At 48.5% G+C, this 69,789-nt stretch overlaps 3 protein-coding genes and 3 pseudogenes across 7 annotated transcripts; all 6 read left to right on the top strand.

Annotated features, from left to right (window-relative positions):
* Positions 1 to 10,377: 10,377 nt before the first annotated feature.
* On the top strand, positions 10,378 to 54,597 carry LOC149349685 (importin-7-like). Of its 3 annotated transcripts, none has more exons than XM_089576818.1 (3): positions 10,378 to 10,563; positions 52,772 to 53,570; positions 53,694 to 54,597. In XM_089576818.1, exons 2-3 carry the CDS (start codon positions 53,146 to 53,148, stop codon positions 53,752 to 53,754), a joined length of 486 nt encoding a protein of 161 aa, XP_089432944.1. In that variant the 5' UTR covers positions 10,378 to 10,563; positions 52,772 to 53,145; the 3' UTR covers positions 53,755 to 54,597. The 3 variants fall into 3 exon arrangements, 2 of the variants coding, with proteins under 2 accessions (XP_089432944.1, XP_089432943.1); XM_089576817.1 differs by lacking the exon at positions 10,378 to 10,563 and adding an exon at positions 48,299 to 48,498; XR_016289419.1 differs by lacking the exons at positions 52,772 to 53,570; positions 53,694 to 54,597 and adding an exon at positions 19,058 to 19,187.
* LOC149349689 (uncharacterized) lies at positions 29,871 to 32,251 on the top strand (annotated as a pseudogene). The gene is made up of 2 exons (XR_016289418.1): positions 29,871 to 30,835; positions 30,940 to 32,251. The product of XR_016289418.1 is annotated as an uncharacterized LOC149349689 (transcript).
* LOC149349688 (importin-7-like) lies at positions 36,400 to 37,188 on the top strand (annotated as a pseudogene).
* Positions 42,164 to 42,944, top strand: LOC149349687 (importin-7-like; annotated as a pseudogene). Its single transcript, XR_016289322.1, has 2 exons — positions 42,164 to 42,764; positions 42,884 to 42,944. The product of XR_016289322.1 is annotated as an importin-7-like (transcript).
* LOC149349686 (uncharacterized) lies at positions 47,360 to 48,758 on the top strand. The gene is made up of 2 exons (XM_089576820.1): positions 47,360 to 48,230; positions 48,353 to 48,758. Exon 1 carries the CDS (start codon positions 47,760 to 47,762, stop codon positions 48,225 to 48,227), a length of 468 nt encoding a protein of 155 aa, XP_089432946.1. The 5' UTR covers positions 47,360 to 47,759; the 3' UTR covers positions 48,228 to 48,230; positions 48,353 to 48,758.
* Positions 54,598 to 55,135: 538 nt separating the features above from the next.
* On the top strand, positions 55,136 to 56,279 carry LOC149349684 (importin-7-like). Its single transcript, XM_089576816.1, has 2 exons — positions 55,136 to 55,984; positions 56,106 to 56,279. Exon 1 carries the CDS (start codon positions 55,428 to 55,430, stop codon positions 55,965 to 55,967), a length of 540 nt encoding a protein of 179 aa, XP_089432942.1. The 5' UTR covers positions 55,136 to 55,427; the 3' UTR covers positions 55,968 to 55,984; positions 56,106 to 56,279.
* Positions 56,280 to 69,789: the final 13,510 nt, after the last annotated feature.

The raw sequence follows: 69,789 nt of genomic DNA, 5'->3' as shown, positions 1-69,789 counted from the left end.
ACATGGTTTGGGCGTGTCAGTCAAACCCATCTATCCCCCCCAACCCCAACCCCACCAGAGAGGACTGGGAGGCGGCCCTGCTCGGCTGTCAGGACCTAAAGACCCAAAAGGCCTTGGTTCACCGGACGCGGGCGGCGTTGCTTGCCAATGGGGCCCCGGAATAGGGGCTCCACCTAGTATTGTTAGGGGAAAGGGCCAATAGGGCCCACCCCAATCACCTCTCTGTAAATATTTATCGCATTATAAATGTTTTTCACCACCACCATCCACGACCACGGAGTACGTGCGCTCAGGAGCACTGCTTCGTGAGTTGCTTCGTGAGTTACCGCTGCTTCGTGAGTTAACCGCTTATAGGCAGCAGGGCGATGACCGCCCTTTGAATGACCAGTTGTGACTGCATGGGTGAGTTGGTAAGATAAGAATTCTTGACAAGAAGACAAAGATTGTTTGAGCCTTTGTTTTTGTGTGCTTCTCGTCCATCCACAAATCGTTTTGCTTGGCAAATCAGACAATGCCAGCTGGGACCATATCCCAACTTGTGTCCCTTACGAAAACGTTCCTTTCGGCAACACCTGGCTAGCCGAAAGGGACGGTTTCGAAAGGGGTACAGGTTGGTATACGGGCCCTGGTTAGCTCGCTGAAATCCTCCTAACAGTACAATGCACCGCCATAAATCTCGAGGGTGCTTCACACATGGCAAGAGATGGACGAGGTAATTAAAGCTTTTCGCATTGTAAATGAGCATGTCACCTGCACCGGACTAAACTTTTACCTAAATAACGGGTTGTGCAACATTAATGCATTGTTCTGTCTTACTGCAGCTCGTAACGTTTTATTACAGCCTGAGGACTTTCATTTTTTGCTGCGTAACTAGCTCCGCAATCACTTTCTCTGGAGTAGTGTAACTCTGAACCACTAAACATGCGCTAAGATTTCTAAGGCCAGTGCTACAGAATGTGCAGTCGGCCACCGCATGGTGCTATTCTCGGACTGGACCCATAATTCTGAAGGCAGTTCCTACGTTGTGGAAAAAAAGAAAGTGTTACACCACTGCAACAACCGTTAACAGGCACTATCAAAGGCGGCATGCTCACACGTCGCGCTCGTGGAGAAAAATTATTTTAATGTGGGGTCTGTTTCCTTTAATAGTAATAAAAAAACGGAAAGCTAATTTACAAATCCTGTCCGGTACAGTGTGCGACTGCAACTACGCCAGTGGTAGCGACACCGGCATAGATATGAAGGAAGCCAACAGCCACCGAAACCAAGCAGCATAGGGGAATTTTTCCATTATTTTTTGTAATTGAGGTGTTGATCAATTCCAGAATTATACTGCGATTAATCTGTCGCTTAAAGACAATTATAAAGCAAAAGAAAAACAACCATGCGGCTGATGGGATCCGAACCCGCTACCTCCGAATTTCGGAGGTCGGGGGTTCGTGGTCGAAGATATATGTTTGGTTTGGTTTATTGGGATTTAACGTCCCAAAGCAACTCAGGCTATGAGGGACGCCGTAGTGAAGGGCTCCGGAAATTTCGACCACCTGGGGTTCTTTAACGTGCACTGACATCGCACAGCACACGGGCGCCTCTTGTGTTCCTTCTCTATCGAAATTCAGCCACCGAGGCCGGGATCGAACCCGCGTCTTTCGGGTCAGCAGCCGAGCGCCGTAACCACTGAGGCACGGCGGCGGGGCCGAAAGACGCGGGTATATATATATATATATATATATATATATATATATATATATATATATATATATATATATATATATATATATATATATATATATATATATATATATATATATATATATATATATATATATATATATATTGTAATGGGGCGACGCAGTAACAGTCAGTATGGACGGCCACAGTCCTTGTTTCAGCGGTTCGGAAGCGCAAAAACCCGAACTTCGTCTGCGTCGGCTGCCTTCTTCCTCTTCTTCGTCGGCGCTTGCATGCTGAGGCATCAAACCCCAACTCTATTGCTTACAATAAATATATAGCCCCGCCGCGGTGGCTCAGTTACGGCGCTCGGCTGCTGACCCGAAAGACGCGCGTTCGATGCCGGCCGCGGTGGCCGAATTTCGATGAAGACGAAATTGTAGAGGCCCGTGTACTGTGCGATGTCAGTGCACGTTAAAACAACCCCAGGTGGTCGAAATTTCCGAAGCCGTTCACTACAGTGTCCCTCATAGCCTGAGTTGAGAGCATGAAGTATTTGACTGCTATGTGCTTTGTGTTTCTCGCTTACCTGTTCTGTGCCCTTCCCTATAAAAGGGGATCTAGTAACAAAGTAAAATCACTCCTGAAGAAGATCGGTCTTCCTATCGAAACGTCGAGTCGAATAAATATGTTAACGAAGCGTATACTCCGCTATATATATATATATATCTATATATATATACATACATACAGGGTGTTTCACCTACGACTTTCTGCAATTTTTAAAAATAAGCTATTTGAATTAGATGCGCGCTTTTCCTGGCATAGCATTGTCAGTGGTGTAGTACATCACAATTGAGCTAAGACGTGCTAACTAGCAGGCTTGTTAACCAGTATTTAATAGTTAACTTTTAAACTATTACCTTTGGGCTCCTTAATTATTGAGAGGCATGCAGCCCACCGTAATTAAAGTCCATATCCGTTTTTAGAATTTAGAGAACGCGATTATCCTCGGCGCTGTGGCCCAACAAATTTCGCCTACATCGCGCCAAAATACATGCGGTTTGAGAAGCTTCCAGGCAAAGCAACCTCTCCAGTGAACCTAACTCGTCGAAATAGCCAAAATTTGTTGGGCCACAGCGCCGAGGATAATCGCGTTCTCGAAATTCTAAAAACGGATATGGACTTTAATTACGGTGGGCTACATTCCTCTCAATAATTAAAGAGCCCAACGGTAATAGTTTAAAAGTTAACTATTAAATATTGGTTAACAAGCCTGCAAGTTAGCACGGCTTAGATGCATTCTGATGTACTACACCACTGACAATGCTATGCCAGAAAAAGCGCGCATCTAATTCAAATAGCTTATTTTTAAAAATTGCAGAAAGTCTTAGGTGAAACACCCTGTATATATACGTACAGGGACTCTGTCCCATATGACTTGAAAAGTAAGCTAACCCGACCTTGTGTGGGGTTACAATCTCAATACCACTGGATAACCACTGGTTTTCTGATTAGTTCAAGTTACCCGACCAGGCTCTCGGTTTTGTTGGGGGTGAGATGTTTGGCAAAACATTCATGTCTTCGACTGAAACCTTTGCAGGAAGACCAGCTCAGATAAGCGTCTCTTACGGCAACGCTCATGATATTGTTTGTTGCTTTAATATTTGGTATATATATTTATATTTTATTTTTGACGAGGTTGCTTGCCCCTCGTGGTTGCTGCTTCTCGCATGTCAGCAACGAATGAAACACGGACAGGATACTTGTAACGCGAATACAAGAGTACAAAAAATATGAGCTGCTGGAGAAGAAATGCAGGCGGGGTAACACTTCCAAGAAGTAGTCTTCGGCCATCCATGTGAAAACCAAGTGCTCTAGTACTCAGACTCCCTCATATAAAATCTTCTCGTTTTGCTGTTCCCGTTTCAGCTGTCTTGTTCGCGTTTCATATTTTCTTCACCGTGCATACTAACCTTCACTGTGAATTCGCACCCCTGTTTTCGCCTCTCTTGTTTTCACAGTTCTCTTCATTTTTCGCAGTTTTATGCGAAACAATTGGGAATGATGAGCTCACACATGATGGCGAGGCCCCTTGTGCGCATATCCAAGTGCTGGAAGAGAGTGTAATAACAGAAGAGATCTTCCACACGATCTAAAGGTAGTGAGTTACTTGGGCCAACGAGTTTCTTTGTGCACTGCACTTAGCGCCTCTATCAAACAACCAATATAACCTAATCGACACTGACCGGAGGAAACAAGTTAAAGGAATTATAACAGCTGTTACCACGCACCTGAGTGAAGCCGAGTGGCTAAAAAAGAAATCTTCCTCATTGTGGATGGACCAGCGCGGGACGAGAAACGACAAAAGAAGAACACACGCACAAACGAGCGCTGGTGTGAGCGGTCAAAGGCTTTTCCAAAGGCTTTTCCAAAGCCTTTGACCGGCTGAAGCCTCTTGCACAGACTGGGCCTCCCGTCCACAGTACAAAGGGCAAAACGCTTGTCTAGAACACGTTCTGGGCGTGTTTCAGGCTGAACACGCGATATATAGCGATAACATTTGGTTAAAAATGGTCTGGATGTAAGCATGTGCATTTAAACTCGTAGGATTTCATCGTCATTTTTTGCCTTCCTGCTCGCAGCGGCTTTAGGAGCTGCTGAATACACGAGTCGGTCGTTCTAGACATCTGTTTTGCCCTCTGTACATTCGCGTACTGTTGCAGGCGTGCACTTGTCCTAAGGGTACAAGACATCTGGGCTCCGCCAGTACTGAGTCCGCGACCGCAGTACTGCCCGCCTGATGCCGGTATCATATTTGAGGCGACGCACTGAGTGTGGAACTAGACTGCGCAATAGTTTCTTTACTAGCTGCTGATCTTTCGGGAAAGAGCAAAAGTTGCTCATGCGACGCTTCTCAGCGCCACACTAACGGATACACCTGCCGTATTTGGCATCTTTGGACATTTGATCTCGTCCGCAGCGATTGACAGGACAGCCGCAAATGTTCGCTTTTGCAACTACCGTATTTACTCGCATATAGGTGGACCCCGAATATAAGTCGGCCCCTATACATTGGGCTCACTGAGAAATAAAAAAATTATTTGAATATAAGTCGACCCATTGAACTAGCCATTTTGCTAGACTTTAACTGACGCAAATTTTTCATTTTTAATATATGTGTTAAGCGTGACGGCTTCGATATACATGCAGGAGCTTTTGTTTTAATCACGACCCTTCTATAAACTATAATACTTTGGCTTTGGTACCTATTTAAACGCCAAAACATACTGCTTCCTAAGCTGTCTACCACGATAAGACCACAGAAATGAGTGAAAGAGCAATGCGGGTGCACACAGCAATTCGCTGTGTATGGAGCAATTCGCTGTGCACAAGAATGATGATGATGATGACTGCGACTTCGGGCGCCATCCATGGACGGCACTTGGAAGCTCCTGCGCGCCTACGTGGCTTCCGCGAACAAGCGCACCGTTGCTCGCAGCCGTAGCTGATCACAGAGGACACGGCGCGTGCATTTAGAAGGGTATTCCCGCTTGGGTCATGGAAAGTTCGGGTGCGGCGCTTACAAGGATTTATTTTTTTTAACATTTCCTTCGGGAAAACAGGGAGCGGCCCATACACGGGCGCGGGCCCTTACACGCATTTATACGGCAGTTCCGAACGTTTTTATTAGACTTGCGAACACTAATTTTTTTCTTTATTTTTTACGTGTATGTACTGCGACCATACAAAGTACAAAGTATAGTACCAGTGTAGCTGGCGCTGCTTGAAACGTCGGGCGTGACAACAGAACTCCATTAGCTCGCTACTTTTGCTCTCTTTGGTCACGTATATAGGTCGAGGTTCTGTGGTCACGAATATAGGTGGATAACTGATTATGGGCAACATTTCTGAAGAAAAAAAGTCGACCTATATGCGAGTAAATACGGTACTATGCTCCGAGAACACTCGGCAGTAATAACGATGACGATGGCGAAGTGCAGGTCATAAGCCGTGGGTTGAAATTGGGAGCCGATCAATATTGCGCCTCAATATTTGTGTGGCTCTCTTGTCTTTGATCGTTAGACAGAAAGATGCAGCTCGAAATGAAGCCAGGGCTCGCGCCTGTGCGGACAAAATGAACTAAGTGCAGCTCTCGAATTTGTGCGAAGGTAAAATAGCGAAACAGTACTTAGAGATCTCATGATTCTAGAGTTACTGCAGCCACGTAACTGCATTATGTAAAACAAAGTAGAGCAAATGATTTCAGCCATCACATTGTGTTAGCACTACAGAGTCGTGATAATACGATGATTTTAGTTATAGATCAGAGCGAAACCTAACGTGTGCGTTCCCTCTACATTACATAAAGGCAAACGGTGGCCCATAACCGCCACTGGTTGCCGTTTCATGGCTCTTTGTGCCCCTAATCGTTGAGTTTCTTGAACCGAGAGCAGGTCACGTTTTTCAGCCCACACAAGTAAAACCGAGCTTGAAAACCACTTTTCAGAGCCGTCACGAATGTGGCGTGTCATGACATCGCCATCTTAGCTCTCTTTACTGTGAAGCTCCATTTCACCCTTTTTCTTTCGTTTATCTGGCGCCCGACGCGCAGCACTATACCTGCGCATTCAAACACAGCGCGAAACCCGACAAAAAGGAGGAACTATGTTTGATTTATTGCTTTGTGAAAACGTTGCGACGTCGGCGAAGGATGAACGCATTTGAAAGGGAGAGAGAAAGTGACGCGACGAAATGACGTTTCGTGGCGTCTCCCTGGGCGACTATTTGGCGACTGGTGAGCAAGTCGACTTTACGGACGTCTTTCGCAGTGAGTAAACGGCGACGTGGGAGTTTATTTAGGCGGGTGTGCCGCGCCTCTTGCGGCCATTGGCCATTTTTCACATTGTTTGCGCGTTTGCTCCCGTTTAAGATAGAAAAACAAGTTTTAGCTCATTAGAAAAGTAAATGTCATTACGTTTCGTCGGTATGGGTTCTTAGTAGCAATAACTCTTGGTACGAGTAGATGAGCAACGTACTACCTAAAACAATACTCTTGTTCGATTTGCCTGCTTGCGCGCATGCAGCATTTCGGAAAAAAAGAACTAGTGCGTAAAAAATACTGCTGCTGACGTCAAGAACGGAAAAGTGGCTTATAACGCCCTATAGCTGAACACCATCAAAGCACGGGCCAGTTGGATTCCTCGTGCATACTTCAAAAAGAAATATCTTTGTCTACACGCCTGCTCAAGGAGTCCCATCACATTCAAACGACAAGCGAAGCGATAAACAGGGCGCGGGGCAAACTACCCGAGATATACAAGGTGCTTCACGTAACTTGAACCAAGAATTTAAAAAAAGTGGCTCACCGGAGCTGGGTGAAACCAAATGCATATTGTTTCCTGTCGTGTGGCGCACCTCACAGTGTTATTTAAATTCCGCTTAATTAGTTAATTCACTTATATTTATTATGTAAAAATTTTAACATTCACTTTAGAGTCTGTTGCGTTTCGTTAAGTTGTAGAGAGGGTTACGAAACAACCGATCGAGTTTTTTGTAGCGACATATATTCTACGTCGTCCTTTTTTACAACATTTAAAGAAAGCCCCCGAAATATGAAAAAACCACGTGATTGCGCTCTTGCGCACCGTAATGTAGCGCTGCCAGGCATGTCCTTAGTGAACGAAGCGTGCGCGCTCACCGTCTCGAAGTGAGCGACCGACGCCGCTGTGAGCATAGTGTTGAAAAGTCTGTCAGCATATTCTTCCTGAGCATGAAATGCACATGCCATGATCTGCGATAAGTGATAAGCAGGCCATCGACAGCCAATTCAGACAGAGCTTCTACTGAGCGGAAAGCGCGCACCGTGGTCTGCGATAAGTGATACGCAGGCCACCGACAGCCAATTCAGACAGAGCTTCTACTGAGCGGAAAGCGCGCACCGTGGTCTGCGATAAGTGATACGCAGACCACCGACAGCCAATTTAGACAGAGCTTCTACTCAGCGGAAAGCGCGCACCGTGGTCTGCGATAAGTGATACGCAGGCCATCGACAGCCAATTCAGACAGAGCTTCTACTGAGCGGAAAGCGCGCACCGGTCTGCGGTAAGTGATACGCAGGCCATCGACAGCCAATTCAGACAGAGCTTCTACTGAGCGGAAAGCGCGCACCGGTCTGCGGTAAGTGATACGCAGGCCATCGACAGCCAATTCAGACAGAGCTTCTACTGAGCGGAAAGCGCGCACCGGTCTGCGATAAGTGATACGCAGGCCATCGACAGCCAATTCAGACAGAGCTTCTACTGAGCGGAAAGCGCGCACCGGTCTGCGGTAAGTGATACGCAGGCCATCGACAGCCAATTCAGACAGAGCTTCTACTGAGCGGAAAGCGCGCACCGGTCTGCGATAAGTGATACGCAGGCCATCGACAGCCAATTCAGACAGAGCTTCTACTGAGCGGAAAGCGCGCACCGGTCTGCGATAAGTGATACGCAGGCCATCTACAGCCAATTCAGACAGAGCTTCTATTTTGCCGTCACATAGACAAAACAAGAAAAGAATGGAAAGCAGCGAAATAGCTTATTTCAAGGTAGCCTCCGTTTTTTTTTTTTTATCATTTAGTAGCCCTTCGAACCGAGCGGCGGCCCCTCGGTCAGCACGCACGCTTCGTTCGTTCAAAACGCGGTTGGGAGCGCTGGAACATGGTAGCGCATGAGTGCGGTCACGTGGTTTTTTTTTTCATATTTCGCGGGCTTTCTTTAAATGCCGGAAAAAATGTCCACGCAGAAGATACGTTGCTGCAAAAAACTGCATCGGTTCTTACTTAGCCCCCTCTACAACTTATGGTAACGCATGTGACCCTAAAGTGAATAATCAGAAATTAAATCATTAATCTTAGCTAATTAGCCTATTAAGAAGAATTTAAAAATACTCTGAGGTTCATGTTCTACACACTACATTTTTCCTACATAAGCGACAGACAATCTGTGAAGTTTTTTTTTCGAAATGAGCCAGATCCACCAAAACAGAAACTTAGAACAAGGCCATAATTTCTTGTCTGAAAGGAATGCGCTGCTATTCAACCTAGTACCCCACAAGTTTTATGGGGCAGATAGAGCAGTCGAACAGCATTAATCGCCAAAAATTTACGTGCATAGTTTGGCCTATACAACAATGGAAACATTGGATTTGGCTCATATCGAAGTGAAGCATTAGATTCAACCCAGCTTTCTCCTCGAAACTTTATTATTACAGCAGTATGTTTCAGGATACATTCAAAGCAATATGGAAAAATGCTTGTGCTGTGACTTCAGCAGAAAAAAAAAACTTGCAAGTATGCGTCACCCACTTTACACACATACATGGATAGCAGGCCTGTCTTCCTGGCAGCATAAGCAGCCTTCTTCGCAATCTTCCATGGGCTCATTTTCTTGACAGCGACGTAAGGCAGCCTCAAAATACGCAAGTTCTTCGTTTTCTTTCCATGACACACCAAAGTGAGAGAGAGAGAGACTCTTTAATGAAGAGCAGAGAATTTAGCCGGCGCTTAAAAATCGCTGGCATGCTACTCTGCGTAGGGAGGGGAATTTGGGAGATAAAGACAGAAGGAGAGCAGAGTGGAAGAGGTAAAAAAAGGTAAAGTGAGTCACCAGAAGGTTGGTCACATCTCACCTTCAGTTCGTTGAGGTGGTGTGCATACAGCTCGCACTCTTTCGGTTTTGTACAAGGGTCTTTCCCCTCTTTAGGACCGATACAAAATTAGACACCGAAACCCTGTAGTGGGGTTCGGCTCTGATTTGAGGGCTTCGGCCTGTCACATTTCTCTGAATGTAAAAAACCTTCGTTTCAGTAATCTTGAAAGGCAGGTTGGACGTTGATCTCATTACTTCCGTACAGTACGCCTTCCAGGGAACGTTCACCAACCTCTTCATACCCGTCGCAATCCATGCGGAACTAAGTCCGTCAAAGCAAAAGTCTTGAAAAAACAAAGGAGCTCGCGAAACAGACCACGCAGTCCGCGCTATCACGCACGAGCACCGCCGGAACGAGCCTACAAGGAGGCTGCCATGTTGGCTGAATCACGTGGTCTCTGGGTGAGTCTCCTATTGGTTGAACGGATTTGGCTCATTTCGATCCACGCAGTGGAAGGATTTGGCTCGTTTTCGATTTGAAACGTGATCTGCGGGCTAGCTCAGTTGGTGTGATTTGACCCATTTTGTTCTGATCTGTATTTTAAAGGAAAGTTGACTGGCTTAGCTTGCCACTACAGTTGGCGTTGCGTTACTTTCGGTTTGTGGATTTGGCTCATTTCGAAAAAAAAAAACTCCTCATTTGTCTCACCTGCTGTCCAACACGACAAGAGTCGCTTCTGCAGCACACAACACCGACGCATCCTACGCCCACAATCACGTGCAAATGACAGTGCAGACGACGGTCGAAAAAAAAACAAACCTCGAAACCTTTTTCAATAAATTGCATCTTCATATATGTTTTAAAACAGTGGCGTTGAAGCGTAACATAATTATTTACCAATAAAAAGTTTGTGTGCTTTAATATAAGAACATTTATTTTCACGTTTGCGTTCTCTGGCGTTCGGTGAGAATACCCACTGATCTCCACTAGGTGGAGATCAGTAAGAAGGACATCATCATCACCAGACGCTTGTGTAGTCGTGACGTACTTCCTGAGGCCAGCTTCTTCCGAGTGTCCTCCATTTTTTCTTTCTCTGTGGTCTGTGGTGCAGCGTTCTGTTCTGGTCTTGACCACGCGTTATCGTTGGACGATCGGAACCGACCGCCTCGTTCTCATCTTACCGGAAATATTCCGCGGAAAAGAGCTTCTACCTCTCGCAGGAGCACCTTTACCGTCGTGGGCTTTCGTCTGGCTGGCACAGTGAGTATTGCTTACTTATGGCGAGCTCAATTTTGTGCCCATGGTGTCCACGGAGCAATGCAATCCAGGAGAAATGCAAAAGTTACAGCTGCGTACCTGAAAGGTACGACGAGTGACCAGTTTGCTGGATCGCGAAGTGATTAATGCGGGGATGACGTCGCGTTTGCTGGAGCGACCATCTGAAGAGTTACAACGGGATCCTTTGCGGTTTGAGACACGTGTAGGCCTAGACTGAGGGACTTTGAGGTTTGAGACACGTGTAGGCCTAGACTCAGGGACTTTGAGGTTTGAGACACGTGTAGGCCTAGACTCAGGGACTTTGAGGCGTACCGCATTTTCAAGCAGTCTTCTGAAAGCATTCAACGCCCGCTTGACCCTTTACAAGTTCGTGATGAATTTTAGTGGTTTGGTTTGGTTTGGTTTATTGGGGTTTAACGTCCCAAAGCAATTCAGGCTATGAGAGACGCCGTAGTGAAGCGCTCCGGTAATTTCGAATATCTGGAGTTCTTTAACGTGCAGTGATATCGCACAGTACGCGGGGCTCTAGAATGTAATTTTGAAGGCGGTGGGGACGACCCGTTCGTAGAATTTGCCTCAGCAAGACGTTAAGGAAAATGGGCGTAGTGCAGCCACTGTAGGCTTCCTGCCTGGTTTGGGAATGGTGATTAATGTCAGCGTGTCGTCAACCCTGGGGCACTACTCCGTTGTTCCACAGGTCAATGTTGAGGTAATCCGTAATATGAACCCAACTGAAGTTGCGAATGATTGCATTCGTTATCTTGTCTGCTCCGGGTTCAGTGTTTCGCTGCGGGGCGTGAACTGCCGCTCGTACCTTTGCCACTGTAATAGGGGCGCCCAGCGAGGGGTTGCTGTGACTGGTGTAACGAAGTGTACAGGGAGGGATGACAGTGTCGCCTACATAGAGCGTCCACAGAGCTACCTTCCGCGCCTCTTCCGTGCCAGGGAATTGATTTGAAAGTGTTTGAAGCGTTCGGTTTGTAGCCGTTTTGGTTTTATCGGGTTCAGTCATACTACGGAGGATTGTTCACGTCTGGGCGGTGCAGAGAATGCCCTTCGGGAATGAACAGACCTGGGCTCAATTTTGCATTGCCAACTGCGTCGAACATTCTTCGGCTTCCTCCGTGATAGAGGCTATGCGAGGTTTGAGTTTTCTATTGAGACATTAACGTTTCTATCGGTTAATGAGTTTTTCTCTACGTTGCCATAACTGGACGAGATGGCGATCTTATCTGCCGCTGAGCTGTTCGTTGGATCACTTGAGTGTGGGTGGCTGCGTGTGCTTCCCTCAAGTGTTGTTTCCATTCTCTGATGTTGGCGATCCCTCCTTCGAAGGGGGGGTGGGGGGCTTTTTCGTAAAATGTCCCAATTTGTGATTTTAAGGCGGAAGGAAGCCTTTAATGCCTCATCGTTGTAAGCAGAAGTTGTTGAGAGAAATGTCACGCTTTTCAATTGGTCCAAATGGTCGTGACGTCACAGTGCTCGAATTTCAAGCGGGGCCAATTGTACTTTGGCTAGTAATCATGCAACAAATTGAAGGGGTGGTATAGTGATGCTCGAAATAAGTGGGACTGTGTTTAGTTAATTCGTTAATTAACCAATTATCCTAATTCCTTGTCAGTCCAGAAAAATAAACAAACCGAGAAGGAAATTCGTCGAGTTGAGGAATCGCTCCGCATTGCGAGACGAGCACGCTAACCACTCCACCATGTCAGCTCGACGATTTGGAATGAACAAAGGCGCGTCTAGTGAATACGGTGTCTTCGTTCACTCCCATCTCCCTCCCTTCCCTTGCGGCGAGATTCAGGTGTCCACCGAGTTATGCGAGATAGATACATTTCCTTTCCTCAAAAACCAATTTACCGACGCGCAAGGCATAGAGCCGAACGGGCGATGGTATTATGTGGACTCCCTGGCAGCGTTGCACGCTGCCGCGTTCCACTCTTACAGGTGAAGCTTAACATCTTAACAACACATCATTGACACAAGGAGCAACACCGCGCTTAAGGCTTTCGCCTTTTTGGTATCTCCGAGTGTTCTCCTGTGCTTGGGCGTGGAGGTGGCTGTTCTGAGGATATAGTGGTCGCCGCCTAACGCCTCGTCTAGATGTGTCCAGGTGACCTTGTGGACATTCTTCGCAAATGAGAGATACGGTTTGGTGTCTCCACAAACGCTATTGCCGATGCGGGTCAGTGTAGCGAGGTGTGTGGCCAGGCCGGCACCTTCCCTGTATGTTGCTTCTAAGATTGAAGAACCTTGCGGGGTGTCTGTGTCATAGCTCCAAGCCATGTGAGGTGCGTTCATGTCCTCTTCGATAACAAGTTGATTGTTACCCGCTTTCACTGAGCATGCTTGAATGATTTTGTCAAATTGCGCAATGGTCGGTAGAGGTTGGCAATGAAGGTGCGGTTCTTGCCTCTTTTCAAAGGGAGGATCTTGAATATTATGTGTTCAATTTCGGTGACTGTGGTCAAAATGGTTATTGAGGCTATGGGGTTAGCTATATGTACAGCGCAACTCGTGGATAGGCCGGATCGTACCGTATTTTCCGGTGTATAAGACGCGGCTTTTTTTCAAAAATCTTGCTGGTGTGTCCTATACAAGGGTCCGTCTTATATGCGAATTTTTCTTTTTTTTTGCGAGTTTCGAAGTTACTCAGGTTCACGTGCAAGCTTTCTTCACCAAAATATATCTACCAATGATGCGGTTGTAACACGGTTAATACTTCCATACCGGGACCACGGTGTGGAACTTTTTTAGGTGAACATTATCATGAAACGGCGGGGATGACGACTTCCGGGTTCATAAACATGCGGCCGTTTCAGAGTCCCCAAGCAAAAGAAATATGAAATGCCAAAAGGTGGTGACAATCGTGCTTCTCGCCATTGTCAAGACAAGCCGGCTTTTTTTTTTTTTTCACCCTTTGCAACTTTGTTTGCTACATAGTTCGAAGAGAATGTTTCAGAAGCGTTGCCTCCAGAAATGGGCAAACTTTTTGATAGCGCATCCGAAGATTAAAACTTCGAAGGTTTTAAGTAAAAATGTAATGTTGTTATGGACATAAGGAGTGTTCCTTCGTTTTTTTGTTTCTTTTTTTCCAAGAACGTGGGCGGGTATGGCGGGAGTGTTGGCTTTTTCGATTACTTCGCGTTGTTTAATAACCTCTCACAGGTACGGTGCATTTTGGCGATGGTCGCACAAGCATGTTTAATTAACCCTTACTAGCCTAACAGGGTAAATTGGGGTGCGTCTTATACATCAGTGCGTCTTATATACCAACTTTTCCAATTACAGCCTGCATATATGGCGGGTGCGTCTTTTACAAGGGTGCGTCTTATACACCGGAAAATACGGTATATTCGGTAGTATCCTCTCATAGGAGGAGGGTGAGCTCCTGTCTCCTGGATACAGAGACGTCCGGTGGTAGAAGGTGCACGGTGCTGAATGAAAAGTTGTAGTGAGCAAATTTTCTTCGGGAGGGAACGGCAGTTGCACTGCCATGTTTCCAGCTGATGGCGGGTGTTGCGTGAGCTATTAGATGACGCTGGCATCGAGACTGCCATCGTCATCGCTGACATCATTAGCGCTGTTCGTGCGTCTGCAGGGTTTGACACGAGAGTTATCCGAGCTGTTTTCTCGCTTGTTGGACTCACGTGTCGGTCGCTTGAACCCGCGCTTCAACTGCGTGCACCCGCGAGCTAGGTGCCTTAATAGCCGCGTATATGCTGGCAAGGGTAATGGTTTCAGGGGGTGGTGCCTCCGGCTGGGGTGTGCGGGGTGGGAAACCTGCACTGGTCGTGCGAGTGGTCTATGGGGAGTTTGTGATGTTGGTTGCTGGGGTTGCCTTTCTTGGGGCTGGAGGCACCGTGTGAGGTCCTCAACCTATTCTTTAAATTGTTTGTTTTCCTATTCTGGCTGGGATTGGGAGGACTAGAATTTAAGCGGTGGGAGGAACCCAAGGTTGGCCAGCTCACCTGATCGTTAATTTTTGAGGGTGGCTACGGCGATGGTTTCTTCTGTGCTTTTTGATCTTCTTGAGGGCGTTGGGTTGGTGGGAGCCTGTATTATGCTCCTCCTGACAGTTGCGGCCTTTCGAGCGGGACCAGGATCGAGACCTTGACCTGGATGGGGAGGAGCTGTCCTGGTTCGAGCTGAACCGTCGAACGCGGTGGTTCGGTTGCCCGTTTCTCCTGCTGAGGCGTGGGGGGTGTTCTGTACGGCCGTCTGTTTCTTTTCCCGTGTCACTTGGAGGAGGGGTTCGGTGAGAGTCCGGTCGGAGTCGTTTTCGGCTTTCTCGTGCTCTAATGACGTACCAATTCACCGCAGGCTGCACATCGCGGGGAGCGGGTGTGCGGTTCTTCCGGGTCGCGGACGCCACAAATGTGACATATCTGTATTTTGGGCGTTGGGCATACGTCCGAGTGGTGGCCGAGGCTATGGCACACCTGGCAGGCTTAAAGCGCGGGTTTGTAGGAAAAGCACGTCTTTTCGCCACCGTAGTAATAAACCCAGGAGGGGGGGTGGGGGCGAGCTGAATGTTATCACCGCAGTTTACGAATTGCCGAGCATGCGGGCTTGGATTTCTACTTCCTGAGTGCGAACTCGTAGGTCAGCCATTAGTTCTTCGGGTCGGGTGTTGGGATCAATGCTGTGTATTACCCCTCGCGAAACTCCGTCCACGGCTGTCACGCAGATGTTCACCAGGTAGTTCACGCCGGCTAGCGTGATTAGAATGGTTTTGCGCAGTATATATCTCTGCAACCGCTTCGACGGGAATGCTGAGAATAATGATGTTAGAGACTGGATGGAGGCGTACCACGTACTTTGAGTCTTCAGTGGTTCCGCCGCAAGCCTGGGACACCGCCCTGTTCACTTGGTGGTTTATGTAGTTCTTGACCTGGAGACCGTTCGTGGATGTGTTGAAGAACCCCAGTTGTTCTTCTCCGGAGCTTGATCATGGAAGACAGTTGGGCTAGTTGGTGTGAATTCGTTAGTGACTGCGACATTGCAACTAGCGTGGAAAGCACAAGGACAGCGACAAAAGGAACTGTCCCGTCGGTTCCTTTTGTCGCTGTCCTGCTTTCCACGCTAGTTGCAATGTCACAGTCTCCGGAGCTGCACATCGTTTGTGGCAGTGAGGCGTGTTCTTCCATGAACAGTTGGAGCCTGGCTAGGAATATGTGTTGGAATAACGTTCCTACACATAACGTGAGCGAGATGGGTCGCAATTTAGGCATGGCTGCTTGGCCGGTTTGAGCATCACGGTGATATCGGCATGGCGCCACTCTTGTGGTAGTGTGCCCTCCTGCCAGTGGTGTACGACGTCACTTATTGCATCGACCTGTCGTCGATACAATAAGTGAAGTCGTTACCGGTCGTCGATGCCGCCCGCCCCCAGTGCGGTGTTGCGGGCTGTCCGGTGGAGGTTGTGGAGTTTTCATTGGGGAAATAAATGCGTTTGCCCCGTTTAACCGCGGCCACGGTGTATTACACCGTGACCGCGGCTAACCCAGTTCAAAGCTTCCCGGACCCCACCCCGCGACCGCGTGCGTTACCTAGCGCATGGGATGTGCAGACTACGGCGAGCCTTGATCTGAGGGAACAAAGGAGCGACATTCTGGCTGACTCAAATAGGCATTTATTGCTACAACAACAATAACACATCTAGAAAGGAAATACGGTAAGGAATCGAGGACGTCCGACTCACCAGCACAGTCACGAGCGAATGTTCGCCCACGCTAGAGCAGGGGAGACACTCCGGCCGGACGGGACGAGTTGCGGGAGAACGTTCTTCCCCAGAAAGCCTCTCCCCGCCGGCGGAGAGCTGTGCTTCGCGCCCGAACGTCAGCACGCGTCCAAGTTCCCGAGCCGAAGAAAACCGTCCACCCCCTCCCCGCGCAGGAATAACGCCAGATCCCCACAAGCTGTGCTACGATTTCTTGCTCGGTTATGTCTCTGTCTAAATTCACCAGTTCCTCACCTGGATAATCTTTGTAGGCGGTGGGGGCTATGGAGCCCTGAACTAAGGGCTCCACCCTCTGACTGCTATATAACCGACGACGGCAAGGTTAACTAGGACATTTAAAGACTACTCACGTGCTCTGGATGCGAAAACATGCATGCGGAGATTTTGGCTGCCGCGGTGGCGTACTACTGTAATGCAGTAGCCAGCGAAGGTGATCTGTTCGCGCCGCCCGAATGGAAGACGACGATACCCAAACTCAGCTCGAGGCACAGGCGTTTTAGCGCGCTGGGGGTTGCGCTGCAGTGATGGCGCCGTACTGAAGTGAAGTGGCCAGTAAAGCTTGATTTGTTTGCTCCGGGATAGGTTTGATACAGACTTCGGAAGAAATTTCATTTTCTTTTTTTTCTGGATATTTGTGCTGCCGATGACATCATGAGGTCACGTGGGAGGTTTCGGTTCGTTTCTCGTGGACGGTCGGCAAACGCCGGATTTTATGACTGATGGCGGTATAATGCTTTCGCATCAATAAGTCAGCCAGATTCCGGAGCTCTCCAGTACTGCACCTCATTGTCATTTCATCGTTCCCTCTTTCATCAATTTCCCTCAAAATAGTGGTTTTTCGCGGCGCGGTTGAAACGGCCACCGAGATTGAGACAGTTTCTGCGCCTTTCCTTTCCTATACGAACAGCGATCCGAGCATGACGCTTCGCCTCGGCTATATCCATGGTCTTCCCGCGACGCCACTGACGTGCCGCGTTACCGATCGCAGTTATATCATCACTGCGGCGGCCGCTATTGCCGTTAACTGTGATTTCGATGGTTGTGAAAAGAAACCGCTCGTGGTCGCAGTTAAGCAGAAGCCCTCAGGTTGGGCGTGCTCAGCTGTTAGGCGCTCGACTACTGAACCAGAGTACCTTGGTTCGAACCTGGCCGTGGCGGCCGCGTTTCGATGCAGGCGGAACGCTGACCGTACGCTGTGTGGTGGCAGTGCCCATTAAAGAACCCTAGGTTGTTAAAATTTTTACCGAGTCCTCCAGTACGGCAGCTCTTTCTTTCTTGTGATGTATTTTAGATTTGCTTCACTACATATATATACTATTCTCCATTTCAGTGTTTTCGTGATGATTACTGCTAAAATGCTAACAATTAATTTCGGATATCAGAACTACTTTTTATCGCATACTTATTTTTCTTCGTGTTCATTACATTTTTATTTGTATCTTTTGTACCAGTGTGTTTGTCATCAACAGATGTCAACTTGAAATTTGGAATCCCTTCTCGTGAATTTTGTGCGAAATTTTACTGATGTTTACTCTGTATTCTCTTAGCCCCTCCGTTTCTAATGTACTGTGCGTACCTTGAGGGTAAGTTAAATGAAATGAAATTCATCCGTGCCCGTGGCACACTTCTTGCGACCTTCGCGACAGCGCAAAATTTGCAAAAACGCAAGTATAACTATTGTTCAGTACTGTTCAGTTACTAGTCCTACTCAGCACTTTTTAGTTGCTAGTCACTTGGTGGTTAAGTTGTTGTCGGACGTCTGACTTCTCGTGTTCCATGTCTCGCGGAGGACTGTGTTGCTGTGAAGTACCAACTGGGTCATACTGCAGTTATGTTATACCACAGAGAGTAGGAATAGTCACAATTAGCAGAGAACACTACTACGACTAACCTGCAGCTAATGAACATTTCTGCTCCCGGTGCCTGAAGTTTCAGCAAGATGGTTGTCTGCACTGACAGCTACTTCTTTGATAATATGGCAGTTCTTGTGCGTACAAAGCCATAAAATCTTATGTGCGCAACGTGCTGCATAATGTAACTTGTTTCACAATGCTACACTTCACAGTTTTATCATTTACTGTTTCGCTACCCGTTATTTCGTAGAGAGCATTGGAATTTCTCTCTCTCACAAAATGTTTTCAACCAGGAGACTGCCTAGCAGAAGTTAAATGGACTTGCGGGGCATATAACCGGTAGAAAAATGACCGACGTGTTTTTAGGGTAACAGGATGGGATGTAGGGAAAGGACGTAGGCAGAGGCAGGAGAGAGTCGAATAGGGAGCGCAGTCTAGGATATTTGCTGGCATACAACGGGTTGCGGTTTGCGCAGTGCGGCCTAACTGGACATCGTTGAGACAGGCCTTTGTCCTAGAGTGGACGGAATGCTAATGATGATGGTGGTGGTTGTGACAGTGGTAGCGGTAAGAGTATGATGGCACCATTCTTACGTTTGGCTGAATTAATATTTTAAACAGGTCGCTCATTGTGCAAGTATCAAATGTGGGCATCCACCTAGCACATTTAGCTGCAATAATCTACCTAAAAGCCGCAGGCACGTCAAAGGTTGTCAGAAAGGCGTGAGCGTTTGCGAAACCCATAAAGAAAGTAGAGTTTACTCACTTCTGTCTTCCAAGGTCCGGATAAACTTTATTAACCTTGAACTGCAGTTTATGCTGTCAGAAAACAGAGCTGAGTCAATCACATGTTACATATTTTGCTTTTGTACTCCAGGGTGCTGCTTCTAATCAGCCATGGCCAAGAGTGAACAGGCAGCACAGGCGAAGCAGAACCGTGCCGGGGACGCCTCTTGGGGACAGGCAGCATCACCGAGCCAGAACTCTGCCGGGGACGCCTCTTGTGGACAAGCAGCATCCCCGAACCAGAACTCTGCCGGGGACGCCTCTTGTGGACAAGCAGCATCCCCGAACCAGAACTCTGCCGGGGACGCCTCTTGTGGACAAGCAGCATCCCCGAACCAGAACTCTGCTGGGGACGCCTCTTGTGGACAAGCAGCATCCCCGAACCAGAACTCTGCCGGGGACGCCTCTTGTGGACAAGCAGCATCCCCGAACCAGAACTCTGCCGGGGACGCCTCTTGTGGACAAGCAGCATCCCCGAACCAGAACTCTGCCGGGGACGCCTCTTGTGGACAAGCAGCATCCCCGAACCAGAACTCTGCCGGGGACGCCTCTTGTGGACAAGCAGCATCCCCGAACCAGAACTCTGCCGGGGACGCCTCTTGTGGACAAGCAGCATCCCCGAACCAGAACTCTGCCGGGGACGCCTCTTGTGGACAAGCAGCATCCCCGAACCAGAACTCTGCCGGGGACGCCTCTTGTGGACAAGCAGCATCCCCGAACCAGAACTGCGCCGGGAATGACTCGTCTGGACAGGTAGCACTGCTGGACCAGAACTCTGCTCGGGACGCCGCATAGGCAGCGTCGATAACGCAGAACTGTGTCGGGGATGACGCGTATGGACAGGCAACATCGCCGATCCAGAACTCTACCGAGGGCGACTCCTTCGCTTTCTGGCGCCATATTCCTCCCCCTCCGCTCGGCTTCCTGCCCAGATTCCAGCTGGATTCCTGCTACGGCGGTTTTGCATGGCCACCGTACGATCCCTATCGTCGGTACTGGGATGGAAACTAATCTGGTTGAGATGGAGCCTACTATGGTTGCCCTGCACCGTATGCGCTCCAAGCCACTACAAATTTTCAGTATCATTCTACGCCCAAGAGCAACGATCCTCATCATCATCATCATCAGCCTGACTACGCCCACTGCAGGGCAAAGGCCACTCTCATGTCTCTCCAATAGACCTTTCTACAAATTGCAGCGCCGCGCCATCCCCTAGCGGATCCGCGCAAAGCATGATGGGAGAAAGGAGCGATCGCCGCCCGCGTCGGCTGCTGTCAAGCGTGTTGCTGTGTTGTGCCGCTGTTTTCAGGAGTTGTGCGTCTTCTCGTGCGCGTTGTTGGTGTCTCTTAGCAAAATGTAGCAGCGCACTGCTGTGCTGGTTATGTGTTGGTCTTTCTGCAATTCTGTGGTGACTCTTTTAGACATTCGAAATGTCTGCAAAGGAGAATCGCGGCGGCGGTTAAAAGTGCTGCGTACCCGGCTGTAGTAACAACGCGAGAAAGGACATCAACATTTCATCGCTATCGGAAGAGACGGTTGTATGCTACTAATGCTTGCCCAACTTTCCCCTTTCATCGTACATATATGAACGCTTTCTCACGCAACACCACATCACATGCCCAAGCGGTGGCTGAAGCATTGTCGGCGAAACAGCCCTCCTATCGCACGGACACTTATTCGCGTCGGAAAAGGCATACTATTGCGTTCCGAATAAATGGCAGCAACGTTGCCGCATACACAGTTGCTGCTGAAGTGGAAACAACACGACCCCGAACGATCAGTGCAAGACCAAGCTGTCTGATGACTTAACAGCAGCAGCAAACAAAAACACACCTGGAAGCTATAACACGCCCCAAACGAAAAGGGCACACCCATTTCGGGCAGCTGGACAGCAGCGGGACGCGGAGCGATGTGCACATGCGAATCTCCAACTTCGGCTGGTGACCTCGGCAGAGGACGTCGCGACTAGGCGACTAGCCTCAAGGCCACATGCAATGCTGCTGCATAATTTTCGTTTTTTTTAGGCCTTAATAAATAGTTTTCACCACCACAATGGGTCCATGAGCGGCGAGGGCTGTATACATGCATTGGGCGAACGCCGGTCTTATCGTGTACTGGTGCTCGGCTGGTGATCCATGGCCGCGGAACGCAACATCCAACTGTGTCATGCGATGCAATAGAACAGCAGACACAATAGGAGGAACAATTAACAGCGATGGCGACGAGATGGCAGAGAAAGGCTTTCCAGTGGTCAGGCGCAGTCGGAGAGACGGACGAAAACACGCGAGCGCGGTGCCGCGACGGAAAGGCAGTATCTTCAGATTCGCTGCTGCTCGGGTGATGGATGAAATCAACCGCAAAGTGGAGTCCCGAGATTTGCTAGGTTATAGAGCGTGCGTCACACATGGAGGCTGCCAAGCGTCTTTGAAGTGCGTTCAAAAAATGCCGCCTATGGGAAAAAAAACTGCAGCTGAGCCAGATGACTCAGCGTGCCCGTAAGCAGCACCGAAGGCTCCAAAGTCAAGCGGCGAAGTCGTCGTTAGCGGGCAATGGACGCGGTACCGCGTCTCCGTAGCGCGTTAAAAAAATTCCGCGTAGCAGGAGAAAAAAAAAAAAAACATCGGAAACGAAACTTCTGCTCCTTGACTACGGGATAGACGCGCAGCGTGGTTGTAAGCAACGCGGGAGGTTCAGGAGTTCGAGATCATCGTTCGCGAGCTAACGATATGCTCAGTGGGCGCGGTAAGATGTTGGCAAACGGCTGTTGGCCCCGTCGTGACTTCCCAGCTGCGCAAACTTTCAGGGAGCCGATACAGTGAGGGATTGCTGAGTTCCGTCATGGAAGCTTAATTAAATGTTTGTTGTTCGGGCCTCTTTAACCGTATCTGCAGGCATGTCTGGGAAGTAATGCAAGTAGACATCCTAGAAGGCAGGTGTGGCGGCTTCTAAACGACAGATTTCATACTTAACGAGGTTATTTTAAGAAGTAAATGGGACTTTGCACCCATGCCGAGGCTGCGATATTCATAGGTGTTTGAATTACTTCTGGAAATGTCAATCACTTAATATTTTATTCCTTAAGACAACTGTTAAAAGAAGCCAAGGGAAAATCCATATGGTGCCTTTCTGGTGCAGTCGGTGCTGCAAGGTGAGCACTAACGGGCCCTCACTTCACGAAATTTAGTGCTGTTACTGCGACTTCAGCCGCAATTTAGAGGTGTTCTGAGCGAATGTAAGTACTACTCAGCGGAGCCCTGGAATAGGGGCACCGACCCTGTGAAGAAGGAAGATGGACTTCTTTCCCGTCTGCTACTAGCACCTTTCTAGAGCAATAAAAGTCTTTCCTACCTACTTGTTGCAATTCACATTGCCGGTAAGACAAGGAAGGTCAGACGGTCAAAAAAAGATGCGGCCACACGGCTGACGACGTGGACCTGCAAATCTACTTTGCACCGCCGTATATTGCGTGAATTTAACCAAACCAAACCACGAGGAGGCAAGCGGCGCGTTGTGTTGGGTTTTACCCGGTGGAACTAAAGGCCCTACATAATCTAGGCACTTTAGGTGGAACCACGGAAAGAAGGGCTTTCAGTTTCGTCCGAGATCTGCACCCAAAAGCTCAAACTAGGGTGCCTCGATGGCCAGCGGCGGCGCGCGGACATCAGGTACCCTAGCTCAAACCCGAGCATCCTGCCGTCTTGTAGACGCGTGGCTAGAAGCAGCCGCACCCGGCGCAGACGATGCAAGGCGCGAGCCAGCGTAGACCAGTTGCGCAGCAAATTCACCACGTGACCAAGCGCCGCCTATGGACATGGTCGCAACCCTAAAGATGGTCCTCATATCTCTGAGTTTATAAAGCCCCTCAATGAGTTTAGGGGACCCGACCGCGGCGGCCGCGTCTCGATGGAGGCGAAACGCAAGAGGCGCCCGTGTGCAGGTGGTCGAAATTATTCCGGAGACCTCCACTACGGCACCTTTTTATCTCTTTCTTCTTTCACTCCCACCTTCCTCCTTTCCCTTACAGCGCGGTTCAGGTGTCTGCCGAGATATGTGAGACAGATACTGCGCCGTTTCCTATAAAACAATATAATCATATTTGTCACAGTAATAAGGTCCAAGGTTTCAAGACTGCGCAGCAGTTTGGCCTAAAACTGCACCGCGCAATGAGTCTATGCTGTATTCATTCGTGCTATGCCTCCCTCATAGCACTCGCTTACTTTTGTAAACAAACCACCCACACGGCCACCGCGCGTCTTACACCGCATGTTAACAGCTCACTGCGACGTAAAAACGCAACATTTACTCGTGCTGACTCTTTATATCAGCGTTTTCAAGCATAATTTCTGTAAGAAATGTGAAGTTTTTTTTTCGAAATGAGCCAGATCCACCAAAACAAACTTAGAACAAGGCCATAATTTCTTGTCTGAAAGGAATGCGCTGCTATTCAACCTAGTACCTCACAAGTTTTATGGGGCAGATAGAGCAGTCGAACAGCATTAATCGCCAAAAATTTACGTGCATAGTTTGGCCTATACAACAAAGGAAACATTGGATTTGGCTCATATAGAAGTGAAGCATTAGATTCAACCCAGCTTTCTCCTCGAAACTTTATTATTACTGCAGTATGTTTCAGGATACATTCAAAACAATATGGAAAAATGCTTGTGCTGTGACTTCAGCAGAAAAAAAAAACTTGCAAGTATGCGTCACCCACTTTACACTCATACATGGATAGCAGGCCTGTCCTCCTGGCAGCGTAAGCAGCCTTCTTCGCAATCTTCCATGGGCTCATTTTCTTGACAGCGACGTAAGGCAGCCTCAAAATACGCAAGTTCTTCGTTTTCTTTCCATGACACACCAAAGTGAGTCACCAGAAGGTTGGTCACGTCTCTCACCTTCAGTTCGTTGAGGTGGTGTGCATACAGCTCGCACTGTTTCAGTGTTTGTACAAGGGTCTTTCCCCTCTTTAGGACCGATACAAAATTAGACACCGAAACCCTGTAGTGGGGTTCGGCTCTAATTTGAGGGCTTCGGCCTGTCACATTTCTCTGAATGTAAAAAACCTTCGTTTCAGTAATCTTGAAAGGCAGGTTGGACGTTGATCTCATTACTTCCGTACAGTACGCCTTCCAGGGAACGTTCACCAACCTCTTCATACCCGTCGCAATCCATGCGGAACTAAGTCCGTCAAAGCAAAAGTCTTGAAAAAACAAAGGAGCTCGCGAAACAGACCACGCAGTCCGCGCTATCACGCACGAGCACCGCCGGAACGAGCCTACAAGGAGGCTGCCATGTTGGCTGAATCACGTGGTCTCTGGGTGAGTCTCCTATTGGTTGAACGGATTTGGCTCATTTCGATCCACGCAGTGGAAGGATTTGGCTCGTTTTCGATTTGAAACGTGATCTGCGGGCTAGCTCAGTTGGTGTGATTTGACCCATTTTGTTCTGATCTGTTTTTTAAAGCAAAGTTGACTGGCTTAGCTTGCCACTACAGTTGGGGTTGCGTTACTTTCGGTTTGTGGATTTGGCTCATTTCGAAAAAAAACTCCTCATCTGTTTTCGTCTCATTGCGAGCAAGGCACCCGTAGCGGTGCCGAAACGTCAATGTTTCTACGTATTTCTGCAATGACCATGGCGAGTGCCCATTTCTTCACATGCAGATCACCTCGTACATCGCACTTGAGATCCGACGAATCGGTTTTTCTGAGATTTCATTGCGGGCATCAGACACATCAATGGTATCTCCAGCATCGCTGCCGACGCCATGTCTCGCGTCGGCTTCCTTTCGTCGACCCAGCGCCTTGTGTATTCAGGAGAGATGCGGGGTCTGACTTGCACGGGGTTGGTAAAATGTGTCTAGGGTCTGCTTAAGAGCCTTGAAGTGAGACATTCACGATATTCCCGAAGCTCAAAACCTCCGGAAGGTAAGGACGATCGTCATCCTCACCCCTGACGACCTTGTTAGTTTCACAGTCGTCATAAGTGCCCGATTGTGACCTGATAACTTTTAGATCTGTCCTGTAGCATTTTTCATTCCCTTAATCCCTTCCCTGACAGCATGGTTCAGGTGAACACCCAGATTGAGTCACTTTTCTCACTCATGACCTTTTCTTCACAATCCAACGTAATCCCAGAGGGATAACTGCTGCGCAACAGATCGCAGTTCTTTAGCACCTCCGCTTCTCTACTGGTGGATGACCTTCAGCTTCGCGCTGTCTCCAGTCGCAATTACCTTCGAGACTTCTCGCTGCTCCAGAATATTCGAGGCGGCTCTCATAATCTCAGGATCTTCCTATCTATATCATTATTTAAATCTTTACTTTATTCGACCTGAGGCTGGCGAGCTTTACACTCGATTAGTATACGCACTATCGTTGTCCTGTCCTGCACGTGGAAATATAAAGCACCGCAGATGTCCTCGCCTGCAGCATTTCGCCCTGGAGCTCCTGACCGAGACTTAGGAATGCAAAACGCTTCACAATACGCTTTTGCCATCCCAACGCACGCGCGGCCCACCGCGCCATCTGTATCACCGCTGTGTCGTTGCAACTGCGAGCACGAGGCCATTTGTTTATGCCAGTCGACTGCGTGCGCCGGTAGCTCAGCGGCCTTGGAACGTGGTTCGTGATTCAAGGGACATCGCTTTGGTCGCGAGCAAACGCGGCTTTTTCTTCTATGTCGCTATGTCTCACGCCTCGCTTTTACGGCGCGTGAAAGACACTGCTCTGAGCGAAGAGTTTTGTACCGAACGCACGCGAAAATAGCGAAGCTTTACAACTGTCTCACTGCGTCCCGCAGGAAAGCGCGACCGTACAAGCAGGACGTGACCTTGGCCCCGACTCGCCCACCTAAATCGCTGCTACTTATGACTGAAATGGGATCGCCGAAATACCAGGAAGGAATTGTCGGTACATAAAAGTAAGCCTATTCAATGAAACAGAATTGAGGTTTGCTTACCGCAGCCAGAAAAGGAGACAATCGATGTGCGAAAACGAAACCCTCAATCAACGCGGGAAATTGTTGGAACATTTTGATTTTAAAGAGCAGCAGACTGAGCAGAATATGGTTAATGAGAGAGAAAGCTGCAAGACTGGCGGATAAAATAATCCACCGCAGCATTCAAACTAAGCCAGCGAAAGGTCTCATCAAACCACAAGGTGATATCACACATGGTTTTTGTTCAAACAGCCGAAGAGCATCGAATGTGTGTACGCTAGAGAGGCGCACAGAACACATTCAGGCTCAAAACGATAACACCGGTTTCGTATTGGTGTGCAATGCTATGGGTAGCTTTGTACTAGTCGCATACTTTTTAGGAAAGCACAGCCTCGAAACAAAGTAAACATTTAGTCTTGAATAGTGAAAACCCCCGATGAGAATGTCTTCGGTTCCCCCTCCTTGGCACATAACCATCAATTTTGCCAAATCTAAGAAAGCTTGGATTTCTTTTTCCCTCGGCCCCTGCGTATGTTACGTGGTCTGCCCCTGGCAAAGCCTTACATACTTTTTTTTTTTTTATCTCTTTCTAACACGTGCCTCTTAGAGCGAGCATCGCCGGTCGCTGTCATACTAGATCGAACCACGCCCAGATATGTGTCCGCTTCTCATTAGCGTGAAAGCCTTATGCGTCCCATTGGCACAAAAGCCGTTGTCCGTCCCCCGTCGGCGTCCACAGCGCGAAATTCCTCAGTCAGGTCACCAATTGCTCTCGCATGACGTCAGCAGTAGACCATGAGACAGTGACGTCTACAGCAAATAAGAACAAATAAAATTTCTTCCGAAGGTGCGGGGATTATACCAGGTGTTTCAGGGAAGACGTTCAATAATCCGCAAAAAAATAGGTTTTTTGAGCTCAAAATATAGCTTTTTCAGCATAGTATTACAAGCGTTTGCGGACACCAAAAAAGCGGTGAATCATTTTTAGTAAGCTGGTTAACTTATTTTTGATAATTAACTTTTAACCAGTAGAGTTAGGCGCCTAGTTGTAATTTGAGATTTGTAGCCGGCCCTTAGTAATAATCATATCACTTTTAGAATGTTGAAAGCGCAATTATCCTCGACGCTGTGACTCGACAAAATTTGGCTACATCGTGCCAAAATACACGCGCTTTCGAAATGTATGCAGGCAAAGCCACTTTTACTGTGCACGTAACTATAGTCAAAAAAGCCAAACTTTGTCGAGCCATAGCGCCAAGGTTAACCGCTGTTTTCGAAATTCTAAAAACTGATATCGCTATTACTAACGACCGGCTACAAATCTCTAATAACTACTAGCCACCTAACTGTACTAGCTGAAATTAATTATTAGAAATTATTTAGCCAGGGAAGCTGAAATGTTTTTTTTTTTTTTAATTCGAGAAGAATTCGGATCTAGGAAGTTTCTAGGTAAGGCATGCAAAGTGTTTTAGCACTAGCATTTAAAGTAATGATGTAATCATCAATTAAAACAGCGACGATGTTCAGGCTTCTCCTCGCTGCGTCGGGAAAGTGCGAGGAAATTCGTAGTGACATCATTATCGACGCATTCGGCCATTTTAAACTCATCGAACTCTGAACCACTTAGTTGCCCTTTGAGACGATTCGCCGGTTTTCTGGCGTCCGCCAACACTGGTACCACTACGCTGAAAAGGGAATATTTTTTACCTCAGAAAACCTATTTTTGAGAATTATTGAACGTCTTTGAAACATCTTGTATAACCAAGGAGCTTCAGCAGGCAACCCATAGGCCACAAAACCGCATTACTTCTTGGCGAATAAAGGTTAGCCTAGTGTATGCGTTTCCTTACGACTGTATGCTAATGAGTAGATGTGCGCCATTAGAAAGGAAGCAATCTTTAATGAACCTCGCAACAGAGCTCACGATGAGACAACGCTTTCGCATTCAGATCACGAGAGCCGCCTTAGGGGCCCTCCGCAATTTTTCTTACCGAGTCCATCTCTTTTATTCTCCTTATAAACGTTTGCTACCTTACTCGCATTTTAGCGCAACCTTGAGACAAGTGCCAGCGCTGCTTGGGGCCCTACAGGATAGGCACAAAGTGTACACGAAATATTCGGTAGATATGTACTGCCACCTTCCGCGCATCTGCTGTAACGCGCCTCGCGCGGCCTTCGAAAACCTAGGCGACCGGTACAAGCATCCTGCGGAGCGGTTTTCCAGAGTACGCCGAAACCATGAGACATCCACTGTTTCAGCGGTGTTCGGAGCTCGATAAGCGGGACGCCGCAGAGATGAGCACGCGGTATACCGCACATACAGTTGCGCGCTGCGGACACACGTCCGCGGCCATTTGCGTAGCTGGCCGGCTGGCTCGGTCAGCAGTTTTCGGCCAACTTGGCTCCAGCCCCGACGTCACGCGCTATGTCGCTGCAATGCCGCGACGCCCCAAGCAGCTCCGCTCTCCGCTTTTCATACCGCGTGTTCATAGTGCTCCTTTAATGTTGCCGCCTGGGGCTGTCAGGGCGGCTGTCGCATTACTTTTCGCGCCATTCAACGAGCCGGGGCGCATAACTACCCACGCTGATGCAGCACCGAACACTTGCAAGCATCAGACGTTAGCGAGTAGATTTCTTCAGCACATTTGGGGACTTAATTGGCATATACTTGTGTCGGAAGAATGTAGAAAACGCATCCCAAACAGCTGCAATAAACTCGCGACTGCTCTTTGGATAACGGACATTGCTGCGGTTTCGTTCTTACTTGTGCACGGGTTACGGGGGTGTCACAAAAGGCTATACAGGCGTGCTACGAAAGTCAGCCGCTGACGTCAACGCCTTGTAGCGCGCGCCGCACGCGTCACCTTTGCAGCTCAAAGAGCTCTGCTGTTCGTGCATACACCGGCCGTTTGTGGAAACTTGTATTTCTTGTTTGACTGTGTCAAAACTTCTGATGCCACGTATTTGCAGAAGAAGTTGTGTTCCCAGGGAGGGGGAGAGAGAATTTTTAATGCGTAGCGTCCCCCCGTGTCGGAGAAAGTGTGGCCGTCGGCGGTGTTCTCTGAAGCCTCCGAGAAACACCTGCCACGTGCGACTGGCAGGTGGCAAAGTGGAAAGGAGAAATCCAATTTCCATTTGTATGGGAGAGGAGGGAAGGCCGTAAGGTGGCTGCCATGGTGCCCAACCTGTGAGTGGCTGTCGTGGACGAAGGAGGTTCTGATGCGGATAGAGGAATGCGCAGCCTGATGATGGATGCCACGGGAACAACTAAGAACTAAGAGCTAAGAACGGTATGTGTATATACCAGTTTTTTCAGGGAAGCCAGTCGGTAATTTTTTAAATAGTATAGGGTTTTGGGGGTAAAGGGAAGCTTTCTGCGGCATAGCAACGTCAGTGTTGGCGGACATCAAAAAACAAGTGAATCAAGTTGATTAGTAAAGTGATTAACTATATTTAATAATTAACTTTTTAACTATTACCGATAGGCACCTGATTGAAATAAGCGATTTGTAGCCGGGCGTTAGTAATAGCCATATCAGGTTTTTGAATTTCAAAAATGCGATTACTCTCGCCGCTGTGGCTCAACTACTTTCGCCTACATTGTGCCAAAATACATGCGCTTTGGAGAAGCACGCAGGCAAAGCAACCCCTCCAGAGCACGTAACTAGTCGAAATAGCCAAATTTGGTCGACCCAGAGTGCCGAGGGTAATCGCTTTTTCAAAATTCGAAAAACTGATATGGCGACTACTAACGGCCGGCAACAAATCTCTAATTGCATTCAGGTGCCCATTATTAGAATTTAGTTACTCGCTTTACTAGTCAACATGATTCGCCTGTTTTTTGACGTCCGCCAACACATGCATTACTATGCCGCAAAAAGGTTCACTTTACCTCAAAAACCCTATTTTATAATATTAGTGATAGGCTTCCCTGAAACACCTACATACACGCTGATGTGCCAGTTACCTCTAGGGACACACCAATACATGTACTAAGAGTCTATGCATAACGTTCTCCATCAATTTTACGAAATTTTTCTCGCCGAAAAATGATTCTGATTACTTCTTCAATCAGTGATATCTAAACAGAGAGTATCAATATAAGACAAGGTCTTTTCATTTTCACCATAGCCTCGTAACAAGTTTCGGTCACTTATTAATATATTTAACAAAAAATAACAGTTACGACTGGAGACAAGAGGAAAGTCACACAGCACAAGTATTTCGCTTACAACTCGAGGTTACTGCGCTAAAAATTGGAAATTCAGGCACACGAAAAGTTGACCTGAAGTGGAAGAGATAACAAAACACGAGTGTCTTTAGCCAAGGAAAAAACAGCTACAGACAAGATAGAAATAACCTGGCGTTCAGTTTCGTTCTATAGGCAGGGGCTTTTAGACGAAGACGATGACCGTCGATGGCCGGAGCCGGAGGCGGTACAAAAGAAGACGAATATCACTCTGCTAATGATAAGCCTGAGGACATCATCATCATCATCATCAACCAGGATGAGGTTGGCGACGACCGCTAGCAGTGCCCGGCAAGGCTGGCGCGGCACAACGTTTCCCGCATCCTCAGCCTCCATTGAGCACGACGCCGTCGACAGCGTCAAGCCCGAGCAAGGCATGGGGTCGTCCGCTACGCTCCTCGACGAAGAGCAGTGCCCTGTCGACGAGTACCAGGTCTCCAAGGAGGTCGTGCGAGGCATCCAGAACCCGGACCCGATGTGGTTTGGTGCGCTGACGTCGGGACCGCAGTGCGTCGTCCAGCAGAGGTCCACACTGGAGGTCTGCGTGCTGGCCGACCAGAGAAAGGCCGCTGCAGAGTCGAGCCATATCGAGAACAGCGGCGGATACGTGTTCCAGAACCAGACGGTGCCGCCATAGTTCAGCTCTGGTGGCACGCCATTCAGCTAGCCGCACAACTTGTACCGGTCAGCCTCCATTTTCTACTTGCCTTACTTTTCTACAGTTTATTTTTTTAGTCTTCCCAGTCTGCTTCCGCGCACTCATACACCGCTGCTTTTTGTCCATGCAGAGAGGGCTTCCGCTATCCTCTGCTTGGCCGTGGGGACACTCGATCGCCAAGAGGACTTCTTTAGCGTGATCAGCTGTCCGTAACCAGCACAATTATGGACTACGGCCCTTGTGGCGGAGCTGACGGCGCCACTGCGCATGCTCAATAATAGTATGCAATCGATTTCTCACCAAAAACTATAGTAATTGAGGATACGTCTGGAATGCGTTCGCAACTGTAACTGCGGTTGATCTCTCAGTGCTCTGCCATTGTCATTTTCACTTTCCCTGTGCAAAATCAAAATGCGCTCACGTTTTCATAAAGTTCTCTTCCAAATGTTTTGCCTTCAGGTCCATCACGTGCGCAGTCGAGAGACCCCCCCCCCCCCCCGTGAACATTCCTCTGCGGCTTCGTGTTTGACTACCTGGATTTGGCCAGACACGCTTGTGTGTTTGAGCAGTCGCCTGGCTTTATCCACGCGTTCGTCTACATAATGCTGTGCGGTCGTACAAACGCATAGTTGAGGTCTGCGTACCAAATCTGCCCTGCGTTACTTTTACTCAGTAGTCGACCTCAATGGCCACGCTCAACGATTTTTCAGGGTTCTAATATTTTAGGCTCGGCGTCCAAAGTGACGCATCACGCATCTACACTGTACCATTATGGCTGTGCTAGAAAGGCTGTAGAATATTTGTACGCAGATGTTCGGGGGATTTTCTCCGGGGTAACTAGCATCTGCGTTCATGCCGGAACCGGAAACATCCCCGTCGACCTGGTGGCCAAAAATACTGCTGTCCAGGCAAACTGAACTTGGGAGGGGCGCCCCAGAGATAGAGATTAAACGTTTCTTTCTTAGAGAGGCACACATGACGGGAGACAACAGTCTCCGAAACCAAGGACCGTAGGGGATGTCTTTTTTTATTTGTGATTTTCATCAATGGGAGATTAATAAAAGCAGAAGAAAAAAAACCGCATGCCGACGGCAGGTAATGCATCTGTCTTCTGGTTGGAATCCTTATTCCAGATGCCCATTGATGATCGCAATGGCCCTTACTCGGTTGACCAGCCTTCGCTGGTGCTGCTCTAATGAGCTGGCCAGCGTCGCCTCCCAGCTAGCTCGGATAGGGTAGCAGAGTTGGATACGCGGTCGGTCCCATTGCTTTTGGGAAACTTCTAGAGTTGGTGGTAAAGCGTGGGTGGGCTGTCACCTGCACATACCCAACAATTGTGGACAACATTTTACAGCGGGAACCGTTGATGAACACATTTTTTTCATATAATGAAAGATTTCACTATAACAATCATTACCTCATCAATAACAATCAATAACAGTCAAAAGCGTTCCACACTGGTTTTCTATGGCAGTCTTAACTATTCCATGCAGTCGATGGAAACACACTAAAAGAAATACTGTGCTACATATCAGAAGAATGGACCATCACCTTCAATATTTCCATAGAAGTATCTTACAATTTTCCCATTTTAAAAATTTGTCCTAGAATATTGGGCATGGGACAGCTGTGGGTATATTGGAGGGGTAAAGGGGAAGGAAATGAGGTTTAAGATATGTCCCCGTCTGAAGCCAGCTTCAATTTGAGGCGTCTCGTCTGGTGAAGGATCTGCGTGGCGGGTGAAGGACTCTGCGTGCGTCACTGTAGTGAGCTAGTGTTAACGCGTAATAGAGTGGGTGCGGTGATGCTCCACATCTGGGTTGGACAGCGCCTCCCGCAGGGCCCAGTTGGTGTAGCCTTGGGCCAGTGGATGAGCACACATTTGCATGGAGGGAGGCGTGCCCAGGGGTCCAGACGATTCGCACAAGGGGTGCTGTCGGTCTCTGTGAGTGTCATGTTTTTTTTTATATAATTATTCCCGTATTATGCGCTATCACTCCCCGTAGCAAAGTTCAACAGCTTGCTTCCAGAACTGTGACCGTTGGGGTGGGCTACGCGAATGGCACGCGGAATACTAGCGTTACAGCGTGTTTTGCAAGACGTGAGATGTTGGCTGATCGGAGCGAGACTGCCAGCTAGAGGGTGCCTTTCTGGTTGGTGAACACAGCAACCCACGCCGCTTCGGTATGGAAGAGCGAGACATCGCCCCATTTCCAAATATCGCGGCCAACGCCTGAGCCCTGCTGGTGCGTTATCCCTGGTGCCGTTCGGGGTGCATGTTTCTCGGGATCGAAGCCACGGAGATATGTGATCAGATCCGTTAGGAGAGTCGAGGTTCGGATGTTGGTGGGTGGTGGTGGTGAACTCCTTATTTCGCCTTAAAACCAGTCCAGGAACCGGTTGCGCTGGCTTAGAGGAGGTCGGCGGGGGTCCCTTGGGATGTCGCGGCCTTCACCGCCAGCGGATGTTGGTGGGGGCCTTGATAGAAGGTACTCTAGGTGGCGTAGTACCGATATGCCTTGTTTCATTAGAGAGGCCGGGAGGACAAGGGTGTAAGGAAGGATGTAGGTGCAGAGACTTTTTTTTTTATATGCGGATGTAACGAGGGCGTCCTTTTTCTTGATCTCGGTTTGTGTTAGATTCTGACGACAAGAAACAGCAGAGGACCTGACTATGGACCAGAACATTCGTGATGTGGATGAAGCACGCTTCGTATAGTCTCCAACGCCTGCTAGTGAGTGCGTCTCGTCAGCAGCGTGACTGTCTTCATTTCTTGCGTCAGGAGATGTATTGTGTGCTTCGCTTTGCCGTCCTCCTGCACGTGCAGGCCGATTATGCGCAGGCGCGGTTTTTACGTGATATGGTTCCCTTCTAGGTGCAGGACTCGCATTTTAAATTTTTTTCACTTAGCGAAACAATGTGCACTTTCGTGTTTTCTATTCGGAAGCTTTCGGCATAGAACTTGAGCATGTATATTGATCCCTGGGAGAGTGGACTTTTTTGTGGAGCCCGTCTTCTGGTTGTTGAGAAAACAGAAATCGATGGGCCTCTGATGTATTATTTACACACAGAAGCATGTTGCTCGTATGTTATGGTCGTGTTTCTCTTTAGCGGCCAAGTGTTCCCGCATGAGTAAAGCGGCACGTGCCTTGCCTGCCTTCGCTGATGTGCGCCGTGAAGGGTGTGGTGGTAGCGTTCCACTGCCGAGTATACTAAGTTCTAGCCTGCTATTCATCGGCTCGACTATTAAACTCAAGTTAGCGTAAGGTGGCAGTACAGCAAAGTTTGCGGCACGAAAGGAGCAGAGAAAACTGCCGAATGCGACGGCTTTCCTATTGAGTAGCTATATACGTGTGTGGCGCGGATACCCTTACTGCGTCATCTTGTCAATGCAGAAACTGTCTAGAACTGGCTTTTGCCTTAGACCTTTTTCGAACAGTTTGTGTGACTCGAGTTCCAAAGAATTTCAAACGTATTCTTGTGTGCGGTCTTGAATTAATCCAATCACTTTAACGTCTTTGTCAAATACACGATCACTGCCTTCTATTTTTCAATGTGTTCTGTCGAAATTGTTATGTGCCAAGTTTCCGTTAAATGCATTCTCTCTTTCGCTTACGCTGCAGCAGCAAAGTAGCGAGAAGCGGGGTACACAGCTGTGCGGGCGGGGCAGAGGTTGTCACGTGGTATGTGCGCCACAGATAGACGCGATTTGATGGACGTCGCTGTGTGCTCTCCGCAGGCGCTCGATTTTCGAGTGGCTTGAGAAATGGCCCAAATTTGTTGAGCATGCTACAAAAATTTTTTCCTTACCTCAAAAAAACCTATTTTAAAAATTAGCAGCGGGCTTCCCTGAAACACATATTTCTTTTGTGTGTCAACAGAGAGCTACTAGTCAGTGCTCTGTGCTGTCTCTCCATGAGCAACACTGCGATCCAGTTAAAGCGCTGTGGCTTTCAACAAGTTCTGTCACACTGGCGTGGTTCCACAGATATATGTTTTTTCCAGTGTGTGTAACTAGAGAAACATCGTTCTGTGTTGTCGTGTAGCCCCCATCGCCCTTTATGAATTTTGCCGCTGTTCCGGCGTTTTTACCCGTTGATGCAAAAGCCTCGGTTTTCAACGTAAACTTTCTTTACATGAGAAGACACACTGAAAAGCGCGTCAACTGTATTCAGCTATAATAAATTAAAAGAACACCAACAGTCCATTTATGTGTACTGATGTGTGGTCACACGGCGGGAGGAGGAGGATGCAAGGTGGGATGCATGACAATACCTAGGTTTTACCGAAGACCGTCGCCTCAGACAGTTTTATGCGATTTATTGCGTCAATGAACGATCACTGTCTTTGCAGTGCTATCATACCACCGTATCAGTGTAAAGCAAGTTTTTTTTGTTTGTTTTACCATACCATCAAGTTCGGGTCAGTTCTCAGTAAATTCAAATGGGCACCCACGAAAACTTCTGAACGAAACAATAAGATTTCTTTCAAGGCCATAAAGAGATGCGTTCTAGCAAGTTTCAGCCACAGACGTTGAGTGGAACAGAAAGTATATGATTTTGAATGCTGTCCAAGGAAACGGACCCAGAGGCTGACAAAAGAAGACGATGACTGTCAAAAGTCGAGGCCCCCTGAGGACATCATCATCATCATCGTCAACAAAAGACGACGAATATCACTGTGCTAATGTCTTTTAGTCGCTCTCCAAACTTCCGCCACCTCTCTATTGATGCGTTCCCTTAGGTTTTTTGTTCCGCGCACTGTAAGGGAGGTCCGCTTTGTATGGGTACCTGGTCATTCGGGAATCTATTTCAATGAGGTGGCCGATTTTTTGGCAAGGTCAGCTCTCACTGCCCCTGTAATATATCCCGTACCGCACCTTATTATGTTGGAGACCTCCCGTTTCCAGCGGTTCCAACATATCTCAGCCAGCTTGGGTGATCCGTTGCTGAATACCGTGGACTTTCAACATTTAAAGTTCCCATGGAATGTTCGATCATGTAAGACAAGGCGGTGTGAGGTGTCCATGACGCTTCTGCGATGCAGAATCCCCCACCTTAACTTGTACTTTTGCAGATGCGGGTTCGCTACGAGTAACCATTGCAACACATGCGGAGAAGTTGAATCAATTGACCATTATCTCCTCTCTTGCCGGCGGTTCGCATTTCAGAGAAAACAGTATTTGGAAGACCCTCTTTCGAGGTTAGGACTCCCTTTGTCTTTACCAGTTCTGTTCTCGTTTGGTGCGAGCGCCACGGGATTCTCGTTAAGCACTATTTGCGGCTACCTTCATGATAACATCATTGCAACTGGGCGTTTACCCTGTTAAATCCATATAAAATTCCACTGAATGTCCAAAAGCGTATTTTATTTTGTTTCCTGATGTATCTAATTTGCTTATTATTAACATTTCTAACAATTCATACATATTTTCTGATTTCAAACATTCTACTATTTTACTTAGCTTTTTTCCCGCACTCATACCTCCTTGGCATTCACCACCGCACCTTGGCCAATCCCCCCGCGTGGGTATGTGCCATTTTCATATGGTGAAGAAGAAGAAGAAGTAATGTCTTCGATTCGAACCAGGATGAGGTTGGCGACGAGGGCTAGCAGTGCCCGGCGAGACTGGCGCGGAACAACGTTGCCCGCATCCTCAGCCTCCATTGAGGACGACGCCGTCGACAGCGTCAAGCCCGAGCAAGGCATGCGGTCGTCCGCTACGCTCCTCGACGAATCGCAGTGCCCTGTCGACGAGTACCAGGTCTCCAAGGAGGTCATGCGAGGCATCCAGAACCCGGACCCGATGTGGTTTGGTGAGCTGACGTCGGGCCCGCAGCCCATCGAGCAGCAGAGGTGCCCACAGACGCACCTCTGCACCACAGCACCACTCTGGCGAGCTAACCGACCAGAGGAAGGCCGCTGCAGAGTCGAGGCGGATCGAGAAGGGTGGTGGATACGTGTTCCAGAACCAGACGGTGTCCCCATCGTCCAGCTCTGGTGGCACACCCTTCTGTGGGCCACGCGACTTTAACCGGTGAGCTTCAATTTTCTGCTTGCTTGCGTTTGTTTTTCCTGTCTTTTGTCTACTGTTTTTTTTAGTCTTCCCAATCTGCTTCCGCGCACTCATACACCGCTTCTTTTTGTCCATGCAGAGAGGGCGTCCGCTATCCTCTGCTTGGCCGTGGGGACACCCGATCGCCAAGAGGACTTTAGCGTGATCAGCTCTCCGTGACCTTCATGCTGATGCATTACGGGCGTTTTGGCGGAGCTGACGGCGCCACTGCGCATGCTCAATATTAGTATGATATAGATTTCTAATAACTATGCTAACTAAGGATACGCCAGGGATGAGTTCGCAGCTTATGTGCCGACTGTAACTGCGGTTGATCTCTCAGTGCTCTGTCATTGTCACTGTCTGTTTCGCTCTGCAAAATCAAATGCGCTCTCTTTTTTTATAAAGTTCTCTTCCAAATGTTTCGCCTTCAGATCCATCACGTGCGGCTGAGAGGCCCCCACGTGCACAGTGCACATTCGTCTGCGGCTTCGTGTTTGACTACCTGGATTTGGCCAGACACGCTTGTGTGTTTGAGCAGTCGTCTGGCTTTATCCACGTTCTTCTGCACAGTGCTCCCCGGCCGTACAAACGCACAGCCGAGGTCTGCGTACCAAATCTGCCATGCCCTGCGTTACTTTTACTCAGTAGTCGACCTCAATGGCCACGCTCATCGATATTTCAGGGTTCTAATATTTTAGCCTCGGCGTCCAAAGTGACGCATCACGCATCTACACTGTACCATTATGGTTGTGCTAGAAAGGCTGCAGAATATTTGTACGCAGATGTGCGGGGTATTTTCTCCGGGGTAACTAGCATCTGCGTTCATGCCGGAACCGGAAACATCCCCGTCGACCTGGTGGCCAAAAAGACTGCTGTCCAGGCAAACTGAACTGGGGAGGGGCACCCCAGAGAGAAAGATTAAACGTTTCTTTCTTAGAGAGGCACACATGATGGGAGACAAGTCTCCGAAACCGAGGAGCGTAGGGGATGTCTTTATTTATTTGTGATTTTCATCAATGGGAGATTAATAAAAGCAGAAGAAAAGAAAACAACCGCATGCCGACGGTAGGTAATGCATCTGTCTTCTGGTTGGAATCCTTAGTCCAGATGCCCATTGATGATCGCAATGGCCCTTGCTCGGTTGACCAGCCTTCGCTGGTGCTACTCTAATGAGCCGGCCAGCATCGCCTCCCAGCTAGCTCGAATAGGGTAGTAGGGTTGGATAAGCGGTCGGTCTCACTGCGTTTGAGGAACTTTCAGAGTTGGTGGTAAAGCGTGGGGATGCTGTCGAATGCACACACCCAACAATTCTGCACAAAAGCAATTTTGAGAGGGGAACCGTTGATGAATGCATTTTTTTCATATAATGTAAAATTTCAGTATAACAATCAATATATCCGCAGATCACCCGACGGTAGTTATGAATTTTTTTTATTGACATTTTTTGCTATCGCCAAAAGCATTCCCCATTGGTTTTCTATTGCAGTCTTAACTGCTCGATGCTAGCGATGGAAAGGCTGTAAAAAAAGATTTTGCTACATATCAGAAGAATGGACCATTACCTTCAATATTTTCATAAAAGTATCGTACAATTTTTTTTTCATTTTAAAAGTATGTCCGTGAATATTGGACATGGCAGAGCTGTGGGTGTGATGCTCCAAGTTTGGGTTGGACAGCTCCTCCCGCAGGGCCCAGTTGGTGTAGCCTTGGGCCAGTGCATGAGCACACATTTCCATAGAGGGAGGCGTGCCCAGGGGTCCAGACGATTCGCACAAGGGGTGCTGTCGGTCTCTGTGTGTGTCATGTTTTTCTGGTTTATAATTATTCGCGTACTGTGTGCTGTCACTCCCTGTAGGAATGGTCGACAGGTTGCTGCCAGGACTGTGCCGTTGGGGTTTTGGGGTGGGCTGTGCGAGTGGCATGCGCAATGCTAGCGTTACAGCGTGTTTTGCAAGACGTGAGATGTTGGCTGATCGGAGCGAGACTGCCAGCTAGAGGGTGCCTTTCTGGTTGGTGAACACAGCAACCCACGCCGCTTCGGTATGGAAGAGCGAGACATCGCCCCATTTCCAAATATCGCGGCCAACGCCTGAGCCCTGCTGGTGCGTTATCCCTGGTGCCGTTCGGTGTGCATGTTTCTCGGGATCGAAGCCACGGAGATATGTGATCAGATCCGTTAGGAGAGTCGAGGTTCGGATGTTGGTGGGTGGTGGTGGTGAACTCCTTATTTCGTCTTAAAACCAGTCCAGGAACCGGTTGCGCTGGCTTAGAGGAGGTTGGCGGGGGTCCCTTCGGATGTCGCGGCCTTCACCGCCAGTGGATGTTGGTGGGGGCCTCGATAGAAGGTACTCTAGGTGGCGTAGTACCGATATGCCTTGTTTCATTAGAGAGGCCGGGAGGACAAGGGTGTAAGGAAGGATGTAGGTCCAGAGACTTTTTTTTTATATGCGGATGTAACGAGGGCGTCCTTTTTCTTGATCTCGGTTTGTGTTAGATTCTGACGACAAGAAACAGCAGAGGACCTGACTATGGACCAGAACATTCGTGATGTGGATGAAGCACGCTTCGTATAGTCTCCAACGCCTGCTAGTGAGTGCGTCTCGTCACCAGCGTGACCGTCTTAATTTGTTGCGTTAGGAGAGAGACCGTGTGCCTCGCTTTGCCGTCCTCTTGCACGTGCAGGCCGATTATGTGCAGGCGTGGTTTTTGCGTGATATGGTTCCCTTCTAGGTGCAGGGCTCGCATTTTAATTTTTTTTTCACTTAGCGAAACAATGTGCACTTTCGTGTTTTCTATTCGGAAGCTTTCGGCATAGAACGTGAGCATGTATATTGATCCCTGGGAGAGTGGACTTTTTTGTGGAGCCCGTCTTCTGGTTGTTGAGAAAACAGAAATCGATGGGCCTCTGATGTATTATTTACACACAGAAGCATGTTGCTCGTATGTTATGGTCGTGTTTCTCTTTAGCGGCCAAGTGTTCCCGCATGAGTAAAGCGGCACGTGCCTTGCCTGCCTTCGCTGATGTGCGCCGTGAAGGGTGTGGTGGTAGCGTTCCACTGCCGAGTATACTAAGTTCTAGCCCGCTATTCATCGGCTCGACTATTAAACTCAAGTTAGCGTAAGGTGGCAGTACAGCAAAGTTTGCGGCACGAAAGGAGCAGAGAAAACTGCCGAATGCGACGGCTTTCCTATTGAGTAGCTATATACGTGTGTGGCGCGGATACCCTTACTGCGTCATCTTGTCAATGCAGAAACTGTCTAGAACTGGCTTTTGCCTTAGACCTTTTTCGAACAGTTTGTGTGACTCGAGTTCCAAAGAATTTCAAACGTATTCTTGTGTGCGGTCTTGAATTAATCCAATCACTTTAACGTCTTTGTCAAATACACGATCACTGCCTTCTATTTTTCAATGTGTTCTGTCGAAATTGTTATGTGCCAAGTTTCCGTTAAATGCATTCTCTCTTTCGCTTACGCTGCAGCAGCAAAGTAGCGAGAAGCGGGATACACAGCTGTGCGGGCCGGGGCAGAGGTTGTCACGTGGTATGTGCGCCACAGATAGGCGCGATTTGATGGACGTCGCTGTGTGCTCTCCGCGGGCGCTCGATTTTCGAGTGGCTTGAGAAATGGCCCAAATTTGTTGAGCATGCTACAAAAATTTTTTCCTTACCTCAAAAAAACCTATTTTAAAAATTAGCAGCGGGCTTCCCTGAAACACATATTTCTTTTGTGTGTCAACAGATAGCTACTAGTCAGTGCTCTGTGCTGTCTCTCCATGAGCAACACTGCGATCCAGTTAAAGCGCTGTGGCTTTCAACAAGTTCTGTCACACTGGCGTGGTTCCACAGATATATGTTTTTTCCAGTGTGTGTAACTAGAGAAACATCGTTCTGTGTTGTCGTGTAGCCCCCATCGCCCTTTATGAATTTTGCCGCTGTTCCGGCGTTTTTACCCGTTGATGCAAAAGCCTCGGTTTTCAACGTAAACTTTCTTTACATGAGAAGACACACTGAAAAGCGCGTCAACTGTATTCAGCTATAATAAATTAAAAGAACACCAACAGTCCATTTATGTGTACTGATGTGTGGTCACACGGCGGGAGGAGGAGGATGCAAGGTGGGATGCATGACAATACCTAGGTTTTACCGAAGACCGTCGCCTCAGACAGTTTTATGCGATTTATTGCGTCAATGAACGATCACTGTCTTTGCAGTGCTATCATACCACCGTATCAGTGTAAAGCAAGTTTTTTTTGTTTGTTTTACCATACCATCAAGTTCGGGTCAGTTCTCAGTAAATTCAAATGGGCACCCACGAAAACTTCTGAACGAAACAATAAGATTTCTTTCAAGGCCATAAAGAGATGCGTTCTAGCAAGTTTCAGCCACAGACGTTGAGTGGAACAGAAAGTATATGATTCTGAATGCTGTCCAAGGAAACGGACCCAGAGGCTGACAAAAGAAGACGATGACTGTCAAAAGTCGAGGCCCCCTGAGGACATCATCATCATCATCGTCAACAAAAGACGACGAATATCACTGTGCTAATGTCTTTTAGTCGCTCTCCAAACTTCCGCCACCTCTCTATTGATGCGTTCCCTTAGGTTTTTTGTTCCGCGCACTGTAAGGGAGGTCCGCTTTGTATGGGTACCTGGTCATTCGGGAATCTATTTCAACGAGGTGGCCGATTTTTTGGCAAGGTCAGCTCTCACTGCCCCTGTAATATATCCCGTACCGCACCTTATTATGTTGGAGACCTCCCGTTTCCAGCGGTTCCAACATATCTCAGCCAGCTTGGGTGATCCGTTGCTGAATACCGTGGACTTTCAACATTTAAAGTTCCCATGGAATGTTCGATCATGTAAGACAAGGCGGTGTGAGGTGTCCATGACGCTTCTGCGATGCAGAATCCCCCACCTCAACTTGTACTTTTGCAGATGCGGGTTCGCTACGAGTAACCATTGCAACACATGCGGAGAAGTTGAATCAATTGACCATTATCTCCTCTCTTGCCGGCGGTTCGCATTTCAGAGAAAACAGTATTTGGAAGACCCTCTTTCGAGGTTAGGACTCCCTTTGTCTTTACCAGTTCTGTTCTCGTTTGGTGCGAGCGCCACGGGATTCTCGTTAAGCACTATTTGCGGCTACCTTCATGATTACATCATTGCAACTGGGCGTTTACCCTGTTAAATCCATATAAAATTCCACTGAATGTCCAAAAGCGTATTTTATTTTGTTTCCTGATGTGTCTAATTTGCTTATTATTAACATTTCTAACAATTCATACATATTTTCTGATTTCAAACATTCTACTATTTTACTTAGCTTTTTTCCCGCACTCATACCTCCTTGGCATTCACCACCGCACCTTGGCCAATCCCCCCGCGTGGGTATGTGCCATTTTTATATGGTGAAGAAGAAGAAGAAGAAGTAATGTCTTCGATTCGAACCAGGATGAGGTTGGCGACGAGGGCTAGCAGTGCCCGGCGAGACTGGCGCGGAACAACGTTGCCCGCATCCTCAGCCTCCATTGAGGACGACGCCGTCGACAGCGTCAAGCCCGAGCAAGGCATGCGGTCGTCCGCTACGCTCCTCGACGAAGAGCAGTGCCCTGTCGACGAGTACCAGGTCTCCAAGGAGGTCATGCGAGGCATCCAGAACCCGGACCCGATGTGGTTTGGTGAGCTGACGTCGGGCCCGCAGCCCATCGAGCAGCAGAGGTGCCCACAGACGCACCTCTGCACCACAGCACCACTCTGGCGAGCTAACCGACCAGAGGAAGGCCGCTGCAGAGTCGAGGCGGATCGAGAAGGGTGGTGGATACGTGTTCCAGAACCACACGGTGTCCCCATCGTCCAGCTCTGGTGGCACACCCTTCTGTGGGCCACGCGACTTTAACCGGTGAGCTTCAATTTTCTGCTTGCTTGCGTTTGTTTTTCCTGTCTTTTGTCTACTGTTTTTTTTTAGTCTTCCCAATCTGCTTCCGCGCACTCATACACCGCTGCTTTTTGTCCATGCAGAGAGGGCTTCCGCTATCCTCTGCTTGGCCGTGGGGACACCCGATCGCCAAGAGGACTTTAGCGTGATCAGCTGTCCGTGACCTTCATGCTGATGCACTACGGGCGTTTTGGCGGAGCTGACGGCGCCACTGCGCATGCTCAATATTAGTATGATATAGATTTCTAATAACTATACTAACTAAGGATACGCCAGGGATAAGTTCGCAGCTTATGTGCCGACTGTAACTGCGGTTGATCTCACAGTGCTCTGTCATTGTCACTGTCTGTTTCGCTCTGCAAAATCAAATGCGCTCTCTTTTTTTATAAAGTTCTCTTCCAAATGTTTCGCCTTCAGATCCATCACGTGCGGCTGAGAGGCCCCCACGTGCACATTCGTCTGCGGCTTCGTGTTTGACTACCTGGATTTGGCCAGACACGCTTGTGTGTTTGAGCAGTCGTCTGGCTTTATCCACGTTCTTCTGCACAATGCTCCCCGGCCGTACAAACGCACAGCCGAGGTCTGCGTACCAAATCTGCCATGCCCTGCGTTACTTTCACTCAGTAGTCGACCTCAATGGCCACGCTCATCGATATTTCAGGGTTCTAATATTTTAGCCTCGGCGTCCAAAGTGACGCATCACGCATCTACACTGTACCATTATGGTTGTGCTAGAAAGGCTGCAGAATATTTGTACGCAGATGTGCGGGGTATTTTCTCCGGGGTAACTAGCATCTGCGTTCATGCCGGAACTGGAAACATCCCCGTCGACCTGGTGGACAAAAAGACTGCTGTCCAGGCAAACTGAACTGGGGAGGGGCACCCCAGCGAGAAAGATTAAACGTTTCTTTCTTAGAGAGGCACACATGATGGGAGACAACAGTCTCCGAAACCGAGGAGCGTAGGGGATGTCTTTTTTTTATTTGTGATTTTCATCAATGGGAGATTAATAAAAGCAGAAGAAAAGAAAACAAACGCATGCCGATGGTAGGTAATGCATCTGTCTTCTGGTTGGAATCCTTTGTCCAGATGCCCATTGATGATCGCAATGGCCCTTGCTCGGTTGACCAGCCTTCGCTGGTGCTACTCTAATGAGCCGGCCAGCGTCGCCTCCCAGCTAGCTCGAATAGGGTAGTAGGGTTGGATAAGCGGTCGGTCCCACTGCGTTTGAGGAACTTTCAGAGTTGGTGGTAAAGCGTGGGGATGCTGTCGAATGCACATACCCAACAATTCTGGACAAAAGCAATTTTGAGAGGGGAACCGTTGATGAACGCATTTTTTTTAATATAACGTAAGATTTCAGTATAACAATCAATATATCCGCAGATCACCCGACGGTAGTTATGAATTTTTTTTTGACATTTTTCCTATCGTCAAAGCGTTCCCCATTGGTTTTCTATGGCAGTCTTAACTGCTCGATGCTAGCGATGGAAAGGCTGTAAAAAAAATATTTTGCTACATATCAGAATAATGGACCATTACCTTCAATATTTTCATAAAAGTATCGTACAATTTTTTCATTTTAAAAGTATGTCCGTGAATATTGGACATGGGAGAGCTGTGGGTGTGATGCTCCACGTCTGGGTTGGGCAGCTCCTCCCGCAGGGCCCAGCTGGTGTAGCCTTGGGCCAGTGCATGAGCACACATTTCCATAGAGGGAGGCGTGCCCAGGGGTCCAGACGATTCGCACCAGGGGTGCTGTCGATCTCTGTGTGTGTCATGTTTTTCTGGTTTATAATTATTCCCGTACTGTGTGCTGTCAATCCCTGTAGGAATGTTCGACAGGTTGCTGCCAGGACTGTACCGTTGGGGTCTTGGGGTAGGCTGTGCGAGTGGCATGCGCAATGCTAGCGTTACAGCGTGTTTTGCAAGACGTGAGATGTTGGCTGATCGGAGCGAGACTGCCAGCTAGAGGGTGCCTTTTTGTTTGGTGAACACAGCAACCCACGTCGCTTCGGTATGGAAGAGCGAGACATCGCCCCATTTCCAAATATCGCGGCCAACGCCTGAGCCCTGGTGGTGCGTTATCCCTGGTGCCGTTCGGGGAGCATGTTTCTCGGGATCGAAGCTACGGAGATATGTGATCAGATCCGTTAGGAGAGTCGAGGTTCGGATGGTGGTGGGTGGTGGTGAACTCTTTATTTCGCCCCGAAACAGGGAACCAGTCCAAGAACCGATTGCCCTGGCTTAGAGGAGGTCCGCGGGGATCCCATGGGATGTCGCGGCCTTTACCGCTGGCGGAAGTTGGTGGGGGCCTCGAGAGAAGGTACTCTAGGTGGCTTAGTACCGATATGACTTGTTTCATTATAGAGGTCGGGATGACAAGGGCGCAAGGAAGGATGTAGGCCCAGATCCGTTTTGTATACGGATGCAAGTAGGGCGTCATTTTTTCTTGATCTCGGTTTGTGTTAGATTCTGACGACAAGAAACAGCAGAGGACCTGACTATGGACCAGAGTCTTCGTGATGTGGATGAAGTATGCTTCGTATAGCCCCAACGCCTGCTTGTGAGTGCGTCTCGTCACCAGCGTGACTGCCTTAATTTGTTGCGTTAGGAGAGAAATCGTGTGCCCCGCTTTGCCGTCCTCTTGCACGTGCAGGCCGATTATGCGCAGGCGTGGTACCTGCATGATATGGTTCCCATCTAGGTGCAGGGCTCGAATTTTTATTCTTTTTCGCTTAGCGAAACAATGTGCACTTTCGTGTTTTCTATTCGGAAGCTTCCAGCATAGAACGTGAGCATGTATATTGATCCCTGGGAGAGTGGACTTTTTCGTGGAGCCCGTCTTCTGGTTGTTGAGGAAACAGAAATCGACGGGCCTCTGATGTATTATTTACACACAGAATTATGTTGCTCTTATGGTTGTGTTTCTCTTTAGCAGCCAAGTGTCCCCGCATGTGTAAAGCGGCACGGGCCTTGCCTGCCTTCGCTGATGTGCGCCGTGAAGAACGCGGCGGTAGCTTTCCATTGCCGACTACTAAGTTCTAGGCCGCTATTCATCGGTTCGATTATTAAACTCAAGTTAGCATAAGGTGGCAGTACAGCAAAGTTTGCGGCACGAAAGGAGCAGAGAAAACTGCTGAATGCGACGGCTTATGCTTGAGTAGATATATACGTGTGTGGCTGGGATACCCTCACTGCGTTATCCCGTCAGTGCAAAAACTGTCTAGAACTGGCAGTACCTTACACCTTTTTCGAACAGTTTGTGCGACCCGAATTCTAAAAGAATTTCAACCGTATTCGTGCGTGCAGTCTTGAATTAATTCAATCACTTTAATTTCTTTGTGAAAGAAACGATCACCGCCTCCGATTTTTCAATGCGTTCTGTCGAAATTTTCATGTGCCAAGTTTCCGTTAAATGAATTCTCTGTTTCGCCTACGCTGCAGCAGCAGAGTAGCGAGAAGCGGGGAACACCGCTGTGCGGGCGGGGCAAAGATTGTCACATGGTATGTGCGTCACGGATAGACGCGATTTGATGGACGTCGCTGTGCGCTCTCCGCATGCGCGCAATTTTCGAGTGGCTTGAGAAATGGCCCAGATTTGTTGAGCTTGCCACCAAAAAATTTTCTCCTTACCTCAAAAAAAAAATGTATTTTAAATATTAGAAGCGGGCTTCCCTGAAACACATATTTCTTTTGTGTGTCAACAGAGACCTACTAGTCAGTGCTCTGTGCTGTCTCTCCATGAGCAACACTGCGATCCAGTCCAAGCGCTGTGGCTTTCAACAAGTTCTGTCACACTGGCGTGGTTCCACAGATATATGTTTTTTCCAGTGTGTGTAAGTAGAGAAACATCGTTCTGTGTTCTCGTGTAGCCCACATCGCCGCTTATGAAGTTTGCCAGTGTTCCGGCGTTCTACTCGTTGATGCAAAGGCCTCGGTTTTCAACGTAAACTTTACATGAGAAGACACACTGAAAAGCTCGTCAACTGTATTCAGCTATAATGAATTAAAAGAACACCAACAGTCCATTTATGTGTACAGATATGTGGTCACATGGCGGGAGGAAGAGGATGCAAGGTGGGATGCATGACAGTACCTAGGTTTTACCGCAGACCGTCGCCTCAGCTAGATTTATGCGATTTATTGTGCCAACGAACGATCACTGTCTGTGCAGTGCTATCATACCACCGTATCAGTGTAAAGCCAGCTTTTTTGTTTTGTTTTGTTTTCATACTGCTGTGGCACCACGAGGACAAGGACGGAGACGGAGTGACGACAACACAAGTGCTCACTGACAACTAACAAAATTTATTAAAAGCACCAAATATATAGACAAAACCAACGGTAACATGCACAGTCAGAACAAGGTTACAAAGGCGCCAGGCAATAACACGTGTTACAGCACCACGAATCTACTTGTTATCATAGTTTAATGCTCTTTCAAGATAATCAACCTCGGCGTGAAGTAGCACCAATGATGGCGAACTCACACATTCATCCGCCGACTTCCTTATTCGGAAGGCCTCCATAATCTCCCGGGAAGTGTTATCTTCATGTTTCCAGAGAACGCGTGTTTCTTTGAACAATGGAGCACACTTGTGGCATTTGACATGCTTGGTCAGGTGCGTACCCGAACCTCCGTCAAGTGACCTTAGTTTTTTTTTAGTTCCACCCTTTTGAATTTTTTTGTTTTACTGTACCCTCATGTACCGGTCACTTCTCAGTCCATTTAAATTTGCACCGACAAAAACTTCCGAACGAAACGACATGATTTATTTCAAGGCCATAAGGATATGCCTTCTAGCAAGTTTCAGCCGCAGGCGTTGAGTGGAACAGAAAGTGTATGACTTTTAATGCTGTCCGAGGAAACGGACCCAGAGGCTGACAAAAGAAGACGACGACTGTCAAAAGTCGAGGCCGAATTAGGAACAAAAGACGACGAATATCACTCTGCTAATGTCTTCGATTCGAACCAGGATGAGGTTGGCGACGAGGGCTAGCAGTGCCCGGCGAGACTGGCGCGGCACAACGTTGCCCGCATCCTCAGCCTCCATTGAGGACGACGCCATCGACAGCGTCAAGCCCGAGCAAGGCATGCGGTCGTCCGCTACGCTCCTCGACGAAGAGCAGTGCCCTGTCGACGAGTGCCAGGTCTCCAAGGAGGTCATGCGAGGCATCCAGAACCCGGACCCGATGTGGTTTGGTGCTCTGACGTCGGGCCCGCAGCCCATCGAGCAGCAGAGGTGCCCACAGGCGCACCTCTGCACCACAGCACCACTCTGGCGAGCTAACCGACCAGAGGAAGGCCGCTGCAGAGTCGAGGCGGATCGAGAAGGGTGGTGGATACGTGTTCCAGAACCAGACGGTGACCCCATCGTTCAGCTCTGGTGGCACACCACCCTTCCGTGGGTCACGCGACTATAACCGGTGAGCTTCCATTTTCTGCTTCCCTGGCTTTTGTTTTTTCCTATCTTTTGTCTACTGTTTTTTTTTTAGTCTTCCCAATCTGCTTCCGCGCACTCATACACCGCTGCTTTTTCTCCATACAGAGAGGGCTTCCGCTATCCTCTGTTTGGCGGTGAGGACACTCGATCGCCAAGAGGACTTTAGCGTGATCAGCTGCCGTGACCTTCATGCTGATGCACTACGGGCGTTTTGGCGGAGCTGACTGCGCCACTGCGCATGATTAATATTAGTATGCTATCGATTTCTCACCAATAACTATGGTAACTAAGGATACGCCAGGGATACGTTCGCAGCTTATATGCCAACTGTAACTGCGGTTGATCGCTCAGTGCTCTGCCATTGTCGTTGTCAGTTTCTCTATGCAAAATCTAATGCTCTTTCCTCAAGATGTACCGCAACCAACTCGCCCAGCAACACACCTTCCTTTTAATAAAGTTCTCTTCCAAATGTTTCGCCTTCAGATCCACCACGTGCGGCCGGGAGACCCCTCCCCCCCCCCCCCCCCCCCCCCCCCGTGCACATTTCTATGCGGCTTCGTATTCTGACCACCCGCGTTTGCCCAGACACGCTTGTGTATTTGAGCAGTCGCCTGGCTTCATCCACGTTCTCCTACATCATGCTGCGCGGCCGAACAAACGCATAGCCGAGGTTTGCGTACCAAATCTACCCTGCGTTACTTTTACTCGGTAGTCGAGTTCAATGGCCACACGCAACAATTTTTCAGGATTATAATATTTTAGGCTCGGCGTCCAAAGTGCCGCATCATGCATCTACACGGTACCGCAATGGTTGCTCTAGAAACGCTGTAGCTGTAGAACATTTCTACACAGATTTGCAAGGGGATTTTCGCAGAACGGCTGATTGGGCGAGTTGGTGTTCCATGTATATATTGAAATTTTTCCTTCTAATAAACTCAGTTGTAAGTTCAGCGCCGTGTTTGTCTCCTCCTCTTTATGGTCCTGTTGTTTAGCGCTGTTTATATGTACTTATCACCAAGGGATTTTCACCGGGGTAATTAGCTTCTGGGTTCATGACGCAACCGGAAACATCCCCGTTGACCTGCTGGCCAAAAAGACTGCAGTCCAGGCAAACTTAACTGAGGAGGGGCGCCTTTGAGAGAGTGAATAAACGTTTCTTTCTTAGAGAGGCCCACATGACGGGAGACAACAGCCCCCGAAACAAAGGAGCGTAGGAAATGTCTTTTTCTTTATTTGCGATTTTCATCAATGGGAAATTAATAAAAGCAGAAGAAAAAACAACCACATGCCACCGGTGGGTCCAGACTGCGACATATTACTAGCGCTAAAATATACAGAAAGGACAACGAGCAGCAACACACAGGACAGGAATCACTCTCCTTAGTCCATGATGCCCATTGACGGCCGCCCTTGCTCGGTTGACCAGCCTTCGCTGGTGCTACTCTAATGAGCTGGCAGCGTCGCCTCCCAGCTAGCTCGGATAGGGTAGTAGGGTTGAATACGGGGTCGGTCCCGTTGCGTTTGAGGAACTTCGAGAGTTGGTGGTAAAGTGTGGGAATGCTGTCGAATGCACAATTCTGGACAAAAGCATTTTTTAGCGGGGAACCGTTGATGAACGCATTTTTTTTTTCATGTAATGAAATATTTCACTATAGCAATCAATATATCCGCCGATCACGCGACGGTAGTAATGAATTTTTTTTTCTATTGACGTTTTTGCTATCGTCAAAAGCGTTCCCCATTGGTTTTCTATGGCAGTCTTAACTATTCGATGCAATCAATGGAAACACATTAAAAGAAAGATTTTGCTACACATCAGAATAATGAACCATTACCTTCAATATTTCCATAGAAGTATCTTACAATTTTCCCATTTTAAGAATTTGTCCTAGAATATTGGACCTGGGACAGCTGTGGGTATATTGGAGGGGTAAATGGGGAGGAAATGAGGTTTAAGATATGTCCCCGTCTGAAGCCAGCTTCAATTTGAGGCGTCTCGTCTGACAAAGGATCTGCTTGGTGGGTAAAGATGCGTGCGTCACTGTAGGGAGGCAGTGTTAACGCGTAATAGAGTGGGTGTGATGCTCCACGTCTGGGTTGGGCAGCTCCTCCCGCAGGGCCCAGCTGGTGTAGCCTTGGGCCAGTGCATGAGCACACATTTCCATAGAGGGAGGCGTGCCCAGGGGTCCAGACGATTCGCACAAGGGGTGCTGTCGGTCTCTGTGTGTGTCATGTTTTTCTGGTTTATAATTATTCGCGTACTGTGGGCTATCACTCCCTGTAGGAATGTTCGACAGGTTGCTGCCAGGACTGTGCCGTTGGGGTTTTGGGGTGGGCTGTGCGAGTGGCATGCGCAATGCTAGCGTTACAGCGTGTTTTGCAAGACGTGAGATGTTGGTCGATCGGAGCGAGACTGCCAGCTAGAGGGTGCCTTTTTGGTTGGTGAACACAGCAATCCACGTCGCTTCGGTATGGAAGAGCGAGACATCGTCCCATTTCCAAATATCCGGGCCAACGCCTGAGCCCTGGTGGTGCGTTATCCCTGGTGCCGTTCGGGGTGCGTGTTTCTCGGGATCGAAGCCACGGAGATGTGTGATCAGATCCGTTAGGAGAGTCGAGGTTCGGATCGTGGTGGGTGGTGGTGGTGAACTCTTTATTTCGCCCCGAAATAGGGAACCAGTCCAAGAACCGATTGCGCTGGCTTAGAGGAGGTCGGCGGGGATCCCATGGGATGTCGCGGCCTTCACCGCTGGCGGATGTTGGTAGGGGCCTCGAGAGAAGGTGGCATAGTACCGATGTGACTTGTTTCATTATAGAGGTCGGGATGACAAGGGCGCAAGGAAGGATGTAGGCCAAGATCCGTTTTGTTAACGGATGCAAGGAGGGCGTAGTAAATTTCAGGTTGTCTTCTTTTCTTGCACCAGGGGTGCCCCGCCAGAGACGGTTTGTTTAACTTCAAGACTGAAGCTTTATCTTCGCACCAGGGGTGTCCCCCCCCCCCCCCCCCCCCCCCGTCAGAGACGGTCTTGCGATGTGTTGAGACGCAGGGATAAAGGGGATCCGTCCCGTCCCGTCGCGGAGGGGGGGGGGGGGGGGGTGCTGAGAAAGAACGACCGGCTCCAATGACCTCGCATGCACTACCGATACCTTACAGGCGTCATTTTTCTTGATCTCGGTTTGTGTTAGATTCTGATAACAAGAATTAGCCGAGGACCTGACTATGGACCAGAGCCTTCGTGATGTGGATGAAGTACGCTTCGTATAGTCCCCAACGCCTGCTTGTGAGTGCGTCTCGTCACCAGCGTGACTGCCTTAATTTGTTGCGTTAGGAGAGAGATCGTGTGCCTCGCTTTGCCGTCCTCTTGCACGTGCAGGCCGATTATGCGCAGGCGTGGTACCTGCATGATATGGTTCCCTTCTAGGTGCAGGGCTCGAATTTTTATTCTTTTTCGCTTAGCGAAACAATGCGCATTTTCGTGTTTTCTATTCGGAAGCTTTCAGCATAGAACGCAAGCGTGCATTTTGATCCCTTGGAGAGTGGAATTTTTCGTGGAGCCCGTCTTCTGGTTATTGCGGAAACAGAAATCGATGGGCCTCTGATGTATTATTTACACAGAAGCATGTTGCTCTTATGTTTGTGTTTGTCTTTAGCAGCCAAGTGTTCCAGCATGCGCAAAGCGGCACGGGCCTTGCCTGCCTTGGCTGATGTGCGCCGTGAAGAACGCGGCGGTAGCTTTCCATTGCCGACTACTAAGTTCTAGGCCGCTCTTCGTCGGTTCGATTATTAAACTCAAGTTAGCATAAGGTGGCAGTACAGCAAAGTCTGCGGCACGAAAGGAGCAGAGAAAACTGCCGAATGCGACGGCTTTCCTATTGAGTAGCTATATACGTGTGTGGCTCGGATACCCTTACTGCGTCATCTCGGCAATGCAAAATCTGTCTAGAACTGAATTTTACCTTACACCTTTTTCGAACAGTTTGTGCGACTCGAGTTTCAAAGAATTTCAACCGTATTCTTGTGCGCAGTCTTGAATTAATTCAATCATTTTAACATCTTGGTGAAATAAACGATCACAGCCTCCGATTTTTCAATGTGTTCTGTCGAAATTGTAATCTGCCAAGCTTCCATTAAATATATTCACTATTTCGTCTACGCTGGAGCAGCAAAGTAGGGAGAAGCAAGGAACAGCGCTGTACAGGCGCGGCAAAATTGTCACGTGGTATGTGCGTCACGGATAGACGCGATTTGATGAACGTCGCTGTGCGCAACGTTACCAGATTTTACCGATTGCAATTAGAGATTTGTAGCCGACCTTTAGTAATAGTCATAATCAATGTTTAGGATTTTGAAAACACAGTTATCCTCGCCACAGGGGCTTAACAAATTTGGGCCATTTCTCAAGCCATTCGAAAATCGCGAGCTTGCGGAGAGCGCACAGCCAACGTAACTGACAGGGCATGAAAAGTGAGGGCACGTGCAAAACACAAGCATTGGTTTACAATAAACCTTTATTCTTCCAACAGCGGGCAATAATGGCAGGCGGAAAGATGACCTGAAAGGGACGCAGTAATAAACCACGAGAAAAAGTGGCAAAGGAAAAGGTCTCGGAAATCACACTTCTAATCAATCAGGTTGTGAAAAACAGGCTCACGTCGCTCATCGAGATGGAAGATTATTGCCACTTAGGCAGTGTGGCTGCAGGAGCCGAAAAATGTAGCAGTTCATCCAAGCAACCTTTATTCGCGCCGAACATCATCTCGGGGAAACGAAGCAAGAGGCTGACAAAAGAAGACGACTGTCGAGGCCGAATGCGGGACAGAAGAAGACGAAGCGCTGCTAGACGTGTTCTATTCGAACCTGAGGACATCATCGCCATCATCAACATCATCGAACCAGAATGAGGCCGAATACGAGGGCTAGCAGTGGCCGGCGAGGCTGGCGCGGCACAACGTTTCCCGCATCCTCAAACTTCATTGAGGACGACGCCGTCGACAGCGTCAAGCCCGAGCAAGGCATGGGGTCGTCCGCTACGCTCCTCGACGAAGAGCAGTGCCCTTTCGACGAGTACCAGGTCTCCAAGGAGGTCATGCGAGGCATCCAGAACCCGGACCCGATGTGGTTTGGTGCGCTGACGTCGGGCCCGAAGTCCGTCGTGCAGCAGAGGTCCACACTGGAGGTCAACGTGCTGGCCGACCAAAGGAAGGCCACTGCAGAGTCGAGGTGGATCGAGAAGAGTGGCCGATACGTGTTCCAGAACCAGACGGTGTTCCCATCGTCCAGCTCTGGTGGCACACCCTTCTGTGGACCACAAGACTTTAACCGGTGAGCTTCCATTTTCTGCTTGCCTTGCTTTTGTTTTTCCTATCTCCTTTCTACTGTTTTTTTTTTTAAGTCTTCCCAATCTGCTTCCGCGCACTCATACACCGCTGCTTTTTCTCCATGCAGAGAGGGCTTCCGCTATCCTCTGCTTGGCCGTGGGGACACTCGATCACCAAGGGGGCTTTAGCGTGATCAGCTGCCGTGACCTTCATGCTGATGCACTACGGGCGTTTTGGCGGAGCTGACTGCGCCACTGCGCATGATCAATATTAGTATGCTATCGATTTCTCACCAATAACTATAGTAATTGAGGATACGCCAGGAATCCGTTTGCAACTTATGTGCCGACTGCAACTGCAATTGATCTCTCAGTGCTCTACCATTGTCATTGTCGCTGCGTAAAATCAAAATGCGCTCTCTTTTTTTATAAAGTTCTCTTCCAGATGTTTCGTCTTCAGATGCATCACGTGCGGCCGAGAGCCCACGTGCACATTAATCTGCGGCTTCGTAATCTGACCACCCGCGTTTGGCCAGACACGCTTGTGTGTTTGAGGAGTCGTCCGGCTTTATCCACGTTCTTCTGCATAATGCTGCGCGGCCGTACAAACTCACCGTAGAGCTCTGCGTACCAACTCTGCCCTGCGTTACTTTTACTCAGTAGTCGACTTCAATGGCCATGCACAACGATTTTGCAGAGTTCTAATATTTCATGGTCGGCGTCCAACGTGCCACATCACGCATCTACACTGTACTGCAATGGTTGCGCTAGAAACGCTGTAGAATATGTGTACGCAGATGTGCGGGGGATTTTCATTGGGGTAATAAGCTTCTGCGTTCATGGCGCAATCGGAAACATCCCCGTCGAGCTGCTGGCCAAAAAGGCTGCTGTCCAGGCTATAGCTGGGGAGTCAGATGCCCATTGACGGTCGCCCTTGCTTGGTTGACCGGTGCTACTCTAATCAGCTGGCCAGCGTCGCCTCCCAGCTAGCTCGGATAGGGTAGCAGGGTTGGGTACAGGGTCGGTCCCAAACTTTAGACACACACTTTAAAACGAAACGATATGCTTTGTTTCAAGGACATAAGGAGATGCCTTCCAGCAAGTTTCAGCCCTAGGTGTTGAGGGGAGCAGAAATTATGATTTTGAATGCTGTCCGAGGAGCCGCTAAGCACTTCCACCCAAATTGAGTGACGTCAAGGAACACTTGCCCCAATTTGTGTGACGTCACCGAATCCAGTGGTTCTCAGGAACAATCAGTGCTTACTGGCAACGCCGATATGATCAGTACTGTGGTGACCAGGTTGGCCGGTCGACCACGATGTCAAGGTGTCGTTCAGCGCTGATGCCGAACGCGACCGGTACAAAATCGTTTGTAATTAATTAACGCTTTACACTGGTGTTTCAACCTCATTTTCGTGATTACAAGGCCCACAGGCCCCTTTCAAGGCCAAAAAAGACACCCAAAAATTTTGTTTGTACCCCTCTGAACAAGAACAACACGGACGACATGACATGAAAAGCGAGGAAACACAACACGAGCATTGGTTTGCAGTATACGTTTATTGCGCCAACAGCGGGCAGTAATGGCAGACGGAAATATTACCTGGAAGTGACGGAGTAATAAACCATGAGAAAAAGTGGCGAAGAAAAAAGCACTCAGAAATCGCACTGCTAATCAATCAGGCTGTGAAAAACAGACTCACGTCGCCCACCGAGGGGAAGATTGTGGCCACTAAGGAAGTGTGGCTGCTGAAGCCGAAAAATATAGCAGTGCGTCCAAAGAACCTTTATTCGCGCTGAACATCATCTCGAGGAAACAGAGCCAGAGGCTGACAAAAGAAGACGACGACTGTCGAGGCCGAATGCGGAACAATAGAAAACGAAGCCATTCAGCCCGAGGACATCATCATCATCAAAACGAAGATCACTCTGCTATATGTGCCATGCCACCAAGGCAACAACAACAACAAATGTGTTCGATTCGAACCAGGATGAGGTTGGCGACGAGGGCTAGCAGTGGCCGGCGAGACTGGCGCGGCACAACGTTTCCCGCATCCTCAGCCTCCATTGAGGACGACGCCGTCGACAGCGTCAAGCCCGAGCAAGGCATGGGGTCGTCCGCTACGCTCCTCGACGAAGAGCAGTGCCCTTTCGACGAGTACCAGGTCTCCAAGGAGGTCATGCGAGGCATCCAGAACCCGGACCCGATGTGGTTTGGTGCGCTGACGTCGGGCCCGAAGTCCGTCGTGCAGCAGAGGTCCACACTGGAGGTCAACGTGCTGGCCGACCAAAGGAAGGCCACTGCAGAGTCGAGGCGGATCGAGAAGAGTGGCGGATACGTGTTCCAGAACCAGACGGTGCCGCCGCCATCGTTCAGCTCTGGTGGCACGACCTTCAGCTAGCCGCACAACTTCTACCGGTGAGCTTCCATTTTCTGCTCGCCTTACTTTTGCTTTTCCTATATTTTTTCTGCTATTTTTTTTTTAGTCTTTGCAATCTGTTTACGCACACTCAAGCTCCGCTGCTATTTCTCCATGCAGAGAGGGCCTCTGCCATCTTCTGCTTTGCTGTGGGGACGCCCGGTCACCAGAAGGTCTTAGCCAGTGTGACCAACCACCGATGAACCGGAGCTCTCATGGACTGGCTTTTGTGGCGACGCCGCCGACGCCACTGCGCATGCTCAGTAATCTTAATTTACGATTTCCCATCAATAACTGACTGACGGAGGAGGTGGCGTGAAACCTTCCTAAACTTACTAAACGGCTGCTTGCGTACACTGGCTGCGACTATCATCATTCTCTTCACTACGGGTTTGTCAGTTTCGCGATATAAAATAATAATGCCTTCTTCAAAATTGTTGGCAGCGCTTTGTTTATAGAATATTTTGCCGTCATGGTCATTCCTACTGACGTGGTCCAATCACATGAGGTCGAGAGAAGTTCATGTGCACAATGTTTTGCGGCTTCGTTTTACTGATAATCTATATAGAGGTGCGCCTTCCCGCGCATAGTTGCGTGTTTAAGCCGTCTGGCTTTATTTACATACTCCTGAATCTTGCTGCACAGCGGACGTCTGTATACACGAGCGACCAATTACAGCGTATTATTTTCACGCCGAAAAATAACACCGCTTTTGTTGTTGTGCATACGACCCGTTTTTACGACTTATCGCAGATTTACACTCCCGCCGTCTATAAAGGCGTCGACGTTCGCTGGCGCGCAGCAGCGGCGTGTTTTCGCACTAAACCGCGGACAACGCACGAAATCCAGCTCGTGTCGCTCGACTCTGTGTTCAGAGTCGAGGCCGTCGCGCACGAAAACGAACCTCTCGCGCCGATGTCGGGAGGGCGCCTCTATTTTCCCCTCTCCCTCGCTTGATACACTACCGGAAGAAAAAGTTGCGGCCAGGCTTCAGACTAAATTTGGTCTAAATTGCTTCGCGCTCAGGCGGCTCGAGTCAACGCGTAATATAAGCGAAGGCTGACTGGCGTGACGTCACGGAGGCAGTTCCGCGAAGCCCGACCTCGCGCGGCTTGACGTCCCACGACCGACAACGCCGTGGCGCTCTCGAAGCTCGCGCGCGCTCGTTGAGGCCACGTTTCGTGCGACGCGCACCGTCTGACGTCCAGGAACCGCGACGGCGTCGGGACTCGAACGACGTTCCTCGAAGTCGCGAACAGCCTACGCTCGCGTCAATGTCGTGCACCGGGATCAACCAGCTTCTCCTCGCGCAGCCATCGTTCGTTCGTGCTTGCGACCGCGTTTCCTGGCTCAAAGAAAAAAAAAAAAGGAAGGAAAAGAAAGGCGTGTCCTTCTTCCTAATTTTGACCTCGTTCACTGGGAGCGCCATAGCTTGGCATCGGTCCGCGACCCTGCGCCCGGAGTGGTCACCTCGGAGTGCGCTGCGGGTTGTGGCAGCGTGCGGAAAACTGCTCGCTGCCATTATCCGCTAATCGTGGATTGCGCGACGCTCTTCTTAGGGTGGGATGCCATTGGCCGTCGAAAAGGCCGCTCCTTTCACGCGTATCGCGGATCACTCCCGGGCGCGTGGCGGTGGTGTCCGCCGATCAGACCGGCCTCAGCTGGTGCCGGCGCCGACAACATGCACTTCGTAGCCGCCATGCTGAAGGCGAATCGCTATACATCACATGGGTGCCTGCGTAGATCAGGTACGCACTTCTCGAGGGAGCGCCTCTCGGGCACACAAGGCTTCTTGCGTGACAAAGTGCTATCACTCAGCACCAGAACCACTGTTTTCAGAACAGAGCGTCCGCAAATATTTCGTGACACCTGTAATGTTATCGGCCGTACAGGGCGTCTTAGAGCTAAAAGCACTACCTCGCTAGCAAAACTGAAAAATGAGAGGTATGTGTGAATCCTTAACCTTTGACTGAATGCCAGCGGCGGAGCGCAGCTGCTCTCTCAACGCGCAGAACCGGCACCCCCCTCACCACGCGCGGCTGCCGAGATAGCGGTTGACGATAAGATCTTGGATGCGGTTGCCTTTGAAGCGGTGTTGCCTCAAGTGCTTTCGCACCTACTGCTCAATTTAACTACGTTAAAACATTACCATTTTTGTTTTATCTCTACAGATTTTAATTTCAGAAGACATGAAGGATACAATTTGGTTTCTGCACGCGGATTGCACGGCATGACAGATTACAGCATGACGTAGTATTAGGTTATTAAACACAATTACGTATTTATTATTAACTAGTCAACCTGGCCACGAACCTTCGCTGCCCACTGCATTAAACCAGCACACCATCGCCGCAGCCGAACATGCCGCGTGTTTGACTGCCAGTCTCTCGCGCTGTGCTTTGGACATAGCCGACTTCATCAACTTCCATCCGTGCGCAATGAATCCAGGACACACCGCTATCGCAGTGCCCTCGAAAGGTGCGTTAAGAGGCCCCATATTTCTTTAGAGTGCAAGCACTAAGGCACCCACTCACCGATTTCAGTGATATTTGCCTGAAACCAACCTGAAACCTGCTTGACCTTGAAAACCGAGCCTCGAACCGGAACAGAAGTGCAAACCGAAATGACCTCATTTCGCATTTGGCCTAACCACGCTAAATGATCCTTGATTTTTTTTTTTTTGTGCTTTTAGGGCACAATTATATGACGTAATCGGAGGTATTCATGATCGTAGGCGAACCCAGTATTTAAAATTTCTTAATCAGCGTTGTGGTTATGGATATCAAACGTGGAATTATGCTCGCAAAATGATCCCGTACAGCAACCAACGTGCGAGATGCGCCGGAAATAGTACGCCCGCAGTTCACGCAGGGAAGACGCGTTTAAAGGCAAAAAAAAAAAAACGGAGCAGGGTGACTCCACGACAAATCAAACTGCCTAAATAATTCAAAGTTTCAATTTCTTTATTATTTTACATACTGTGCGCAGATTATTCTGCAGGCCAATAGTTTATTTGATTTTTTTGCGAAAACCGCTAATATTACGAGAGAAAAAAAATCATGCACGACGTCATGGCAGAGGCAGTGTTTTCGCAACTTTCCAGTGACGTAAGAATCTAGGTATTCAAGTCACGACGGATATATGTTGCGTGCTAAACTTACACTTGAGAAAGATATGTCAGGCTTACTTCCGTCACCGTGAAGAAGTTCTCACTTACTAAAAAAAAAATCTCGAAAGCGCCACAAGTCTCACGTGGGTCAAAATTGAAGAATTTTTTTTTCTCCGCGACTATATATCATATCATATCATCTCCTTCAAATTCGCTGGATAGATAAGCATCGAAGTGATAAAAAACTGTACCGACTTTCATTGTTACATACGATAGGGAAACACAAGAAACATTGCCCTAAATCAGACATTTTTTAACATTGTAGTCTTTCCAAAAATGAAAGGAAAAAAACATTCCAAATTTTACTTACTTAAAACTTCTGAAACATGTCTCCACCAGAAGGCGAAAAAGGGCACTAAAGAACATACTGAATTTATTGTTTCCAACAATGTTATTCAAGCTCAAACCTGTAGTTTCTCGAGCGTCGGAAGGAGCGCCTCAACTGAAGGTGCCGAAGCAGCCAATTTACCCTCTGCTACTTTAAATTTTCCCTAAATTCCAAGACTAAGAACTTTTGCTTCAAGAGAGAGCATACCTAATTACATTTTTATGGACGAACACGGATTGTGACGTAAGCAGGATTCGGTGGCGCCGCTATTGCCTGGTGCGGCTAACAGTTCAGAGTGCGGCCCATACGGATGCATGTAAATGATAGCTTTTAATCTAATTTTCTGATCTCGCAATGCAGGTATGAGGTTGTCTTTCGTTACAAAAAAGCTGACTACATCCTACAACATAATTTAGAAGAGTAAAATGTAATTTTAAAGCTAATGCATTTTTAAAACATTCTAATATGTGCTCCGAAAGACGTTTTATAAATCCCCATTCTATTTTCCGAGAGGCAAAAGCGAAAAGAAAATGTTACAAGAAGTTGAGAGAATGCCTGCTACAGCATAGCTATCACAGGCTTAAACCGATCAAAATAAATGAAATGGGGCTGAAAAAGAAGCCCAGATGTATTTTTAAATCGAACGCGTATTAGTAATGAAAATAAGCCAGCCACGGTATTCCTATGGCGGAACAGCAAAGCGAGGGTCTGGAGACATTCATGGCATCATAGGTGCACTGTGAAGTCAGAAAATTACATAAAAAAACTCTTATTTACATGCATTCCTGTGGGCCGCATCCCCAGCTGTTACCCGCACCATTCGATAGCGGCGCCATCGAACCCTGCTTACGTCACAGATCGGTGTTTGTACATAAAAATGTAATTAGACATGCTCTCTCCTGAAGGAAAAGGTCTGTCTTGGCATCTGGAGAAAATTTAGAGCAGCGGAGGGCGAATTTGCTGCCTCCGCACCTTCATTTAGGTGCTCCTGCTGATGCTGGAGAAGCTACAGGTTTGAGGTTGGATAACGTTGTTGGAAACAACATAATTCAAGCTGTCCTTTCGTATTCTTTTTCGCTTTCTTGTGGAGGCATCTTTCAGAAGTTTTAAGAAAAATTTGAGATTTTTTTTTCCTTTCATTTTTGAAAATACTACAGTATTCAAAAATGCCTTATTTAGGGCAATATTTCTTGCGTTTCCCTATCTTATATAACAATGAAAGTCGCTACAATTTTTTTAGCACCTGGATTCTTATCTATCCAGCGAAATTGAATGAGATATGTCTTACAGTCGCGGAGAAAAAAAAAGTCTTGAATTTTTCCTCATTTGAGATTTGTGGCGTTTTCGAGGTTTTTTTAGCAAGCGGAAACTTCCTCACAGTGACAAAAAAAAAGGCAGACATCTTCTTCCTCAAGTGTACTTTGAGCACGGCTTAATAGAAAAGGGCCACAAGTGGCTTCTACCGCACAAGACGGATTTAGGGTTGCTTGACGGCGGAACGAATCACTGGTCCGTCGACGCAACGTTCTGGTCGAAGACTCCCTTTCCCCAAGCATTTCACCCCACAAAAGCCGAGCACCAGGCCGCGGGAAGTCTTGCACCCATAATAAAAACGGTGGGTCCCCGGCGGCACTGGGGATCGAACCGAGCACCTGCCCGGACCAACGACGGCGTAGAGGCAGAGCATCAGCCTCGCTGGCGGGAGGCCCTTGGTACAAATCCCAGTACTACCGCCATCCTCCATTGGTTCGGAAAAAAATAGCAGGTGTTGACTGAATTTACTAGTCAGGCCTGTGGTGCTGTCTCACCCTGGCGAACACGGCCGAAAGCCAGTCGCTAGCGGCTGCGGAGCAACTCGCCAAGGCAGCGGAATTAACGGAATAATTAACGACAGGCTATCTTCGTAAAATAGGGATGCTTTTTCCAGTGTTTCTTCACGTCGCGGGTATGCTGCCAGAGCAGGTAAAGAACTTTAACCTTGCAATATGAATGCTTAGAATCTGGTCCGAAAACTAGAGGGGACACTTAAGGCTATGACGCGATAGCGTTGGGTAGGCCTTTAGGGTTGCATGTTTCCGCAAGTGTGTTCAAAACAGAGACCTTACAAGGATAAACGGTGCGCAGAAACCAGTGATGTTTCGGTTCGACCAAACACTACTGCTAAATCTCCGTCAATTTTCACGACTTGCCGCAAAGCATCACTCAAAGCGACGCTGGCTCTTTAATACAATGAATTATGTATGAGGAAGCCAGTGAGCTCTATTCACGACGGGCAAACCTTCAGCATATCGTACGCCATGAAATTGTTTGCGAAAAAAAGGGTTTTCTGATGGGTGCATCTAGTGTCTGGATTGTGTCATCGGTTATTGAGATGTGCAAGCTCTAAAGCCGCAGATATGGGTGAATTAAGGTACCGTTCATGCAATGAAGTTCCGAAATGTACACAGGAAGATACTAAAAGTGCAGCCGTGTGTGTGTGTGTGGGGGGGGGGGGGGGGGGGGGGGGCGGGTATTGGTAGTTGAGAGCTGATTACGGCGGCAAACTCGTCACTTATTTTCAGTTCAGTTTCAGTTGAGGAGTTATTGTTCCAATAATTTACAACTTGTTAGTGATATTCGCCCGTCGGTAGTTGCAAACAGTCCATCGCCAGCTTTATGGACGGGGATCTCCTTTACACTAAGCCAGACTGCTGGTAGGACGGTAATTTGACGTGAATTGCTAAACAGTGCCTGTAAAGTGGATATATCTGTGCTGTGCAGCATAGGTGAGGAATGTATTTGAAATATAAAATACCGTCGAGGCCTACTGAAGTATTGACGTTCCACAATCACAACGTCTGGCACTGATAAGGCCAACTCTAGAAGTGACTCGCACCAAGCATTTGGGCGTGAAACTTAGATTGGTGTGGTTTTTACGCGGAGGTGCCTTCGTTACATCGGACGTGCAAATTCTGCAAGCTGTGCTTCGTGCTAGGCCCCTTAGACAATGGACAGCACCGCATAAACACAGTTTTCCCCTTGTACACATGTGAAAGGCAAATGTTGACCACTTCCCGACTGCAGGTCATTGCCGGAGGATCTCGTACTGAACACATGAACGGAAGCTGGCAAATCTCCTCATGCAGCTGAGGCGTTCCTTTGCTTTTACAGCGATAGCTTGCTTTAGCTTTGCTTTAGCCATTTTGAATAGCATTTCGTGGTGGGATCTATTGTCATCCATGGTCGCGTACCGACAAATCTACTCCGTAGTCCAACGACCGAGTGGTCGCCGAGTGGCAGGGGAGGAAAGGCTCGTTAGTAAAGCTGGCCGCCCCTAGGAGCGATAGCCTGCAGTGAAGTAGCAAAGCCGCGCCAACGCTCCCGATTGGCTGCGCCGAAGGGAGAGGGCGAAACGAGGACGCATGGCGGAGCAATCTCCGGCGCGTAAAAGTAGATCATGGCAGGGGGCGCACGCTTTGCTTGGGAGAGGGGGAAAATGCGGCGCTGTTCGACGGCGGTCATAGGTGGCTTTGGGTAAGCCCGCAGACTCGTTTTGGAGAGGTCGTGACGTGAAAGCACACCAGGGAATTTCCATGCAGGTGTTGCCCTGCTTTTGCACAGCGTTGTAACCACGGCCCACAGTTGTTTATAAAAGGATACAACTTAAGAAAACAGCATTTGTTAACACTGGGCTACGGTCCGCGGCGTCCTGTATTACTTCACTAGCTAATCACTACAGTAAACGAAATCAGCTTTTTAACATTTGGCTTTATTAAACAAGTCAGGTATCAAAATTCTAGAGCTTGTAATTTTTTTTTTCTGGTTAGCTTCTGGTTTGAGTAACAAGAAAAGTTTTAACAACGGACTACTTTTACTGTGCGGTGGTGCTGAATGTGGGTGGAGCTTCACTGCTGACTTCAGTTGTATCCGAGTAGAGCAACTGGTTTGCCATTAATTCTGCACAAAATAGTGAAAGTGCGGCGCTGCAGCGACGTCAACTGCTGCATAATGAAGCGCAACGAAAGTATATGTCTAAGCCTTTAGCCTGCGATGTGTGCAGGAAATGCGATCGAACCGAAGACCGCAAGTGAAATACCAAGTATGCACGTGACCGTAGAGACGCCAAAACGGGTTTTCCACTCCAGACCACTTGGCCGCTAATGCCAATCAGCTTTCGCTGATTATGAGCTAAACCGGTGAGCTTAGTTCAACTAATTTGTTTGGTATTTCCTGCTCACATTTATTCTGAGAGAGACAGAAAGGAGAAGGAAAAGCGGGGAAATTAGCCAGCAGAAGGCCCCAGAAAGTACCGGGCGCCGTGTCTGCGTGACAAGCTATGATTTACAGTACGCAAGACCCTTACTTGACGATCATTTTGAACTCAGCTCTCTTTTCTATTTCCCCTTCGAATCCCCCCATTCCTTTCCTCCCGTGCAGGGTAGCAAATAAGTTTTATCAAACCATCAGAATGTTTGACTTCAGCAGCATTCAATTTAATTCAGGTTCCACGGAAATCAATCCAGTTGTTAAATGTTTAATCCCAGCGCCGGTGACTTCAATCTTACAGCATTCGCACAGGTTCAGCGAAAAGACTTACGTCGCAAACCACGATTCGTGAGCGCGTAATCAGTGAGCACAGTTTCAGATACATTAAAGGGAGACTGAAGCACTTTTTTTGAAAATCAGGCTGGCAGCGGCGTCCTATAGTTTTTCATGCTGTATACTGGAATATCGCATCCAAATAAGGCAAAAACAAGCGCGAATTGCCTTTTTTAGCAGAAATATGCGGCCTCTGCCGCGGGGCACGCCACGTGGCGCGCCGCCACCCGTGATTGGTCTAGAGAGGTCGTGACGACACTTTGAGGACTGGAGAAGCTGCCGATGCGGATCCGGCGCTGCGTTGAGTGCAGATCGCAGCTTTCCGCGGTGTTGTAAAAGCGAATATGGCGACTGTTTTTTTTTTACTGACCTCCAAAGAAAAGTATATTACAGTTTTTAATTCCAAGTATCACATGAAACCAAAAAAGACGCAAGCAAAAAAATTCTGCGCCTAGCACAAGCATACGCCAGCGACGCGTGAAAGACGCGTATGCAGACCATATGCGTAAAAGGTGCCAGCACAACCTCGGCTCGTATTCTCGGAAAGGAAGGGGTGCGAACAATACTCAAGTCAATTACCACCACCGGACGCCTCCTGCCTTGCCCGAAAGAGCTTCATCCGAAAGAAAAGGCCCAAAGCCCTGTGTACAAAAAATCCTGTTCTCAGTATCCGGCATTGTAGGTTGGGGCAAGAAAGTATTTCAAGGAAACGACGAAGCAGCACAAAAGTGATGTCAAAATGAGCGAAGCGCAGTGACCAAGCACTGCGAGGCATGTGACCACAGGATATTAACGCAATCATTGTGCGCTCGAAACCAAGCCAAATACGCGCACAAGGCTGCTGCTTCACTCGTGGCGCGTTCAGCAGATGCTAGAAAATATCAATCGCTCCCTCGGAAACGTTCGCCCTTCCTCGATTTGCAGTTTAGGTTCAGTGAAGTGGTGGCCAACTATATGTGTGTTAAAAGCGAAGTTAGCTGCAACTCGCCCGCTGCCACAACTTGATGAGGATACCGAATAAGGTTGCGAAACATGGTGTTTTTTTTTTTTTGTAAAAACTTGGTTGGCATTCATCTCTCTCAAATTTGCATCCGAAATCAGAATGTTGTCGAACGCTTTCATTTTAATCGCTTAGCTACGATAAAGCGAGATGCCGCATATGAACAGCTTTGATGCTTGCTTGCTTTGCTTATTGTGCGTTGCTTTGTTTGCTTGCTTGCTTGCTTGCTTGCTTGCTTGCTTGGACACTGCGCACGGAGTATAAAATCACTAACCGAGCCTTGCTGAGCACCTCTCAGGTGGTCTGGCCGCGCCTAAGCTGAGGAGAGCGACACATGCTTGAGTCTTTATAAGGTTTCTGCACGGGCTAAGTGAGCATGTTTCTACTTTTAGAAGAGGCGCCTCTTCAGAATGGTGACACGCCTCTCATGCGCGAGAAAATCGAAGGAACTGTGTCATGGTTCAGCCGTGCCTTATCGACAGAAATCTCCAGAGATCACATTAGGGACAAGCTCTGCATGTAGCCGCTCTTACGAAAGTGCTTCGAGCAGAGTACGCTTGCTTTGGTCGGCTTGAATTCTTCGTCAGCAGCGAGCGCTTGCGCTGCGAGCTTATGATCTTGCGGAAAACAGTGGACGACGACACAGTTGCGGCCGTAGTTGTCCGTGGACACGAACGCAGAGTAGTACCTCGTGTTGAACCTGATTCTCAAGGTCGGCTGACACGCTTTGTACGTCACAACGCACGCGGTGCGAGGAACAACGCTTGCAGCACGAGAAACAACGCGCGCTGGAAGCTCGCTCGGGTGCGCCGAAGTATCCCCGGCTCCTCAAAATGACGTCACGTTGGCATTTCTCGCTATCGCTCCCCGCTGTACTTCTCCTCGTTATCCCTTCTCTGTCCCTTTCATTTCCGCCACGCGTAGCTCCGGTGCTTGAGATATTAGACAGCAATTGCCGCAGCAGGCAACATCATTTCCTAACTTTCGACATTGTCCTGTCAATAAATTGCTACGACTAGCGCGATACGGTTCCGCGAGGCGCCATGGGGTTGAAAGAAGGCATGCATGCACTCGAATATGCGTCTCTCTTCTCATAGTCTAATTTTTTTTATTTCGCGTTGGTTTCTGCGGTATGCCAACATCATAGGGGCGCGTTCACACTGTGCTGAAGTTCTCTCCTAATTAGAGCGTCTTCACCCTGCACTCGTCACGAGACGATGTGTTGGGCGATGCGAGAAAGGAAAAGAATGGGGAGGGTGTCGACGGGGTGGAGAGGTGAAGGCAGGCAGTGTCATGGACGTTTGTCCTGCACGCACCGCCTGTCTTTACACCATGCACGAAGAAGAAATCAAGTGGCTGACGTACTTACCTGTCTACGCAAGCCGCTGCCGTTTCAGCTGCACGCACTTCTGCGCTCCCTTGTGCCGCGCAGCCCGGCGCGTTTTTTTCCTTGGGACCAGTCGGGCGCGCCTTCATTGAACCGTGTTCTCCAGTCGACCTTTTTGGCGTTCTTTTTTTTTTCTCCTTTCGCGAGAAAATGCCAGACTCCAGTCCCCCTTTCTCCACCTCCTCTCGTAGTAAACGTGCATGCTATTTCAAAGAAGTCAGCCTCTCAACCCTTGGTGTGCTGCTGAGATAGCTTGAACCCGTGGCTATACGCACACTAATGTCGGGCTTGAACAGAAAACCTAAATCGTGAATTTATGCTCGAGTGCAAATATTCTGCGGGGCTCACTTCGGCTTTCTACACAAGGGATAGCGAAAACGGCAGCTTTTTTTGTTTGTTTTTTTTTGCCGCTAAGGTTTTTCCTGGAAAACAAGCTAGTCGGCAAAAAAAGGAAGTTTCTAGCGTGGAAGTTGCTGTTTGGCATTGCAAGAAGTGCGCGCTGACTGTCGAAATGACGATCAACAACACAGGAGCAAACTATCGGGATATCAAAGGTTGGGCTTATTTTCATTTTGTTTCTGCGTTCGTGATTATGGTCCATGTGGGCTTTTGTCTATACGAAAATACAGCCGGCAACGCTATGTATTTCAGCCACCTTAAGTTAGTTGTATGGTTGGGAATACTTTGTTCACGTCGTGTCGACAAGAAAAACCCCTTCAGACACCTTATTATGTACGACCTTTTTGAAGGGATCATGAGCCACAACACCTACATAAATTTTTGCCGCCCGCCGCGGTGGCTTCGTGGCTAAGGCGTTCGATTGCACAGCCTAAGGTAACGGAATCAAATCGGGCCCGTGGCGGTCACGTTTCGAAGGAGAGAGAAAGAGAGAGAGAAACCCTCTAATGAAAAGCAGAGATTTCAGCCTGCACGTAAAAATCGCTGGCATGCTACTTTGCGTGGGGAAGGAGATTTGGGATAAAAAGACAGCAGGGGAGACGTGCACAAAATGATAAAGCTAAAAAAAGGAAACCACATATAAAAAATAAAAATAAATGGACATTGAATTTTGGCTCAGAGGTGCATCAAGGAGTAATGCTGCACGATATTAAATGGTCGTCGTTTTAGCAGCGCGTAGCAGAACGAGGACAGATCACAGAAAGACACGAAGACAAACAAGCGCTAAACTTCAACTTTAGTTCGGAAAATCACCAAACCACTGCATATATTCTCTCAGAAGCAAAACGCCCGCAAGGGTTACAAAAAACTATATACACAGGGTGATTTTTTTTTTAACCTTTACGGATTTTTATTTTTAAAACTGTAAGAGATTCGTCAGTATTATCTGTTGAGCTGGATTGCACAGCCAGGCGGACATTATGTACCTCATATGGGTCAATAATTAGACGACTTGCAAGACAGGCCTTCGGCTCCCGAACTCTCGGCGGCTGGCGCTTAAAGGGGCCCAGAAACACAATCTTAGTTGACTGTTTTGCCTGTTGATCGCATACAGTGAGTTATAATGGTGCTATTAGCGTCGGTAATACCGCGTATATTCCGTTTTCTAATATTTTAATGTCCTCCCAAAAACAAATTCATGGCTCTAATAGTGTCGCCACACAGTGGCGGGTTTTAGCAGCGGATATGACATCACCTGGCGCGAGCTTGATGATTGGACAAACAGTAAATATACTGCAAATTGTGTGAATAAATAGAGACACATTTTGTCACCTGTCTGCGTTTTATACTAGACCAACAAAAACAACTTGTTTGTCTTAGATAAAAGCCCTGCAAAGCAATTAAAATAAAAACACACCACCAGGGGCTCTGGCATGGAAACGACGCTGCCAGTCTCGGCAAGAGCAGGCAACCATAGAGTGCAAACTTCCGCGCCGTGCTCTGGCAGGCTGTTTTGAATTGTTGCGCCAGGTGCCGTCATTGGGAGAGCGAAATAGGAGTGGGAAGCCCCGCCAAAATCGAGTTGAGGGCAGCGTTTTGTTTGCTTGTATTTTGAAATTTCTTCATTGAATAACTCCCGTACCTATGCATCGATTCCTGTAATTCTTTTTAAGTCAGCATCTGTGTGGCATAAATAATCCACCTGAAGTATAGCCGGTATCCCCCCAAGCAGTGTTTCGCAGCCCCTACGACGACAAGTGAAAACCGCTGGGCTCTGCGGCTTCAAGAGTACGACATCCGCGTTGTCCATCGTTCCGGCCGTAAACATGCCGATATTGATGCCCTCTCACGTTCCCCTCTGCCGTCTGAGGCAGCACCTGCTATCTCCGCCCTGCATTATTTGACGTTTGAGCCCGCTGATATGGCTTCCGAGCAACGCAGAGACCAGTGGATCGCTTGCCTCTTGGATTTCTTATCTGGCCAATCCTCTCGACCTCCTTCCCGTGCTCTCCGTCGTCAGTCCCACCATTTCGCCATCAGAGACGAACTTCTTTACCGCCGAAACTACCTTCCGAATGGTCGCAAGTGGCTGCTTGTCATTCCGACCCATCTGCGCTCCTTCATTTGCTCTTCCCATCACGATGATCCCCAGTGTGCCCATGCCGGCTTCTTGAAGTCCTTCACCCGTCCCCGACATCGGTACTACTGGCAGGGGTGGAAGTGCTGCGCCAATTGCGCCGTGCTGTGCCAATTTGATCTCCTGCGCCAAGCTGCGCCTAAACGGCAATTCATGCCCATTGCAAGTATACAGAGCCAAATTTAGCTGAGTGTTATTGTCGGCTGGGCAACACTGGGCGCTCGCTACGAAACGGACGCAACCGCATTCGCATCGACAGTTTCGTTAGCTTGTGCTTGTCGGCGCGGCTGTCACAAATGGCTTGTACAAGCATGAGCAAAAATAAGTACTTTTAACTATTATCTGGTAATATAACTTCATCGCGGCCGGTATTGTGAACTTACCTCAATAGCAAGCTGTATTGATTGTGCAGAAAACGAGATACCAGGTTCACTCGCATATTTTGTGCACTTTTTTCAGTAATTAAGGGCTCCAAAAAGAGATGCGGAGATTTCGCGAACACGTCCTTAAAAAAACTTCATGAACGTCATAATGCGCATATATGTCCTACATTGTCGAGCATACGTCGACTCCCACTCGCACCTCTCGCTGGTCAAAAAAAAATTCCATATACAGGTCGACGCAACCCCCGTCACCGCGCGATGGTATGACGCCGCGTGCTCAGCTCTAAGCAATAAACGCGCAGCGATACAATCGCAGAGCCAGTGAAGATAAACGGCGCTAAAACTGCGTCTTCGCGATAGGCCCGGCTGACTAGCGGCAAACCTAACCGCCAGCGGTTCGGTTGTTTTGAATTTTGGACACCT

The sequence above is a fragment of the Amblyomma mixtum genome, chromosome 3, assembly GCF_055824585.1.
Source record: "Amblyomma mixtum isolate Tamu chromosome 3, ASM5582458v1, whole genome shotgun sequence".
Lineage (NCBI taxonomy): Eukaryota > Metazoa > Arthropoda > Arachnida > Ixodida > Ixodidae > Amblyomma > Amblyomma mixtum.
This window is presented reverse-complemented; position numbering and strand designations above follow the sequence as displayed.

Coding starts and splice junctions, on each gene's coding strand:
- LOC149349685 (XM_089576818.1), top strand. CDS start 53,146: ATGAGGCCGAATACGAGGGCTAGCAGTGGCCGGCGAGGCTGGCGCGGC. Junction 53,571..53,693: donor GGACCACAAGACTTTAACCG/GTGAGCTTCCAT, acceptor TTCTCCATGCAG/AGAGGGCTTCCGCTATCCTC.
- LOC149349684 (XM_089576816.1), top strand. CDS start 55,428: ATGCGGAACAATAGAAAACGAAGCCATTCAGCCCGAGGACATCATCAT.
- LOC149349686 (XM_089576820.1), top strand. CDS start 47,760: ATGTCTTCGATTCGAACCAGGATGAGGTTGGCGACGAGGGCTAGCAGT.